We start from the raw sequence: 72,089 nt of genomic DNA on the forward strand, positions 1-72,089 counted from the left end.
GGTTCCTCAAAAAGAAAAAAAAAAAATAAAGGAGGTGAGGAGAAGGGGAATGGAAAAAAAAAGATGAAGAGTCACTAAGTAAGAGAAGATATGAGGGAGAAATAGGAAATATCCATGTATGTTTGATTTCCATGTAGTAAGTTTGCATAGTACTGGGCCATATCCATTTTTCCCATCATTGAATACTTACAGCCCAACACAATGCCTGATACACACAATATGTATTCATAAATGAGCCAGTGAATTTTTTTTCCAAATTTTGAAAACCTAGCAAAATGGAGAATCTGTATTATTCTATTGAAATTAATTTTCAGTCTATCCAATTATTAAATAAGCAATATGACTTCATTTGTAGAAATCTTAAAAGACACAAAAGCAGGGCATAAGGTGGTGAAAACCAATCCTAATGTTACCTTGCAAAGAATAATTATGACTAACATTTGTTATACACTCTTGGGAAACTTTAATATTTCAATTTTTTCTGCATTTCCCCCATCTTTAAAAGTCACATTATATGCAATTATGCATTCTTCCCATCTCTTCCAATAGTGTAACAATTTTTTTTCAATAGGGTAAATGTTTATAAAAAACAAGAAATCACTTTCATCGACTAACGACATTTCTAAATCACTCATTTTTAGCTGTAAATAATTTGGAGAAATTTGGGATTTTTTGAAGAAATAATCCTTCATCATAGTGCCTCCTATACTTTCACCCAGACCCACCCCCACTGCCAAGACCATGGGGTCCAGCTATGGAGGATTGAAAGAGAATTCTCTAATTTCTTGATACACCCATTCTTTTGATAAGAAAAGCCATGGTTGATTTGAACAACCCAGTTTTGTACAGTCAATGAGATATCTACAATATGCACCAAACTCTTCTACCTGATATGTAAGAGATCCTGGCTTAACTGTAGTCTCTTAACAAGAAGGGCTCTTCTTCCAGAAAAAGAAACAGTAGGGGAAGCCAGGTGTTCTTCCCTCTGTCTCTATCTTCCTCCCTCAAAGTAAGAGGTTACAGTCCCGGGAAGGGCTGCCTCTGCCCTGGCATCATCATGCCAGATCTTTAGGGAAAGAAACAGGAAACATAGTGAATAAAAAGTTACGTATTAGGACTCAGATTTTGAGTGCATAGTTTTGCAGTTACATTTATTTTATATTTTAAAAATGAAAATTTTAGGAATATTTGCTCAATGTTAAGGAACACTGCTTTTAATAATATCAAGTAAAAAGCAAGAAATACAATTCTATTTTCAGTAGCTAATTAAACACATAGCATATGGACATAGATTGCCTGAGCTTAAATCCTGGATCTACAATTTACTAGACTTGTGACTTTAGACAAATTATTTAATCTCTCTGTGTTTCAGTTTTTTCTTTCTTTCTTCTTCCTTCCTTCCTTCCTTCCTTCCTTTTTTAATTAATTAATTTATTTATTGAGATGATATTCATATAACATACATTAATCATTTTATTAAATTTAGTAGCATTTAGTGCATCCACAAGACTCTGCAACCATCACTTCTTTCTAATTTGAGAACATTTTCATTACCCTAGAGAAACACTTGATATCCATCAAGTTGTCATTCCCCTTTCACCCCTACCCTCAACTCGTAGCAATTATGTACCTGCTTTCTTTCTCATTTTGCTTATTCTGGACATTTCATATAAAGAGAATCTTATAATATGTGACCTTTTTTTGCCTGATTTGTTTTACTTAGCATCGTGTTTTAAAGTTCATACATGTTTGGATGCCTGGGTGGTTCAGTTGGTTAAACTCCTCTGACTCTTGATTTCAGCTCAGGTTGTGATCTCACAGTTTGTGAGATCAAGCTCCACATTGAGCTCTGTGTTGACAGTGTGGAGCCTACTTGATTCTCTCGCTCTCTCTCTTTCTCTCTTCCTCTCTCTCTCTCTCTCTCTGCCCTTACCCTACTCTCTCTCTCTCAAAATAAATAAACTTTTAAAAAAAGGGTCCATCCATCCATTCATCCATCCACCCATGTTGTAACATACAACAGTACTTCATTCCTTTTTATGGCTGAATTAAATTATATGGTAAGGATATATTCAAATTTATTTATTCATTAATCTCTTGGTGGACATTAAGGTTGATTTGTTTAATGGACATAGTAGCATTCCTCAACTTGCAGGGTTTTTATGAGGATTAATATTTGTACAACATTTAGAATATTACCTATTTTGTTATTTCTTAATTACATAAATATAATTCTATATTTAGAACTGTACATATGTTCTTCATATTCATACATTTATGGAAACTACTGGTCTTAAATGCACCACATAATTAATAGTTATTTTTCTAAATGTTGATATTGTGGCTTGTTTTTATTTTTTCTCAAGTCTTGTGTTTTTTCAAATTCTATATAAATGTATCCCTTTTAGAATCTGTCTAATGCAGAGAAATAGTTTAACAGCTGTACATGCACATGGAATTTAAGTATGTTCTTTTTAAACCACATTTATCAAGTGGCATCTGTGATGTGTAAGATTTGCTCTAGATATTCCCTGTAGTTTCTCCATTCCTGTGTGTTATTACCATTGTCAAGCTCATGATTTGGGAGACCTGTTGTCTGGGCTCAGGTCCCCTGGTTTCCTCTGTCTTGGTTGTAGTACACAGAGGAATATTGGGGGAATGCTAGTGGTGCTCTGTAGATCTAATCAGTAGGTGAAAAGCTGATCCTAGAGCCACAGTGCAGTGGCAGTCACGAGCCATTTTTCCAAAAGGGACCAATGCACGGACTCTACACAGGCTTGCACTGGCATCATTTCTGCTTGTGTTGAAAACTGCAAGCAAGGCCTGTTAGCCACCAGGCAGGAGAGTGAGAAAGGAGATCAGCAGTTGTCCTGGCCTTGCCTATATATGTGTGACCCGTGACAGCATGAGGCGTCCTTGTACTAAGTTCTAGATGCAGACATCAAATGCAAAAAGTCTAGTGTCTTCTTTAGACAATAACCTAGTCATTGCACCAAATCTTAGTCTTCCATAAAATGAAACTTAGATAACAGGTACACTTCTTTTTCATTTTCTGAGCCAGACATATAATTTGAGGAAAAAAGATGATACCTTTACATAACCCATTTTTAAAAATAAAGTTTACAGAATAAATTTTCTACCCCTTGAACATGGGTATAGAAAATAAATAGATGTGACTTAATTACAAAACCTGGCTTTCTGTGGTGCAAATGCTCTATTTTCCATTATAATGAACAGAATAGGCCAAAGTGATATTCTGTGATGCATGTGAAAATAATTCAATGGCATCATTTTTTCCTGTTTTTCTACAGCTTATTTTATAAAAAATAATTTCTATCAATATCACTTGGGACTACTTTATAAAAATTTCTGCATGCTGTCCTTTTCAATTTTTTCCTATCAATAAATATATTCCTATTGGACCTTAAAAACTATGGCTGTTTTATTCCTTACTGTGACTACTATGAATAAAGGGTATGGAAAAAAACACAAAGTTACTGAAACATTTTCATAAAACTTAAGAGTTATGTCTGTAATAATATCCCTAAAGGAAAACAGATTTCTTTAAAGAAAACAAGATCAAGTAAAGTGGAAGGCCACTTTCAGATGAGACAAAAATATTTTCTTACTCTATTTTAATTAAAGTAAATAGAAACAAATTGAGGTTAGAGAAATCATACCTCATTTGCTCTACAGCTTTAGGCAAGTCTACTATATGACATCAGGGAAAATTGACCAGAAGGTCATAAATCACACTCCTGAATTTCATGACATGATCTAATATTCCACCAGTACAATGCCGCATAAGATGGCAGGAAATTGCCCTGTCCCATGGTACCACTGTATACTATTATTAGGAACAATGTAACAATTCAACCGCATGTTACATTAAAGAGGCTCAACCAGTTCCCATATCAAAATGCCCCTGAAAAATAGTTTGCTATTATGTCATGGAACACTAGATGTATTGAAAAAAATGTCATTTCAGTATGAATCTTACAAATATTTGTCAAAATCCAAATATTTCTTTTTCTTTTTTCTTTTAGAGGAAGAGAGAGAGAGAGAGCATGTGAGCAAGAGAGAGGGGCAGAGGGAGACAGGGAGAGAGAGAGTCAGAGAGAGAGAGAGAATCTTAAGCAGTCTCCATGCCTCGAGCCCAAGATGGGGCTCGATCCCGTGACCCTGTATCATAACCTGAGCTGAAATCAAGAGTTGCATGCTCAACTGACTAAGCCATTCAGGGCCCCAAAATTCAAATATTTCTAAATCTAAGTTGGCAAAAATAAGTTTTAATTTTGTTTATATATTTGTAAAATGTAATTCACATGGTATATGTGTCAAAGATTTCTAAAAAATATTCTATTCTTTCACAGAAAGGGATGGATGCAGGTAAAGGTACTTACTAATATGTATTCACTACAGGTCAATTCAGTGAACCCATAGACCACACACATTCTTTCCACTGGCCCTGCTTACCATTCTTCCCACTGAGGCCAGAATAGATTTCAAAATATGATTTAACTCATGTTATTCCCTGGCCTGAATATACTCAAATTAAAAGTAAATGCAACTTCTTTGTATTTTGGTATGGGGAGAACCAATATATCTGACTCTTGCCTTTGATTCTCAATTTATCTTTAGGTGTTCTAATCGAAATATGATTAGATCTTGCACAGCTAAGGGTGAATCCATAAGCCACCAAGTCACTGTCCTATCATCTTCTCTGATTTTCTAACTAAACTTAATACCAACTGAAAAGTCATTATCTGATGTCCAAAACTTCCCACCAGAACAAGATTTTGTGAATGAGGATTTTGCCTATCTTAGCTAACTCTTGGCACATAGTATGTTCTCAGATCATATTTGTGCTTTGATATATAATGACCATTGAATATGTATCAAATTTCTCAGAAAATGCTTTTAGAACTCCTATGATATGGGTATTATTACGTTTCATTGAATCACTTAGTTCTCTAATTCTCCCTTCATGGTGCAGAATTTATCTCTTTTTCTTAGAATTTATCATCTTTTTCCATAATTTTATCTTCTATTTTACTTGTTTTCCCCTCTGCCTCTTCAATCCTCACTGTCACCACCTCTAGTTTATTTTGCACCTCATTTACAGCATTCTTAAATTTATCATGACTATTTTTAGTTCCTTGATCTCTGCAGCAATAGATTCTCTTCTGTCTTCTATGCTCTTTTCAAGCCCAGGGATTAATCTTATGACTATTATTCTAAATTCTTGTTCAGTTATATTGTTTATATCTCTTTTGATCAATTCTTTAGCNTCCTTCATGGTGCAGAATTTATCTCTTTTTCTTAGCTTCATCTTTTTCCATAATTTTATCTTCTATTTTACTTGTTTTCCCCTCTGCCTCTTCAATCCTCACTGTCACCACCTCTAGTTTATTTTGCACCTCATTTACAGCATTCTTAAATTTATCATGACTATTTTTAGTTCCTTGATCTCTGCAGCAATAGATTCTCTTCTGTCTTCTATGCTCTTTTCAAGCCCAGGGATTAATCTTATGACTATTATTCTAAATTCTTGTTCAGTTATATTGTTTATATCTCTTTTGATCAATTCTTTAGCTGTCATTTCTTCCTGGAATTTCTATTGAGGAGATTTCTTCTGTTTCATCATTTTGGCTAGTTTTCTGTCCTTTATGTGTTTAAAAACTTGCTATGTGTCCTGCACCTGTGAGCACTACTATATTAAGGAGGGATCATACCCTGTCCAGGGCCTGGCCCTTCCAAAGGTGTTTTTTGAAGCGTGTTACTTGCTGTCTGTTGTTGTGACTCTGGTTACTTTATCTTCCTACTTGTAGTGATGTTTTTGACCCTCTACCAGGTGTACTTGGATTTGTTCTTTGAAGTAGCCCTTATGAGCCCCTGAGCTCACTGCTCTCCCGTTGCCCCTTGAGGTGCTGGGAAGTCTCTCTGGGATCCTGGCTCCTCAGCTTCTTGATCAGAAGAGTCCACACTTCCAGCATCTTTTTCCCCCATGGCCTCCAAAACTAGCCAGAGCTACCAGCTAAGACTTAAAAACCAAACCGGGTCAGCCTCAGATAGGGTCTGATATAGGAATCCCAAAATGCTTTTAATAAAGACATACCCAAGTATAGAATTGATAAACCGTGGTAAAAAGAAGAGATATGATTAAGAAACTTTTCTGATTAATCTTGAGAAATAGTTTCATATTGTAAGTGCAAGTCAAAATTCTTAACTAGGAAAATTATATTTGGGGATGAAGCCTAGAAGAAACAAGGCCAAGGCTATGGTAGGAAAATGTGAAACAAAAAGGCTTTACCGCTAATTATACTTTAGGATCCTATGGACATATAGATGAGAAGTGGAAACGTTTCCATAAGCCAGTATTTTCTTGGATATTGAAATTATACAATACTCTTAAAAATTAGTACTAAGGACTAATACAATGATACTTCAGAAAGAATCCTAAGTTTTTAGTGACTTGATGCATGCATAGGCCGTATTATATGAATGAATAAAGGTCAGCCAACACTTGACTTCCCAAAATCTAGTTTAGTCATACTCCTATTTTAGTGTGCAAGTGTCATGTTTATATTTTTAAATGGTACTATTAATCTTAAAATTATTTTATTTTTAAACATATATGCATGCACGTACACATGTAATATAAATCATGACCTAAAACAAGTTAACTTGTCTGTATCTTGGCAGCAAAATGGAGACAATAATACTGACTTTTAAAAGTTGTAGCAACCAAGGAGGTAAAAGACCTATACTCCAAAAACTATAAAGCATTGATAAAGAAACTGAAGATGACACACAAAAAAATGGTAAGATGTTCCATGCTCATGGATTTGATGAACAAATATTGTTAAAATGTCCATACTACCAAAACCAATCTACAGATTTAATGTAATCCTTATCAAAATGCCAACAGATTTTTCATGGAAGTAGAATAAATAATACTAAAATTTATATGGAACCACAAAAGACTTCAAATGGCCAAAGCAATCTTGAGAAAGAACAAAGCTGGAAGTATCACAATCCCAGATTTCAAGATATACTACAAAGGTGTAGTAATCAAAACAATATGACACAGGCACAAAAATAGACACATATATCAATAGAACAGAATAAACAGCCTGGAAAAAAACCCCACAGTAATATGGTCACTTAATCTCTGACAGAGGAGGCAAGAATATACAATGGGGAAAGGATATAGTCTTTTTAATAAATGGGGCTGGGAAAACTGAACAACCACATGGAACAGAATGGAACTGGGTCATTTTCTTATACCATATACAAAAATAAAATGGATTAAAGACCAAAGTGTGAAATCTAAAATCATAAAGCTCATTGAAGAAAAGACAGGCAGTAATTTTTTTGACAGTGGCCATAGTAACATTTTTCTAGATATATCTCTTCAGGCAAGGGAAACAAAAGCAAAATTAAATGAGTAGAAGTACACTAAAATGAAAAGGTTTTATACAGTGAAGGAAACTATCAACAAAATAATACAGCAACTTACTGAACGAGGAAAGATATTTGCAAATGATATTTTCAATGAGGGGTTAATATACAAAATATATAAAGAACTTATACAATTCAATACCAGAAAAACTATCTGATTTAAAAATAAGCAGAGGGCCTGAATCGACATTTTTCCAAAGAAGACATACAGATGGCTAACAAACAAATGAAAAACTGCTCAACATCACTAATCAGGGAAATGCAAATCAAAACCACAATGAGATATCACCTTACACTTATCAGAATGACTAAAATCAAAAGGACAAGAAATAAGAAAAAAAGGATGAGGAGTAAAAGGAACTCTTGTGCACTGTGGGGATTCAAACTGGTGCAGCCAATGTTGAAAATAGTATGGAGGTTCCTCAAAAAATTAAAAATGAAATTATCATATGATCCAGGATTTCTACTCCTGAGTATTTACCCAAAGAAAACAAAAACACTAATTTGAAAAGATACCTGTGCTTACTGCAGCATTATTTACAATAACCAAGAAGTGAAAGTGACCTAAGTATCTATCAATAGATGAGTGGATAAAGATGTGGTATGTATATATACATATACACGTATACATGTATGTAGGTATACATATATATGTATACAAATATACATACATACAATGGAATATTACTCATAAAAAATGAGATCCTGCCATTTGCAAAAACATGGATGGCGTGAGTTAAGAGATTAATCACAAGGATAATGGGAAGCCAGATCATTTATGGCCTTGTAGGTCATTGTAAAATTCTTGGTTATTCATACAAAGAATTCATACAAAGAACTCTATGCAGAAGAGTGACATGAAATGACTATGTTTCAAAAGGATGACAGTATGATGATTGTTGCTGAACTGACTGGGGTGGAGGGAAGTGAAGAGGAGACAAAGGCAAAAGCAGAGAAATCAATGTTAGAAAGCTCCTGCAATAACCAGGGTAAAGATGACAGTGCCTTGAGTCAAGAGATTAGCAGAGAAGTTAGTGAGACTACCTGGATTCTGCATATATGTAAAAGATAGAGTCAAGAGAATTTAATGATAAATACAATATGGAATGCAAGAGAAAGAAAGGAGTCAGGGATGATTTGAAGGCCTTAGTTCTGATACCCTAGAAGAATGGAGTTGCTATTAACTAGAATGTATCAGCTAGCTAGTAGAGGTGGGTGTGGGTGGGGTTGGGGGGAGATAAGGTGTTTAATTTTAGATATATAGTCTTTGAAATTCATATTAGATAGTCAAGTGAAGGCGTTGAGTAGGCTGTTAGATATCTAAATCTACAATTCAGGAAATAAACTCAGGTTAGAGTTATAAGTTTGAGAGCTAAATACACTAAATATATACTTTATATACTATATATATACTCTGTACCATATATGTTTACACTATATAGCATATATATAATATATATGTGTGTATATATATATATATATATATACACAAACATACACAAAGAAATGAGAAAAAAAGAAAGAAGAAGACAAGGCCAGAGAGAAGAAAAGGAATCAGTAAATTGGTTTACATTACCACTGATGTAAGCAAAACTTAGAGAACAGTGAGAAATCATTAAGTCAACCTGATACAAAGAGATATTATAGCAAGAGATATTTGTCAACACAAACTAGAAAAGTGTTAGTCAATTCTAAGCCTACACTTTCACCATTATCAAGGATTCACAGGGAAAAGGCTAAAGAATCCATTTCATAATGCGGAAAAAGTTATGGAGAAGATGAAAATGTCACTATCATGATGTTAAACTCATGATTAAATAAAAAATTTCCCTCATGTCATTGCGAATGTAAGTAAGTGGGAACTGTGGCTAATTTCAGTCCATTGTGTGGTCAGGAGATATTACTTATGGTACATAAAAATTTTTAAAGTACAGGACTTCTTCCTCATCTTACACATCTAATCATGGTCATTCTACCTTGGAAAAAAGGAGTTCTATAAATTTTCTTTATCCAAAGAATCAAACCTAAATTTGCTCTCAATATGATTGTATGTAACTATAAATTCGTTTTGAAGGAGAATCAGAAACAGGGCTTCAATAAACTGGCCTCAGATTACTTTTTGAAAGTAATCATCACTGCTGAAACCCATATGCTTGCCACTTGTCACAATTTCTACTCAAGTCTCTGAAAAACATTATATTTACTTATTAAATGATCTGTTTATAATTAAAACATAGTTCTGATTAGATTAAGAGATGTGTGTTCTTCTTTCTTTCTAAACTAAAAAGGCTTAAATTATGAAGGCTTAAATTTAAGGGAAACTGTAATTCCCATGATTATATGGTACTGGTTTTACGGTACCGGTCCCAGCTGAGAAAAGGCTAGAGAATTATAACAATGGATAGCTCTGCCAGAAGAACAAATACAAAGATTTCATTTAGGAAAATAAGAAATATTCCTTTAAATATAAGTTATGCTCAAACCACAATATGTTTTTTTTCTTTAAACCTGATTTCTATTTAATCATTCAAATCTAATAAAAACAGAAAAGTAACAGATACAACCACATAAATACAGACTGAATGTTTTCCAGTGATTCACTCTGTAAGCATATTCACAAATACATTTTTTCTGTTATTCATTTCAATGATGATCAATTTATACTTGAATTGTGATGTTCTGGCCACACACACCTACACACTGACAGACATAAACTTAAAGTATAGATGATCTCTCTGTATGATTAACAGCCAAATATTCATGAATGTATCCTGAACACTGCCCTGGATAAAACTTTTTATACCATAGCAATGTTTAAGTCTCTTTTCAGCTTCAAATTGCTACAAGGTATTAATCACCATATAACAAAGGTCAAAAATCTAGAGATAACTGAGAATACAATGATCTTCTAAGAGAAAGAATATTCTGGGATGTTCTCATGCAGATATTGTCTGAAAACAAAATCGCAAGATATCTGTTAATTTGCTTTATTCCACCAATGTAAGTAGTAATACCAGAGATAAAAAATAAATTATAAGTTTCAAAAAAATTTATCAGCACCAAAAGGTAAAATCTCAATTTAGTACCAAATGGGTGAAATTTAAATTTTTTTCTAAATCAGCGTGATGCCTTTACCTTATAAAGACTGGTACCCAAGGGAAGAATGCCATTCATTTCTCATAAGTTATACAAGGAGTCAATGGCAGGTGTTAAGCATGAGATAGAAATGAAAAATCTTCAAAGCAATAACAGACACATGAAACACATCCCAAAGGGAAATAGGAGAGCCACAGGAAAGAAATAAAGTGAAGTGAATACAACCTCACAACTGGTGCAAATCCCTCAGGAATGTTCCTAATATGAACCGTTAAAGCCATGTGTTTAACATTTGATAAATCTAAATTCTTTTTTGTCAAACAGGGAAGCTCTAGGCATAGTAAGCATTAACCTGATCCCATAAAAGGCATTATATGGTCTGTCTTTACATTTCATTGCAAAATGATGTTACAAATGTGCATCCAAGTTCTGCTTCTATGTTTCATTCTTATGAGTTAAATAAATAGATGACCTTCTTGCTGCATATTAAGTTCAATGAATCCATTCTTTTAAAAGATGGTTATTAAAGTATGTCATGGTCATGTCTATATAATGGAAACATCAGAAACAATCTCCTCCATACTTTGCTCAATACACCCCATTTTACTCAATCAACATAGCATATCCTAATAGGTTCAATGAGAAAACAAACTCTCAAGTATCTTAACAGCAGCTAAGTTATCAAGCATCTGTTTCATCCTACTGAGAAACTGCCAAAAATAAAATAGGGAGATGTGTAATATAAATGTGATGTGACAGGGAGATATAGAACTTAGAAAATGGAGGTAGAGGATCTTGTGTCAGATCCTTCTTTCAGTGGCTTTGGGCAAGCCATATTCTTAAGTTAGATTTCAGCTCTTCATCTATAAAATGAATTTGTAGACTAATCTCTACAGCCCTCCTTTCTCTAACACTCTATATGTCTAAATTATTCTAAGCTGCTATTAAGCACAAAGATAATCAACTGATTATAAACTCTAATATGGTTGGTCTATGTATTCTCCATCCCTGCCCAAACATTAATTGTGTGCCAGGCACTGTGACAAATTCTTAACAAAATATTTATTTATTTAATTTTTGTAACCACTTTATGAGAAAGCTATTATAATTCTCCCCACCATTTTACAGATGAGAAAAGTTAGAGAAGTTAAGTAGTTTGCCACAAACCATTGAATCCAGTAGAGTAATCCATAATAACTCCATTCTGTGCTGCCTCCTAATCATATAGAGAACAAAACAAAAACAATTCTTCCAAGGAAGAGAAAGCTCATCCAAAATCTTTGAAAGCGTCCAGTTAGGAAACAAAATGATTAAGAGTCTTATTTGGAAGTCAAGAAAGCAAAACTGATTCCACAAAAATCAGGGCAAATTGATATAGATTAAGACTTTTATTTTGAATTGTTTCCCATAGTAACAGATTTTTTTTTTTTCCTGACCTGGAGATTGCCTAGATTGGTAACCCTATGGTCACATGAAAAGTGAGGAGGCAGGGCACCTGGGAGACTCAGTCAGTTGAGCATGGGGCTCTTGGTTTTTGCTCAGGTGGTGATTTCAGAGTTCATGGGATCAAATCCAGTGTCACGCTCCGTACTGACAGTGTACGGCCTGCTTGGGATCCTCTCTCTCCCTCTCACTCTGCCCCTCCTCTGCTCTCTCTCTCTCAAAATAAATAAGCATTTTTTAAAAACTGAAGAGGCAATTGAAGTGAGAGACTAGAGGCACCTTAATGGGCATCACATATTAGAATTTTGGACAGAAACAGGAGAAGGAAGTAATATTAATTCAACATTTAAGATGATTCAACAACCTAATCTGTGTCTCTAGATCCAAGCCCTCACTCATAGCATTTAGACATTCTTTTTTCCTTTTCTCACCACATTCCCTCTGTTAGTGTGTCAAACATCTGTTCAACTTAAAAATGTATAACATCCAGAACATAAAGTACCGTTGGCATAAAAATACTGCCTCAGTATTTTTCCAAGATGCTCCAAATTCTAGGATTGTCCTAGTTGAGGGTGCTTTATTCACCAGAAATATTTTCAGTTTGGAAGTCTTGCCCAGGAGTTTATTTTTATTTTTAAGGATGAGGTGGAAATAGCCAGAATTTTATTTCAAAGAACTTTCTATTTAAAAGATTGTCATTTAAATAGAATTGATTATGATACAGTTTCAAATTTCACAAACCACATTGAGGATGTCAGGGGCAAGAGCTCACTTGAGAAATTTAGTGGAAAAAATACATTTCTTTACTCAGGGAACAGCTATGTAAACCTTCCCTTCACGAAACAGCCTGAGATTATAATCGAAAATCCAAAGAATCATGACAGTGCTTTTTGGAGGCTTTTAAAGTTGGTATCCCTTTCCTTTAAAATACTTCAGTGAGCTCTCCAAAGTAGTAAGACAAGATGCTTTTACAGTGATTTATATGGTATTTTCCATCTTAACAGCTGGACTCTTTATGTTTGTAGTATTGCCATGTGGCACACTGTTCAAAGCAATGGAGTTTTAGAAGTCCTGAAAACAGGATGTTCACTTAAGGACTATATAGAACATGTTACAAATTTAAAATATGAAAAGGAAAGGAATTCAGTTGCAAAGAGCCTGAAACCTGAATCCACAAGCTTTTCCAACGCTTTTTAGTGCAGTCAAAGGGGGATGAGAAATGTTCGTTCTTCCAACTGTCAGCAAACATATGTATGAAGCTTAACTAGCTTCATAACCCCTGCAGGGCCTTTTCCCTTGGTTTTGCTTCATCTTCCAACAGGTTTTAAGAATCAGCAATGTAGTTAAGCAGCTTTCCTCCTTTGCAACAAATGTCTTATTTTCTTCAAAAAAGGAATTTTATTTAGAATAACACATGTACTCTCCAATATATTATAAAATCGAATTTACTTATATTTACCTATTTTTGTATTCTACATATACACAAAGATTGTAATATATTTTGAAAAGGTTAATGCAAATGCAAAATTATATATTATATATATATATATTTATATGTTTAATGTTCATTTGTTTTTGAGAGAGAGAGCGAGCATGAGCAGGGGAGGGGCAGAGAGAGAGAAAGAGAGAAGATCCAAAACAGATTCGGTGCGCTCAGTGGAGAGCCCGTAATGGGGCTCGAACTCACAAAGGGAGATCATTACTTAGCTGAAGTCCCAACTGAGCCGCCCAGGCACCCAGCAAAAGTATATTTTGATCACAAGAAAAATCCTTTTATCTCACTGAACAGGAATTTAATATATTACCTACTATAAACCACTAAATTAAAAATGATTGATTACAATAAACATTTTAATTAACAGTAAAGCATAAATAATTTCTTGTCTTTGATTGTTCCTTAACTAAAAGAAGTAACTTCTAGAATTAAAAGTAGAAAAAAATCTTAATCTTGTAAAAGTACTTTTCTTAATAGTAAAATTGTGTACAGGACAGATTATGCAAATGCAAAATTAAAAATTAAACTACTTTCTGCTCTTCTATCTAAAATTCCCAAAAGATCAAAAAAAATTAGTATTAATATTCAACTTTAATTACTTGCTTTAATCATGTTTAATCATTTGTATCATGAACTATAAGACAAGAAATCGAAATATTTTATGGATCATATGTTAGAAATAATTGAATATGTGACCTAAATAACTCATCCAGATTTTCTTACATTTATCTACATTCCTTTAAAGATTCAATCGCATATATATATATGGCATATACACACATATATATGGCATAATACGGCCAAAGAAGATATCTCAAACTATGTGTTTTTATAAATAGTAGACATATGGCTCACTTGATCTGAGAACACTTACTATGCCAACTTCAACTTCTTTCTAAATTAATTACTAAGCTGTAATACAAGAAAATGAATAAAAGAATAATAGAATTACATATTCAAAAACCCCAATTTATGATTTTTATCATGGAATTTACATATATTAAAAGGAATATCAAAATATAAAGAACAATGACTCATATATACACGTGGATAATGTGTCAAATCTAAAAGAATTTCAGCAATAGGAGCATCTGGGTGGTCAGTCAATTTAGTGTCTGACTTCTGCTCAAGTCATGATCTTGCAGTTTGTGGGTTTGAGCCCCACGTCAGGCTCTGACTTGTCAGCACAGAGCTGTCGGCTCTGGGCCTACTTTGGATTCTGTGTCTCCATCTCTGCCCCTCCCTGCTCACACTCTGTCTCTCTTTGTTTCTCAAAAATAAATAAATTAAAAAAAATTTTTTTAAAGAATTTCAACAACAAAATGTTTCATTCCTCTTGCCTATGTTGGCTTCTTGAACAGCATGCCAGTGGTAGAAGCTGAAGTTAGTATGCTGACATTCAGCCCTGTCTCCAGATTTTATCTTCCCTGCAAATATCCTATAGATCAAATAACCAAAATATAAAAACATCATATAGAACATTTATATATTAAAAGAAAGTGGTTATAGATTGTTGCGAGAGGAGGAAGATTCCTTACACAGTATTTAAAATCTCTGGGACAATCTCAAGTTTCAAGTTTACTACAATTCATGTATTCATTCATTCCTCATTCACCACAGACTTCTAAGCATCAGGGATAGCAAATATGAAGGCCCTTATGCAAATTGAGCAGGAAAGATGAATGTGGAAACGTTATATCTAAGCTAAAAGCTGGATGATGAGAAGGTAGAGTCCTGTAAATATTTTGCTGAAGCATTTTATTCATCGGGGATAGCAAAGATGAGGGCCCTTAGGCAAAGTGAACCCTTCTGAGTACTGTCAATTTCTCATACGCTACCATGGACCATAGGAGAGGCAGGTAGGCTCCCTCTACTCTAAGAGTATGTCAGTGTCTTCTATTTGTTCATTCTTGGCAGTAGACCAAAAGTGGGGGTGCCATTTCTTAGATCTGTTTACTATAGTTACTAAACATTACTCAAAACAGAAATTTCTAGTACAACTTTGAATGACATCTCAAATGTAAATATATTATTCAAACCCGTCATGAAAATTTATTTCAATACATAGTCCCAAAGTCTCAGAACACACAAGTATAGATTTTATGTAAATTGTTCCTTAAATATAATATAAAATGTTGGAGGTTTATGGTAGAGTCAAAGAAGCTTTTTAAAATTGCACCTAGATGTTAGTTATTACAATTTTTAAATGTATTTTTCAAATTAAAGAAGACATACAATAATTGTGCAGAAAATTTAGAAAATACGAAAGAAGTAAGAAAACAAGAAGCAAAGTGAGTTCCAGCAAATGTGGATGAATATTCTTTAATTAACAGTATTTTATAATTCCTCATGGTACATCTGTATATTACTAGATGGAGACCACAAATTTGCAGCCTATTACTGCCTGTATCATACAACCATTACAGAAGTATTTCCAACTAATTAAAAATTCTGCCAAACCTCAATCTTAATATATACAGAATATTCCATTGTATGATTACACCACAAATTTTATAAATTTCGTTCTTACTAAGTACACCGTTTACTTCTAATTTTTTATTGACACATATTAATGAGGAAGGAATCTTATATCAAATATTATCATCTATTTCTGCTTTAGAAAAACTTCATTTACTATCTTGCAATTTTACAGAATTCTATGAGTTATAAAGTTATAAAGTTTTCAGCAAATATAAATAAATTACATAAAAATTGCATAATAATAATTTTGTCTTCAGCCAAATCTTTTATTTATGTTTTAAAGAATATTGGGCCAAATTATGAAAAATATCAAAAAGAAATAATCACATGTATGCCACAGTTTTGTTCATTTCAATGACAATAACTACTCAATTTTGCAGTTACTTATTGTGTTGGTTTTGGACACAGAAGAGGTAGTCTTTACTATATTGATGAATTTAGTCCTAGTTTTCTAAATTTTAGGGGAAACAGGTCTTAAAAATAGTAGCTAATATTTATATCACACTCTCTGGCACTGTTAACATACTACCTAAATTAACTTATTTAATCCCAACAACAAACCTCTAAGCTACATACTATCTATCTTTATGTACATTTTACATATGAAGAAACTAAGTATACAGAGGTTATGTGCCTATTAAAATTCTATTACTCTATTTAAACTCTCTATTAAAGAGAAATCTATTAAAATACTTGTATGGTTTGTTTTGCCTATACTGTTTATAAAATTATCACACCTAAGAGAGCTAAAAATTAATTGCATTTTTGGAATAAAGCATATTTGGCCTAGATAAATAATTCTGCCAATTTTTCTTCATATTCCGTTTGGAATTTTTGTGTCTACATTAATATGCAAAATTACTTTAATTTTTTTTGTGATGTCTTCCTTTTTTTTTTTTTTTGGTTTGGATAACAAGGTTCTGCTATAGTCATAATATTAATTGGCTAGCTTTCCACCTTTTTTCTGTCTTTTGCTGTGGCTAATATTTCCTTAATGCTCTATGAACAGTTTTGATCTTCTCTTTGATTCAAGGGTTATTTAGAAAAGTGATTTTAACTTTCATAAAGGTTTTAAATAGAAATCAATTAGCAAAAGCTCAGATGGACAGAAAGTCATTTTCTTGGTCGTTTAAGCTTTTGCTAATAAAGGTCATTTGTATCACATTATTAGCAGAAGATATTGACTAAATAAATACTATTTTCTAGGCAAACTGAAGATTTTTAAGGTCACTGTTCAGCCATTATACACATGCCAAATAATCTATTCACTTACAGGATAGTAAGCTACATAATCTGTACATATATTAGTTCTTTTATTAATATAGATATGTGTATATAAAAACTTCTTTATGGTTACATAAGCTTTCTCTTACTCTGTTTTTTATACCATCACATACCAAAGGGTAAGAGAAAACTACTAATATAATTTGTAACAAGTGTATTTTTAAAAACTAGCCTGTTCTGTCTTCTACATTATTTTATATTTTATTTATTTATTTTTAAGTGTTTATTTATTTTGAGAGAGCACACCTGCGAGGAAGGGCAGAGAGAAAGGGAGAGCACAGAGCCTGACATGGGGCTCCATCTCATGAACCGTGAAATCATGACCTGAGCCGAAATCATGTCAGATGCTTAACTGACTGAGCCATCCAGGTGTCCCTACTTTATTTTATATTTGAGACAGGTGTGTAATATAGTTTTAGTTTTCTAGTTTAAATAGCCTATAGTAGCATATTGTTATATAATCCAACACTTGAGGTTTTAATTTTACATAATATCATTCAATTAGTTTATATATATTTTTAGATCACATATGTCTATTTTTATATTTGACATATTATTTTTTAATTTGTATTTTTCCAGGACGGTTTGTTTTTCCTTTCCCCTTCCATTCTATCATGTATGCATTACTTTTTTCTATTTTTCTACATTTTCTATTTCTCTAAATATTTCCTAAATCAACATGGTATCTCTTGATTTCTTCTAACATAAACAGGGATTACTTTTACTCCTTTGATGTTTCATAGTCTTTAATTAATAAAATGTAATTTTTTGAGGCTCAAGTGTTTTTTTTAATTTTTTTATTTTTTTAAATGTTTTTTATTTATTTCTGAGAGAGAGAAAGAGGCAGCGTGAGTAGGGGAGGGTCAGAAAGAGAGGGAGACACAGAATCTGAAGCAGGCTCCAGGCTCTGAGCTAGCTGTCAGCACAGAGCCAACACGGGTCTTGAACCTGAGATCATGTCCTGAGCCGAAGTCAGACACTTAACCAACTGAGCCACCCAGGTACCCCATGGCTCAAATTTTGTTAAAATTAATACTTCACATTGTCTTCCGTGAACAGATTAAAATTTGTATTTATTTTACAGACTTACTCTTAGCTAATTACACTTTTTATGTGTTTTTTATTCCATGTCCATATCGTTCTTTTTTTAGAAAAATTTTTAATGCTTCTTCATTTTTGAGAAGAGAGAGAGAAGGAGCAGAGGAGAGGCAGAGAGAGAGTGAGATACAGAATCCAAAGCTGGTTCCAGGCTCTGAGCTGTCAGCATAGAGCTCCATGCGGGGCTTGAACCCATGAACTGTGAGATCATGATTTGAGCTGAAGTTGGATGCTCAACCAACTGAGTCAGCCTGGCACTCATCTATCTCCATATCTCTCTAAAAAATAGTTTACTCTGAATGATTTCAAACATTTAGAAAAGATATAATAATAGCTTACATTTACTGAGCAGTAATAATGAACCAGGCACTACTCCAAGTACTTGAAAACAACTTAATAACTTTGTGATAACTTTTTGGGATAGAAAACATTTGTATTTCCTCATGTCAAGTGTGGAGCCTGTAAGATTCTCTCCCTCCCTTCCTCTGCCCCTCTCCTCTGCTAGCACTCTCCCTCTCTCTAAAATAAAATAAATAAAATAAAATAAAGTAAATAAGGATTTTAAATAAAATATTTATATTTCCATTTTATAGATGAAGAAATGAGGACATATAGGATAGTCATTTGCAAAAACTTACACAGCTGAAAATGCAGAGTTCACATTTAAACCTACCCTCTCAGTCAGCAGTACCCACACTCCTTACTCTGCCATTAAGCCTTCTAATACAAGGGATATAAAACCAACTTCATTTTACAGTTTATCCTATATGTAATTTTTTAATTAAGATTTCTTTTTTTATTTTATTTCTCACCTCCGTTTCCTTTCATTATTTCTGCCTATTTGATGTTTTTCCTTCCTTTATTTCTCTGAGAGTCCCAATTATACTTAATTTCAAAGTTCTGTAATTCTCTAATTTTTAAAACTTTTTCTCTGCTGTGAATTCACCCTCCAATTGTTAATCTGGATGTTCGCTCTCTTCTTTAGGTTAGTTTTCTTCATGGGTTTTGGAGTATTCGTTTTTTAGGTAAAATCATCTGAGAAGTATTTTTGCTTTTGCAGCTTCCCTTTTATCCTCACTCTCTTCCTCTCTCTCTCTCTCTCCCTCCCTCTCCCCTCAATCTACTCCCCTTTTCTCTCTACCTTCCCAACCCCTAATCTATCCATCACTTTTGCCATCAAGAACTAGGCCTTCTCTTCTATAAGGTAGAGACTCTCACTGAGTAGTGATGGTGACTTCATACTAAGATTATATTAGAAACAAAGTAGCTTGGGGAACCTCTCATTGCCCATACATATTTGTGTCCTAAAGCTTCAAAACTAAGATTCACAGCAAACCACACGGAGAATCTGAAAACTAGGGAAATGTGAGAATACTAATTATTTGACTTTTAAAAGGTAATTAGCACTCATTTCCCCCCAAAAGGATGTAATTGAGTGGATTTGCTATTATCTGATATGGAACATCTAATCTAAGGGGCAAGATTTTCTTAACACACCTCCTTAGAGAAGATTAAATATCTATAAATGGGCTAGGCCTTTGGTTCCTGGACAAACTCTTGGTCTGACTAATAACCAAAGTTGGAGTAGATTTACATGGCATGAGCCATAACACCTTTTAACCACAGATTTTCCAGGAGTTGCTTTTCTTAAGGGAAAGCTCTAAGTGTGGCAAACACTTAGAGTTTTGTAGATACCTCTTGGTATACATGTGTTTTAGTTTATATTTGTATTAGTCACAACCTTATTTTCCCCTTTAGCATTGCAGGTCTGCTCATCTGTTCTGTAGTTTCCCTAGATAAAAAAAAGTTTGGAAATTTCTGGCCAATAGCAATTACTAATCACAAGACTAATTATACTCATTGTATTTCTGCTTTAAATCTACATAAATTTATTCCCTAAAATTTCACAACCTAAGCCATTGTACAAGAAAAATGAAGGATTATATAATTAGCTGGTAAATGTACTAGGAACTAGGAAAATATAAGTATAAATATCAACTTTAATTTAAATCATCTAGATTGGCTAGGCTGAATGTTTGAACTTCCGTGTGTACCTGCCCAAATTTATGGCTGCAGCTATGTGATATGAGATACACATTTTCATAAAGGACCACAGACTCCTATAGAACGGGAAAATGATTCTTTTGAAAGAAAACTAAAGGTACTTGTCTTATAAAAATAAATGTTGGGCCAAATGTTCATCCTTTATTATTCTCCTGTAGGAGTTTTACAAGATGAGGATCTGGCATTTATTAGCAGGTCATTTGGGGGTCGATGGCTGTGGGAACCCAGACTCTTTGTCTGCATTTTATCTTCACCATATGATTTTGGTATGAGTATGTCAGTCTCATAAAGCGTAGTATGTCATGAATATTTAATAATTACATTTTTTAAATAACACAAATTAAATCACCTGTCTGTTATAATACTACACTCTCAATAAAGACCCATTTAATTCTTCATTAGGGGTTTTAAACCTATTTTTGGTTTGAGCACTCATTTATTTATGGGTTATACATGTGTATGTGTGTGTGTATACGTGTGTGTGTGTATGTGCATGTGTGTGTGTATCTGTATGACAGTATGCTATGAATGATTTCAACTACTGAATACAATTTTAGCCTTTGTCTCTTTAGTTGGATGTTTTAATGTAAGAGTAATTTTACATTCCATGTACATTTTTAAAATGGCTTTAAAAATAAATAATATAACGTAAGTACAAAATATATTTGCCAAACTGCTAGATAATCAGATAAATCTACTCTAAAATATTCCTGCTAAATTAAGAAGTTCAGCCAAGTCTACCACAATAAAGTGGAAACAGGTCTATTGTTAGAATGATTTACCAAAGGTATTTAGAAACATCTATTTGAACTTTGTACTCCATTCAGTGCAACATGAGAAGGTGTGATTTCTGACGTCTTATAGCTTTGACAAAAAATACACAACAATAGCATAAAGAAAATGTTACAGAATATAGAGATGAACGCAAAATGACATCTTGATAAAAACACCAGACTTGAGATCAGAAGAGGAGCTACTAAGTTCTGGTTTAACTGTGAAGTCTTGGACAAGTCACATCCTTTCTTGATCCCAATTTCTTTATCTTTTAAATAGTTCTTGGAATAATATGTATGACATACATCTGTAAACCTGCTACGTGGCCCCTTGTGCACAGTGCCCCAGCTACACTGATCTCCTTGCTATTCCTCAAAAACACTAAGCACCTCTACATGGGGCCTCTGGAGAAGCTCTTCCCATTTCCTGGAACATTTTTTCCCCAATCTTCAGATAGACAGCTGCCTCTCTTCCATCAAATTTGGCTAAATATTCCCATGTGCTCATGCCTCAGATCCATGGGAAGCTGGCAGGTAGCCAGTGTCTTCACCTTTCACATGACTGGCTCAGCCTCCTTTCAAGACCTGAAAGATGCAGAATTTCCTTTTTTTTAAAAAATGTTTTATTTATTTCTGAGAGAGCGAGAGAGAGAAAGAGAGAGAGAGCGCATGAGCAGGGGAAGGTCAGAGAGAGAAGGAGACACAGAATTTGAAGCAGGCTCCAGGCTCTGAGCTAGCTGTCAGCACAGACCCTGATGCAGGGCTCGAACCCACAAACCATGAGATTGTGACCTGAGCCGAAGTCAGATGCTCAACTGACTGAGCCACCCAGGCACCCCAAGATAAAGAATTTCCTTGAGCAGAGAATATTAACAAACTTCCACCACAGGTGGAAAATTGCAAAATTGCAAAATCTTCAATTACCTCTCAACATGATGGGCAAATTCGGAAATTTCTAAGAAATGAGTAATGGTCCATCAAGAGACATCCAAAAAAATAATAAAAACTTAAGAAAATGGAAGAATCAGATAAAAGATTTTGAAAACTACTGTCTTCCCAGAGTGTTGCTCTAGTCAGTCATAAGAAGAATTTATAGTGTCCAGGAAGACATAAGTTTCAAGGGAAGTTTCTTGGCATTGAGGAAATCATGTTGCTTTTACACAACTCAGGTCTTATTCTTTTGATTCTTTCCCTGCATGGCTTTTAAAATATGTTAAAGTTAGACTAGAGCCATTTAAATTCTTCCCTCAAATAAATAGGTTACTTTGTGAGTCTATATTAGATAATAATTTAATTTCCTTTGATAGTGCAAGAAAAACTTATTGAGTACTGATTCCAATAAATTTTTCCAATATTTGCTTTATATACATTATTTCTATTTTTTTCACAGTTTTTCTGGGTTTATTATTTCTGCTTTATGGATGAGAAAACTAAGGTTCAAGGAGATAAAAATAATTATCATATGGAATTGTATTTTCTGTCCTACAATTAGTCACTTATCTGGAACTTATTATATGTCATCAGATGCAAGCGTGTTTTCTCCCTCTTCACCAGATTTCCCCCATATTTACCATATCAATGGGGTACACCAAAAAGTGTAAAGGTAACTGGAAAGAGAAAAATAAAAGACAATCAGTCCATAAGATTGAATTTAATTCGAGTATTGTTTTAAAATTTTGTTTCTTCATTTTCCTTGGCTTTATTTTTCCATTTTTATTCCAATTTTTCTAAAGTTCATTTATTTATTTATTTACTTATTTAGAGAAAGAGGGAGAGCACAAGAATGCATGGGACGGGCAGGAGATGGGGAGACAGAGAATCCCAAGCAGGCTCCTCACTGCCAGTGCAGAGCCCAATGCAGGGCTCTACACACAAACCATGAGATCATGACCTGAGCTGAAATCAAGAGTCAGCAGCTTAATCAACTGAGCCACCCAAGGAGCCTCTTCAGTTTAAAACTTACTATATACATATACTTCAGTGCCTCAAAACCTAAAAGGATTTGAGGCATTATAAACTTTGAAATATGCAAGATATTAGACTATAAACTATGCAAGATACTAAATTATATTTTATAAAAAAGATACAAATAAAATAAATTTCTAATTCCTATGAGGGTAAAATACAACAGGATAAAAATACTTGTAAATTCTGGCAGGTATATCAGGGTGATGTGAGCAAGATTTTTGGAGCCATTATGGCTTTGATTCAAAATCAAGTGTCAAAACATATTTTCTTCTGTATAAAAATGAAACAGTGCTACCTTTATAAGGTTGCTACAATTATTGCATGAGGCCACATATACAAAGCACCTAGCAGTGTGCAACAACACATAGCGGGCACTAGATCATGACAATGTCTGATTTGTTCCTGTGCGGTAATAAAGGCACACCCAGAGCCTATGAACTATCATTAAGCACTAGAACCCATATGCTACTATGTCACTATGTCTTTCATGTCTCTCTGTTAAAGTAGGACAGTCTGACTCATGTGTTGGTTATTTTATGTCAGAATCCTTTGCCTCTTCTTTGGGAAGAGCACATTTATGTTTTTTGAGGCAATATCCCTCCACCACTCTCAGTGTATACTATTCAGATAGGATGTCCACTCCTACCTTCAGAAGTATGTCCACATGGGTCACATGACCCAAAATAGCCAATACCAGTTATATGACTGGTTACAAATGACCGTGCAACCATAACTGGATCAGTGATTGAAAACCCAGGACTTTTGCTAGAGTAGGAAGGAAACACTCTTTCCACTGTGTTGCCAGACTGGTGGGATGAAAACATGGAGCCATCATGGGCTGCCATAAAAGGAGAGCTTATCTTACAATGAAACTAAAGGAGTAAAGGTCATGGAGAGAAACTGATATTTGATAGCATGGTAAGTTGCAGGATCCAGTTGTGTGAGAAGACAAGCTACACTTCATTTTTTTTTTTTTAAATTATGTGTGTATGGCTATGTGGCAGACAACTTTTTAAATGGCTCTCAATAATCCAATTTTAGCAATCCAACTTTAGGAAGTTAGCAATTATTCAACTTTCAGTTATCCATTCCATTATGTTGTTCCTTGAGTGTGGGCTAATGACGTTCTTCTAATAAACAGAGTAAGGCTCAAGGAATGGGATGCCAATCCCGTGATTAGGATACAAAAGACCGTGACTTCTGTCTTACTGGCATAGCGCCTCTACTGCCATCTGGGCTTTGAGGAAGCAAGCTGCCATGTGGGTGAGGTCAAGAAATACGAAACTAGGACAGTGTGGCCAACAGCAAGCGCGGATCCGAAGCATTCAAGGAGCTGACTACTGCCATCAACTGCTGAGTGACCTTGAGATGCTGCCTCAGGGGGAGCGCCCCTTTCCACAGCCGTTGGTCTAGAGCTGGGTCTCCTATACCTGGCGGTGCTCGCGGAGACAGTCACTACCCAGTGAGACTGTCACTGGGGCTGGAGACACGGGGGAAGTTTTGGTGAGGATTGAGATTTGCCCGAAAGAGGGCACGAGCCAGGCCCGGTAGTGAGGGAGCCTCCCGGAGCCGGATTCCCCAGGTGTTTCTCATCCCAGCATGCTCTCTCCGCCTCCACAGACCACCGAGATCCCGAGACCCTGAGATCCCGCGAGATCCCAGCTTCCTCGGGAAGAGTGTGCCCCTCGGCGCCTCCCGCCTGATTCCGCCTTCGTGTTGGCTGTCCCTGACTTCGGCTCGTGGCAGCCCATCCTCTTCCTGACTGGCTCTCTCCGCCTGGGCTTGCTTCACGCACACGCCAATGCTCGACTACCTACCGTGAGCAAACACCTTGATTGCAGCCCTGCGAGACCTCATGAAGCTCACGACTCAGGCGAGCTGTGCCCGGAACCCAACCCACAGAAACTGAGATAATAAAGGAGGATCCTTTTACAAAGGTAAGTTTTGCGGCAGTGTATTAAGTAGCAATCGATAACTAAATCAATCCATTTTAGTCCCTTGCGATTGGACTTCTCTCCCTAGCATCCAAGAGATTCCTGACAGCTAACATAGGAAATATCTTCCGTGGAGAAGAAAGTAGCCACAAGATTGAGCAGCACTAAGAAAAGATGAATTTTCAGAAACACACCCAGTGGCCTTGAAATGGTGTAAACAAGCGACTTAGCATGAATTCTTTAACAGAGTACTTTTTACTGTGTTCTTCATTTGAACCACAAAGGAGATAATCTTTAAACACGAAAGTCTAAAAAGAGTTTAGGAATAGCTTAAAATGCACTTAACAGTTAAGTGCTTTAAAAACTTTCTAGAAAATGTGTAGGAACTAGCAAAGATGAAAAAATTTCCCAGAAGAGTGAAAAAACAAACAAAAAGAACCCCCACATTATTATCTTTTTGTAAGGAGTATTGAAAGAGTGAGTAGGAAAAAGACTGAACAAATTTTAGAGGTAGAAAATGGAAATTAAGGTGGGGTTTTTTTTTTCTTTTTCTTTTTCTTACAGAATCAGAAAATCACTGCATAATAGGCTGAAAATAGCTTGTTTGATGTTGGGGACATTTTGATGTAGAGAACGTTTATCAAAAGACTGAGTACAAATGACAAGGTAGAAATAGCACCTGAACTGAAACATATAGATGAATCAAAAGTTTAACTGTAAGCAAGCTGTAAGTTGTATTTCAAGTCCTTACCACCAAAAGAGACCTGAAAAATGCTTTAATCCAATCCAATTCGTATTATAGGAAAGGAAACTGAGGCCCAAAGCAGTTATATTATTTTTCAAAAGATCAATTAGTAAATACAGAACAAGGATTCCTTTTATATCGTTGAACTGCTTGTCCATTTGTCTTAGAAATCGTTTCAGTTATGTATTACAGATATTAGTAATTAACAGTGCCCTAGCATCATTGAAGGCGAGGCCCACAGAGCTCCCAGGCTTCTCCCATTGCATTATCAGGCTTGTCAGGACAAACTGCCCTAAAAATCAAACCCAAGGAGGAACCTTGGACAGATTCTTCACCTCACCCTAATGCCATGAGACAAGCCGCATTACCCAGCTCTGGGATTCAATTCAAAGCACTGATAACACAATAACTGTTGTTTATAACTGGACTATTATGATAGGTTAGTGCAATTTCTGACTTGCAAGGGCCTATGCTATAGTGGTTATTAGAAAAATATTGTGAGTATTACCCTTGACTTCATCATCCGGTGTGTCTCAGTGATCACGAGAAGCCCTAAAACTCAGACCTTCCTTTACGCGTCAGATTTTCCTCTTTATAATGCTCTTGATAGCTTCTGATCTGGCCTAATTGGTTTACTTCTCCATGGCTATGGAGGCCTTTCCCTGTAATGTCTGGAACTCAGTCTGCCATTAGTAAAATGACCTGTCTCCTAAATCTGCCCACCAAAGTTCCTTCCTTTTTGGGAGTTCCTGGACCCAGTTTCAGTGTGGGTGGGAACGGGCAGGGGGAGAAGGGTTTTCCACACACCACCAACCAATGCTCAGGATACCAGGTGAGTGTCCTCCCCGTCAACTCAATACTGACACTATCTACCTGGAGATAGCATCAGATTCCACAGGTTAAAGATTCAATCCTGGGGTGCCTGGGTGGCTCAGTCTTAAGCATTCCACTTCGGCTTTGGTCATGATCTCACAGTTCGTGAGTTCAAGACCCGCATTGGGTTCTGTGCTGACAGCTCAGAGCCTGCTTCAGGTTCTGGGTCTCCCTCTCTCTCTCTCTGCCCTTTCCCTGTTTATGCTGTCTCTTTCTCTTTCTCAAAAGTAAACAGTTTTATAAAAAGTTCACTCTTAGAAGAAGACTGCCCCTGCCACCTCCTTCAGAAGATGCCACTCACAAGCACAGTTAGTTGTTAACCTGTGCTTCAGAATGATCTGCTAAAGATTGGAGGTTCCCACAGCCTCCTTCTTGGACTTCAGATGCCAGTCACAATACAGATACAGATGCCTGTATTTCTTACCAACTGGTTATAAATCAGAGGTTTCCAAGGCCCCACCTAGAGTTTGATAAATTTGGTAGAGTGTCTCACAGAACTCAGAGAAACACTTTATTTACTAGCTTACTGGTTTATTATAAAAGAATAAAACTCAGGAATAGCCAGATTGAAAAGATGCATAGGGCAGTGGTATAGGTATGTGGGAAAGGGTGTGGAACTTCCATGCCCTCCCGAGGCTTGCAACTCTCCCCACGTTTTCATGTGTTCACTGACCTGGAAGCTCTCTGAACCCTGTCCTTTTGGGTTTCTAGGGAGACCTCGTACATAGGCATGAATGATTAAACCATTGGCTATTGGCAACTTATGCAAACTCCATCCCCTCTCCCCTCCCAGAGGTCAGAGGTCATTGACTAGAACTGAAAGTTCCAACCTTCTAATCACTTGATGGGCTACACTGGCAACCTTCTCTCAGGCTTAGATGCTTTGCAGAAGTCACCTTATTAACATAACAGAAGACACCTTTATTGCTCTCATTACTTAGGAAATTCTAAGGGTTTTGGGAGCTGTGAGCCAGGAACTGGATGAAGGCTACCTTGAACACCATGGATCCACTTAGATGGGGGTCCACTTACATGTAGATTTTTTTCAACAAATATAGTACCATAAATGTATTTTCTTTTTCTTATGACTTAATAACATTTTCTTTTCTCTAGCTTACTTTGTTGCAGGAATACACTATATAATACACATACAAAATTGTGTTAATCAACTTTATGTTATCAGTAAGTCAACGGTAGGCTATTAGTAGTTTTGTTTTTAGAGAATCAAAAGTTACACATGGATGTTTGACTGCCTGGGGAGTCAGTGCCCATAACCCCAATGTTTTTCAAGCCTCAGCTGTATACAAGAAATACATTTTGGTCATTTGATTCACCAAAAGTATATTTCTTACAAATCACAGTATCGCATGTTCCTTGTAACTAACTTCTACCTTAGCTGTCAGTGAGGACATCATTTTTGCTCCTTTCTATTCCCAAGAGATAGATCTTTATTTCTCCTTTCTCAAAAAAAAAGAAAAAAAAAATCAAATCAAATCATTTAGCTGTGTTGAAGCCTAAACTATCTGAACAGAGCCTCCTTCTCCCCCCAGCTATAGTCATGTTCCACCCTCCTAAGCATCCCCCTCATTCACTCCTTGCCCTTGCAGCCATGCTAACACAGCTTAAAACCCCAGGCTCCAACACTGTAATTGTAATTATTTTCCTGTATATACTCTCCACCCCTTCCTTCCCTCTCCCTCTAGCTTACACATCTGACAGTAAGCAATTGTGGGAGGGCTCATCTCACCATTTATTCTTCACTTGCCCGTGCAACTGAACATTACTGGCAAACACCATAGCCGTGCCAGGCCGACTGATCAAACTTTAAACTTTAGGATCACAGATTTCACAGAGACTCTCAAACACTGCCTTTCCCTAGTCACATCAGCCTCTCTTATCCTCCAACATGTTTATCAACAACCAAGAAGCTATATGGTATATATTTGTATTACCAAATTTACTAATACATGGCTGTATCCAAATCAGATGATTTCTTCCTGTTCCAATGGATGGACTGTTTATATTTTACCTAAATGCAGTTCCTGTACATGCCCATTGGATCCCATTCTCTTTCGTCTATTTAATTATCTCTTTTAATTATCCTCTGTCTCTCTTGAAGCATCATAATTTTCACCTCTCTGTCACAGATCATTCCCATTAATATGTAGGCAAGCTGAAGTAATTCCACCTTGAAAAAGGAGAGGGGGAGGGTTGACTGCAGAGCCTGGGCACCATTCATTTATCTGTTACTTTTATTTGCAAAACTCCTTTAAAAATCCTTAAAATTGTCCTCTGATACTCTGTCTCCTGTCTCAGCTTTCTCACTTCTCTTTCTCTCTTCCCTCTGAAATGTCTCTCAGACCCAAAACTCTTCTCAAGCTGCATTCATCAAGATCACTGGGCTGTTCCATGTTACCTAATCCAGTGGTCAGGTCTTTGTCCATGTTTTACTTTGTCAGCAGCATTTGACATTGTTGATTACCTCTCCTTGGAACTGTTCCTTTAATGGGCTTTCAAGACCATTTCTTGCTTTTTGTCCTACTTCAGGGCCACCTTGTTTACAGTTGCATTTGCCCAATCCCTTTTTTTCTTTTTCATGTCCAAATTGTAAGATACTCCACACTCTTCCTCTGTCTCTTTTCACACATATGTCACAGGAAGTCTCAACTAATCCCAACGCTTCAAATGATAGCTATAGCTGGACAACTCCCAGAAATCTATTCTCAACCTAGAACTCTCCTCTGAACCCTAAACACATAGGTTCAGCCGAATTCTGATTTTCATTTTACTTTTTTAATAGGCACTCTAAACTTAACATATTCAAAACCAACTCCTCATTTCCCTACCCCGTATCTGAGACATTCCTTCCCATCTTGGTAAATAACCTCCCAACAGTGTAGGCAGTTATGACATGTTTAAATTTTATAAACCCACATATATTAGGGGTACTACTTGGACCAGCTATAGTATGGTGCTGCTTTTATTTTTTTATTTGATTATTTAAAATTTTTTAAAACTTTTATTTGTTTTTGAGAGAAAGAGAGACAATGCGTGAGCAGATGAGGGCAGAGAGAGACACACACACAGAATCCAAAGCAGGCTTCAGACCCCTAACGCAGGACTTGAACTCACGAACCAAGAGATCATGACCTGAGCCAAAGTCAGCTGCTTAACCAAAGTTGGGTGGCCACTTAACCAACTGAGCCATCCAAGTGCCCCTGTATGGTGCTTCTTTTAAACACAGACACAGGGAGGGAGAATAAGAGAGCATGTGCATGAGCAAACAATATCCAGAAATAACAAAAAGTAATTCGGTTTTTACTGGACACTTCTGTTTCCATCTATGATAAGTAACATGGATCAGATTACCCTCCTGCAAAGGATTATAGTAGCTAGATAAGAATTTAAAACTAACAGTTTGAAGGTATTGGAGATGAATGTAGTCAGGATTTAAGGAGCCAAGATCCTAGAGAGGAGGAAAATGTTGGGGTGAGCCCAAATTCACTGCAGTCTTTTCTCTCCAGGCATTTGTTGAATCAAACAGGAAGCTTGTGGCCTACTCACTTGCTAGAGTGACACAAGTTGGGAGTTGGGGCTATCAAGGGAGCAATATTCAATAGGCCAGTGTTCCAGAAAAAAGTGAACTCTACAGAACTAAACCTGATTTTCTACATGCATTTCTTGCTCAGATCACTTGCCAGATCCTAAGCTGTGAATCTGCAGAAAGTGAGTCAACAAACCAAGCCACATGTGGCTAATAAGAAGCTAAAAAGCTAAACAGAGATCTTGGCATTTTCACAAAGCTAGGGAGACAAAAACTGAAGTTCAGTACAGTCACGAAGGAGGGGCTCTTGTAATCAGCACAGGCTCTCCAATGAGACCCTGCAGAGCTAGCTAAGTATTTATTTCCAATAAGAGGAAATCAGAAATAGACCAGTCCTGAAACCCAGCTCCTCCTGAAGCAGTGTGATATACCCATACTGTACATGCCTGCCAGAAAAAAGTCAAGTACTCTGGAGGAAGAGTTATTGAAGAGCCTCTGTGATTTGTCCTAGATAATGTCTATCAGTCAACTTAAAAAAATCAATAAGGCAGAAAAATAAGACATGAGATGACTGAAAACCAAGAGAAAAAGTAACAGAGAAAAGAATCTAGTTATTGGAGTTATTAGATAAAAACTTTAAAACAACTGATTATTATACTCTAACAGAATAGACAAATGGAAGATTATAAGATCATCAAATGGACATTTTAGAAATGAATGATACAGTAACTGAAATGAATTTGACAGGTTTAATAGCAGAAGAATATACATAGAAGTAGGGTTCCTAAACTGTAGGGGTGGGGGGTGAAGAGAAAACATCCACAATGAAGTACCACCAGGACAAAATATGGAAAATACAGACAAGTTAAAAGGGACATACTTTACATAGGGAAAAATTTCAAAATGCATGCATTTGGTGACCAGAAGAAGAGATGGATTAAATGAAATATTTGAAGATACTACTAACAATTATTAAATTGAAGAGTGAATATCAAGCAATAGATTGAAGAAATTTATCCTGCTAACCACAGCAGGATAAACTGCTTCTAAGCAAATAATAGTAAAACTGATAAAGCAGTAAAACTGTTTGAAAAACAAAGACAAAGGAAGACTTAAAAGCAGTTAGTGGAAGTCAATATCACTTTTAAAGTTAGCAACTATGGAAGACGGGAGATAGGAAAACTATATTTAAAGCCCACATTGGTGGGCTGTGTAGGAGAGGTGAAAAGACAACACTGAGGAGTTTACTCATTATGAATTGGAAATCATTTAGTATTTTTCAAGACAGTCCAGTAACACCTTGAGTTAAATCTCCCACTTAAAGAAATATCTCATCTGGGGACGCCTGGGTGGCTCAGTTGGCTAAGTGTCCAACTTCAGCTCAGGTCATGATCTTGCGGTTCATGAGTTTGAGCCTTGCATCAGGCTCTGTGCTTACAGCTCACAGCCTGGAACCTGCTTCTAATTCTGTGTCTCCCTCTCTCTGCCCCTCCCTGCTCATGCTCTCTCTCTGTCTCAAAAACAAATAAACAGGGGCACCTGGGTGGCTCAGTTGGTTGAGCATCTGACTTCGGCTCAGTTCATGATCTCACGGTTCGTGGGTTCAAGCCCTGCGTCGGGCTCTATGCCGACAGCCAGCTCAGAGCCTGGAGCCTGTTTTGGATTCTGTGTCTCCCCCTCTCTCTGACCCTCCCCTGCTCACGCTGTCTCTCTCTCTCTCAGAAATAAATTTAAAAATAAATAAATAAATAAACGTAACAAAAATTTTAAAATATATATCTCATCTGTTTTTGCTCCATTTTCTTTCTTTTCTTGCCTTCTCTTCGTTTATTCAAGTTTTATTCTCCCTTATTCTATTTTCCCCTTTTACTAGAATTCTCTTATTATTATTTTAGTGGTTACCACTGAGTTTACCCCAGACATCCTTGAAGTATTAAAATCTACTTTTTATTACTACTCCTACCTTTGGCCTTTTTTGATATTGTTCTTAGATATTTTAATTGTCTCTGTAATTTAAACTACATACAATAGTGTTATTATTTTAAATAGTCAAGGTTTCATTTAGATTTACTTACACATTTACCCTTTCTGATGGTCATTCTTTCCTATATTACCTGTGCTTCATTCTGCTTTTTTCCTGAAGAGTACCCTTTAGTATCTCTTTCACTTGGGCCTCCTACAGTGAATTTTCATAGGTTTAGTTTGTCAGAAAATGATGTAAATTCATCTTTCATTCCTTTTATAATTTTTTAATAAACTCATTTAATGGAGGAATAATCACTGACGTATAAAAAACTGTTCATATTTAATGTATTCAATTCAGTGAATTTGGGAGTAAATTATACCCGTAATACTGTCACCATCATTAAAGCCATAAACCCATTTATCACCTCCCAAATTTTTCTCCCACACCTTTTATTATAATAATAATTTTTTATGGTAAACATATTTAACATTAGATCTACCTTTGTATCAATTTTTGGTGTATTATACAGTATTGTCAGTTATAGGTACTATGCCATATTGTACATCTCCAGAACATATTTATTTTGTGTAAGTGAAACTTTGTACCATTTGCCCATCACCTCCTCTTTTCCTCTCCCACTGGCACCTGGCAACCACCAATTTACTCTCTGCTTCTATGACTTTGACTATTTTAGATTCTACATAAAAGTGAAATCATAGTGTATATGTCTTTCTGTGTCTGACTTATCTCAATTAGTATAATGTTCTCCAGATCAATCCATACTGGTGAAAATGACAGGATTTCTCTTTTTCTTCCTCCCTCCTTCCCTTCCTTCCTTCCTTCCTTCCTTCCATTCTTCCATTCTTCCTTCCTTATTTCCTTCTTCTTTCTTTCCTGAATAATAATCCACTGTATGTATATACCACATTTTCTTTATTCATTTATCAGTCACTGGGCATTTGTTTCCATATCTTGGCTATGGTGAATAATGCTACAATGAACATAGGTGTGCGGTACCTCTTCAAGATTCTGATTTCAGTTTCTTAGGATAAATAGTCAAAACTGGAGTTGCTGGATCATATGGAAGTCCCATATTTAACTTTTTGTGGAGGCTTCACACTGTTTTCTCTAATGGCTGTACATTCCCACTTATGGTGTATGAGAGCTCATCTTTATTTCTTAAAGTCAGGTTCTCTGGGTAAAAATGTCTAGGTTGGTCATTATTCTTTTAAAGTGTCCCTCCCTCTCCCTTTTGCCTCTCTCACACAGCCCACCACTGTGCTGGGACTCTTCCCTCTCTCCAACTCCCAGACCATCTCTCTAACAACTTCACCTCTTGAGGTCATCAATTATGAACAGAAGTTAAATAATGTATGAACAGATACAATAAAATACCATATTAGAAGTGCCAAAGAAAAAAGAAAAACGAAACATTCACAACTGCACCCCCTGTAGACCCCCTCCCTTTATGATAAAGATAAATATTGCATTCTTGCTTCCTTTAATTTAGGAAGAGAGTGCCCCCTTCGTGCACTCAGATTCTGGTCGTCAAAGGACAGCTCTCAATCTGAACCAGCACATAAGAATCCTTCATCCTTGGCAGGGATGTAGGGAATGGCTACAAACATTTATAATTTAATGTTTTATACCTGTCCTTTTTATGTAACCTCTTTCTCTTTTATATTCCCCAAAGTCCACTTCTCTATTCCCAATATCATTAATCAGTATAAGCATCAGGCTGTATCAAATTCATTGAGTTTTACAATTAAAAAAAAAAAGGAGATTCCCTTCATTCGTGTTTTTAAAAAAAAGTGAAAAAAGTAATTAGAAAGTTCTATGAAGTTATTTTTATGTTCTCTGATCTAATTACCTCCAGAAAGCATTAACCTTCAGATCAGACTCAGGTGGGACTCTGAGCTTAGCCAGCTGACTAACCGTGTGACCTTGGACAAATTGACTCCATCTTTTGAACCTCACTTTCTTCATCTGTAAAATGGAGGCAACAAAACAGTTAAGGCGAGAAAAGAAGCTCTGCAGCATACTGGCCTAGATTGTAATATGTGTTCAGTAAATGCCAGCTCTTCTTCCTCTGCTCAGGTTGGTCAGTGTTTATTTTCCTAACTGAACTAACTGGAAATGATTTTTTAAAATTCATTTCTGAGGTCCAGACTAGTAAAGCTCACACGATCCTCTGCTTCTCCTCCATCTGTCTGCCAACTGACATTCTTTGTTGCTAATCTAAGACTGAGCCATATGTTCTCCGTATGGGAGACTCTTTCCTGCCCAGGTGGGGAAGCAGACACAATGATCTAATAAGTCTTTGCTGTCTCACTAGGGCAAGACTTGGGAAAACTTCCAAACATTGAGAGGTTCTGATGAGACACCACAAGCTTGGGAGACTATGTTGTTCATCAAAAAACTTTTTTTTTTTTACTTTCTTTTTTCCTCCCAAGATCCCCAAACCATGTTTCAATCCTGTCATTACCTGTTTCCTTGTCTCTGTTTAGTCTAGCAGACAGATCGAGGTTCTAAAAAAGATTTCAACATAGGATGTCTGTGTGGTGTCAAGGACGGTTTAGATGAAACGTGTGTATTAAGAGCTGGAGGACTGAGTTAAGAGTTAGGCTCTGATCTACAAATCCCAAACCTGCAGCATCCCAGCCAAAGGAAATATGCCACTTTGAAAGGGATGTGAAAGGTAGTCATAGAGACAGTGCTACTGGGGGGTTAGAGTTTAATGTCACCATACTTGACCAGAACTAAAATGTATAAGCAGAAGTTAAAAAAAGAAAGAGAAAAAAACCAGCACAGTAGAGGGAAGTGCAGAAGGATATGCAGACAGAAAACAAAATTAGATTCAGGACTGCATAAAAGAGGAGAAACAACAAATTGAGAAATAAATATTCACCTTTTAATAATGCTCTTATTCACTGGGTCGTAAATAAACAGTGTAACCCCAGAATGTTAACACAGTGGCAGATTGGAAGATAAATCTCTGGGATATCTTTGCTGTTTTAACAGTTATATAAAGCAAAATGGGACTTTGACTTCCCATTTTCTTAATATCACTTTCATTTTTTTAAATATTGAAAACTTGTGTTTAATTCCATGAAGTTAATTTAACTGATATCTAAATTCAGCAAACTTGGGTACACTTTAACTGTTGGGAGACATTAATTTCAGAATCAATATAGGTGTGAGTAAATCAGCTCCTTATTCTATCCAATCGCCTTCTACTTCCCAAATTTTTAACGTAATTCACATTGTTGTAGCCCACACTTATGACCTAGGTAACTCCTTAAAATCTCCGAGCCTCGATTTCCACATCCACAACATAGCAATTAAAATCGCTGCCAGCTAATTGTCTCATAGGGAGTGTAATCGTAAAGGCATTTTTACAAAGTGTTTTACCTCTTCTGAGGAATTACATGGAGACATTCATTATCATGTGGAACAAGCAGGGATTTATATATTCATTTAATTGGCCCCCTGCAAAGGGTGTGACAGGCCTGACCTGAAACCATGTGACCTAGCTAGGGATATGCACCATAGTTTGGATCTGTGTGCTATATGCTACCTGACCTGATCAGTATACTGTCAGTAATTACATTGCTCAGAGAAACCATTTCTTCAGAAAGGACTGAAAATCAGGGTCAGTTTCTCAGGGGGAAGATGTGTTAGCTCAAAGAAAACTTTACATTTCTGCATGCACAAACCTGTCTAGGGAAGTTTCCCATCATTATCCCTAGCTCTTTCCTCCATACACTACCTTGCAGTTTGCTACCACTTCAAAGAAATATACAATTAACAAGAGTACATAATTAGTGTTTATACTATATCCAGCACATCTTGACGCTTCTCACAGGTGGAGACAGGCAGTACACATTCAAAACTTGCAGTGCATCTAGGAAGTGTGCCATAGATCCTAATATTTTTCATTTACACATCTCTGAAAGGAAAATTCATCAGAAAGGTGTCTTCAGCATGTTTAGCAACTTATGCCTCTGAATTTATCTGAGGCTCTGTTTTTTAAGCATTCATATAACTGCTCACCAATGTGGTAGTAAAAATTACCTCTACATTAGGTAGGGAGCTCAGTGTATTTACTATGTGCATGAACTTGCTTAGCTCTACCCACCAGGTCTCTACAAGGATAAAAAAAAAAAAGGAGAGAGATTTGATATTATATTAAAGTACTTCATTTCTTTCCCAAATTAGTTCTCCTTCTGGAAGATAATGCTGGATAGTTATCCATGTAATACTTTCATTATAACAGAATGGAGAAGAATTGCATTAGCCTCAAAAGAGATATGAACTGGAAAGGTCATTTTTGTGATAATGGAATTCATCAAGGAGACTGAACAGACACTGGGAAAGATTCACAAAAGATGTCATTTTACCCTACTGTCTGAATTTTTTTCTGATTATCAAAAGACTTTAGTTCTTTACAAAAAGTATATTTTTTAATTCACCTGGAACCATGCTTTTAGTTTATCATTGGAGTCACTAAAAAGACATTAAGCATGTGGGTCTATCTGAATTACATTGGGTCATCAAGAGGACCTGAATATTTAACATTTAGCAAAGAGGGTTCTCCATCATGTTTGATTTCTAACCATTTATATTCCAAAAATAGCTTTTCTTTTCCAGACATGAAAGTAGTACTTTGTGGGGATGTCTCAATCTCTAGGGCTCTAAATTTACGTCAGATCTTTCAGGTTCTACATTTAAGATAACTCTTAAACTTGGAGGCCTGTGTCTCACTTTCAGCATAGGGAATTTCAAATATTATCAAAAGCAACTTAAGTGTGTCTTGAAGAGCTTTCATGGGGCTCTTGCAAATTAAATATCAGAAATACGGGGTTTCATAGTTGTTGGCAAAGCTCAAGTAAATTTCACTAAAGACTAGACAATTTACAAATATTTGAGTTAGATTCTTCATTCTTCTCATCATGTTTCCAACCCATAAGCTCCCTCAGTTCCTCCCTTTGTTGAACCTTACTAGCTGTGTAACCTTGAGGAAAAATTTTAACTTCCTCTCTTCAGGGTGTCTCCACCTCTAAGATGACTAGGGTAATTTCTGCCCTATCTATCATAGAAATTTGAGGAAAATTACATGACATTATCTGTGTGAAACTTAATGGTGAAGTGTAAATTGTTGCTTATAATATGCTATTATACTTATTTTACTTTTATTTATTTTTCTCTTTTCTTCTTTTGAGATCAGAACCCCATCTACCCCATCCAAAAACCCTTTACATTTTAATAAAATGACCTACAAGACCTGTGTCCTTCCCCCTCTCGTGTCCTGAGGTCAAAGGAATATTCCTCTTTGGAGAAAAAACTTCTGTGGAGATGTGCTGCTGTGGACAGGATAGACCTGTTAAGCCCTGCAACTGCCAGCCTGCTGCAGAACCCCTGTAATGAGTCAGGATAGGTTCACTTAGGGAAGTGAGGGGAAAAGAAAGATGCAGCTGAACGCAGAGCCCTGTCAGCTGCCCACCTCTCAGACACCGTTACTTCCCAAGTACAGACACACTTTCAGTACAACATTCCAGAAATGCCCAGCATGTTTCACAGGAGAGCACTGCCCCGCCATCATTGTTTGCTTCCCTGTGCTTAGTATCATTTGGTGTGGGCTACTTTCTGCCCACCAACCAACAAAATAGACCAAGCGTCTTATTTTCCAGAGTTTCATTAGGAAGCCATTTATTTACAACCTCAAAATCAGTTGCCTGTAGTAACAGCAGAGTAAATAATGCTTTGGTCTCCATACAAGCCTCAGAAGTAAATGTTTACCTGTAAGACTAGACATAAGAAGAAAATTAGAGAAAATAGGCCAAGCAGTAACACAAACTTGGCTAAAACAAAAATAAATTAACTATATCATGGATCTTGAAGGAAATGAGGTTTAAAGAAGAGAGGCAGATATAGATATATATATGTCTATATGTCTATATATATGTCTATATGTATGTATATATGTCTATATATATGTCTATATATGTGTATATATATATATATATACATATATATATATTTAAGTTCTCAGAGAAATTTCAAGATAGTTTTCAGGGCTTCTGAGGATTTGTTAGTTCTAATTTTTTTTTAATGAAAGCTACATATTCCCTTGATGGTGGTGTACCCACTCACTTTTAGCTTTGATTAGAGATATTTGGGAGGGCTCACGATTGAGACACACAGGAAAGACAAGAGGGGGAAACAGAATAGAAGGACAGAGGCAAGAATTGGAAGACAAGGGAAAAGATGAGTTAAAATGAATATGTGGTTGTATAAGGTAAAAACGTGTCTAAGTAGAGTTGACTGTGATCTGAAATGGACAAAAAGAAAAATATACCAAAATAACTCCAAATACTACAAAATAACTGTGAACTAGCAAAGATTGATTCAAATGAATTCAAGCACAAGCTATAAGAAAACAATATCTGCTAAAGAAAATTTCTTTTGGAGGTCAGAAGCATGCTGAGGATGAGTGGCTTGGTATTTGAAGGGGAGAGAAGGGCTCACCCACATATCAACTGCAAATCTAACATGTTGGCAAATCAGGAGTTGGGGTGTACCTGTATTTTAAGGAGTAATGTCTATGTAAGAATCTTGAAAAGCCAATTGAATGCCCATAAATGTATGTATATGAAAGTGGATGTTGAAAAATTGGGATGCTCCCACACATTTTAAAAACCTTTTACACGAAGGAAAAGTACTCAGAAAGAGCTCAGTAGAAGAATGTGCAAATGTATTAACCTTTAGGCCCATAACAGCATCTGGCATTGTTGGTTGTCATGAAATGTCTTGATGTATTTCAGTGGTTAATAAAAGGATATTACCATGTGCTAACTGATGGTTTATTACCACTTTCTGACTAGCCTACAAGTCGCTGAAACAGCAAATCATTTTATGAGCACTCATACAAGAAAGCACTAAAGGAATACTTTTCAGTATTGAGATGTTTAAGAGTAGATATAGACCAACTTGCATACCTCCAAAGCCAGACATGGTTTCCCATCAAGATGGCTGCACAGCCCAAACAGCAGGAGGCCAGTACGCATCAGGAAAACAAGCTACTGGTGTGACGGCTGTCTGCCCACAGTAGTAGTAGCAAAAACATGAGTTTAATGGTATGGCAGTTCCCCTATTGTCTGTAAGTCATTTCATTTATATTTTTTTGACAAGGTTGATATTTAAAGAGTTGGCATAACATTAGTCAAATATTAGACAGAGTAGTAAAAGCAATCATTGAGAATCATTCTCCAAATATTACCAAATGTCAATAAAATCTGTAATCCAATGTAGCTTATAATTTATGTTCTCTAGGTTGCACTGTTGCTGTTTTGCAAGCACATTTTGTATTTTGTTATGAAGAGAGGAAGAGTCATGTGTAACAATTAAATTCACCTTAGTGTGTTTTACAGTTAACATTCTGGCTGATCGGATTTCAAAAGATACACAAAACCCATTACAGGGGGGGTTGGAAGCCTACTTTTTATTTTCATTTTTATTTTTTATTTATATTTTTATTTTAGATAGCAAGAGAAGAGTAGAGAGCGGGAGGGAGAATCTTAAGCAGGCTGCACACTGAGCTCAGAGCTAGATGTGGGGTTCAATCTCATTACCCTGAGATCATGACCTGAGCCTAAATCAAGAGTCCATTGCTTATTTGACTGAGCCACTGAGGCACCCCAAAGTATTTTAAATACCTGGCCCCACAAGCAAACAATTATTATTATTACAAGTAACAAATTTTTTGTGCTCTTAGGAAATCTTATGCTGTAGGGGGAAAAAAAACTTATGGCAAAGTAATAAGAATCATTATTACTGCTCCCATTAATATTAAACTTATAATCATAAAAAAGTCATAATTATTTGGTTTCTACTATTGGCCATACTCTGAAACTTTTCTTCTAATGTTCTTGTTTCTCAGAACCGTTCCATGCAGAAGGTGTTAGCACATTTTTATGTAAATGAGGGAACCAGAACTCAGAGAGAGTAAGTAACTAGCCTGTGTTACTTGTCCAGGTGGAGTTGCAAATCTACATCTGCCTGAATTCAACGCCTGAGCTTTTCTTTCATGCTGTAGACATATGTAGATAGGAGAATTGCCTTTGGGGGTTAATGTACTTTGTTCATAAAAACTAGAAGAATGGGAAACCAAATTATTGGTTTATTCTATTAAGATAGTCAATTTTAAGCAGAGGGCAGCGTCCGTATAAAATAAACACACAGGTTGGCATAACTCCTGCTTCTGCTCAACGAACTTGTGTCTCTGGTGCTACCACGTTGACTTCAGAATAAGGGGAACAGTCTTACCATTCTCAGAACATGCGGTCCAGTGGAGCTAGAAAGATCAGTTGTAAGTCCTCCCACTTTCCAACTGTCTAGAAACACGTTAACATCTCCGAATTTCAATATCCTCATCAAAGTACAAAGAAAATTAGCACAACCTTTCAGGGTTGTCATAATTAGGGACGTACAGGAAGAGTGCCTCAACAGTGGTTGGAACAAATTAGGAAAATAATAAACTGAGGCTTCTATTATTCTTCCTAAAGCTGTAAGTCTTGTCGAGGCTGAACCATGGACTGAGGAATGGCCTGAGCTTGGAATGCCACATGGTATGGAAAGTGCTCTTTGTTAGATCGTACAAAGTAAACGAAAAAAGGATTTATCCACATTTACTTCATAATTTCCTTCAAAGTCATCATTTTCAAATAGGGTTAACAGTTATATAACCCTATCAAAGCCATTGAATACTCTTGATTTTATTCTCAGAATGGGTTTAGCCTCAGGGCTTATCCTACAACCAATCCAGTCTGGAAAAGGAGAACCAAGTATATCATTAAGAATCAAGGTAATGAAAGAAAATCCATCTCCACATAGAAAGCCTGGGTCATATTTAAAAGACATTAGGGTCTTTTGGGGAAGCCCATGCCTGGGTGAGCACATGAATAAACAGATGCTTCCTGGAGTACATAAGACATTGTTATCGGTTGAAGTGAATGGAATTCTGATCTTATGTCTGCCTTCATTGCAGACTCTTGAGAAACCTCTGAGCACTGTAGCTTTCTTCAATTTTAAGAAAGAATTGGGAGATTGCTTCCCGAATTTGTTTAAACTTTCTTCAGACCATTCTCATTTTACAATTTCTGCTTTCTAAAAAAAAATGCAGAAATTTTGAATAAAGACAGTAAGTCCTGCCCTGTTTCCTGAGTAGTTTGTTCTAGAGAGAAAGTGGGGAATGTGTGCAGAAGCTCTTGGAAAAGTTAAAAGATGTATTAGTATGCAAAAGTTTATTTCTATTAAGAAGGAAAATGATCTTGAGTCATAGAAGGAAGGTTTCAAGATAAATTTTTTAAATAATGATGAAATATGCTTTGAGGAAAGGATGTGGGAATTTCTAAAAAGAAAATTATTGAAAGCTATCTCTTGGTGTGGTTTAAGTGCTAGCTGAAGACAAGTTGAACTATAGGACTTCCTGAAATTCCTCTGAGTCTAGAGTCTTTGAAATTTAACCTGGAGCTTTCAGACCACACAGTTCTTTTCTTCATTTATTGATTTACTCAAAAAACATTTGCTGAGCGTCTACCAAACGCTCAGTCCTGTGAGAAGCACTGGGGTACCCAGTGGTCAGCACAGTGCAGTAAGACAAGACCCCTGACCTGTAGGTGCTCCTGTAGAGATTGAGATTGCTTCAAAGACAGGCTGCAGGCGAGATGTGAAGGAGGTGCGGTGTCTTCCCCATGTTTGCACCGGTGTGTGCTGCAGCTCCTTCCTCATAGCCTTGCCTTCCTCCTCCCAGTCCCTGGCTCTGGTCTGGCCTGTCTTGCAAAGTGCTTTGCCGCAATCTCTTGCACTTTCCATGCTCCCTTCCCCGATGTAAGGTCTCAGATAGAAGGACATGGGGTCTTATTAAATACATTCTTAACAAATATGTGATTTCTAACCATTCCATCGGAGGAGATGGGATCACACTTTAAAAGATGATATTTATTACTACGAATTAAGGATTCTCTATAACAAATAGAAAATAAGGCAAGATGAAAAAAAAAAAATTTAGTCCAGATGTGTGAGATAGTTGATGAGAGGTATAATCCTTGGTACTCTTTAAATCACACCACTATAAAGTTTGATCTTACAGGGGCAGCCTTTTGTCTATTGCCCTTTTTCCTCAGGGTGCCAGAACTAAGTGCCAAATGTGGAAGCTCCATAGATCGTCTGCCTAAGTGTGACACGCAGTCCCCTACATCATGCTGAGTAGATGTCATCTTTTAACACTGTGGGTTTCTGTTTCAGTGGAAGCATTTGACTTCTTTTGGGGATCCTAAAAATGTATTCTTCCATGATTTAAGCTGAAGTTATCTCAGGGGAAACAAAGTATATGGAGCAATAAAAGAAGGTGTTGTTGAAATTCTGTTTGCCTTTGCCTCTTCAACTACCACCCATTTGAAACTAGACATAGACATAGCCTGGGTCTGTCACATTTGAATGACAAGTTAAAAACACAATCAGACATCTGGATGTTTCCACGTATCCAAGTGTTTGGCATTATGTAGACAAATATATGGATGATGGCCAGGTTTTTTTGTGTTTTTTTTTTTAATGTCGGAGATGGTTTATGAAGACTTCTTCTCATTACCCAAAGTATTCCACAAAGGGCAAAAATCTTCACCCTAGTTTTTCTGTGGAGACTATATAAAAAGTGATTTTGAGAAAAAATAAAGGGGGCCTGTCGTCCTGTATAGTATCAGATACTGGCCCAGAAAGAATGCTTTTGGCCAGTCTGAGAGGTAAAATTATCTGCTTCCAAATTTCAGCGTCTGGAATTCTTCCATTGTACCTGACCTTATGATACACTATTACCTGAAAGGCATTTCTTTCCTCCCTTGCCTTTCCCCATTAGTTAGGGAACGTGGATAGCCCTGGTCCTGCAAACATAGGCTTCTTAAAAGCAAAGGCTATTAAAGCTTTAGTTCATCCACATTAATTTTTTAAATTCCTACATTTGGATGAAATTAACCCTATTTGTAGCATAAACCTGACAAGTCCATACAGACTTTTAACACCCCATTAATCTTACTTTGTTAGACTGGGGCACACACCAGCCAAAAACTGGAAATTTGATTAGCTGGTCCCGTGCATTAGCTATCTCATTCGTATGGCATTTTAAAATATTTTCCAGATATATAAAGTCATATTAGTTTTTTCAGGGTCTGTATGGGGTTAGCAAAAAGTATACCAAACAACCTTCTTAGGAAACAGTTCTGCTTTAGCTACCAAAAACTGATTGCTCCTAGGGATTTTTTTTCACTGATAAATAATAATCTTGAAGAGTACTATGCGGGCTGAACTTTGGTTTGTGGTAACCTTTCAGCTCAGGGCATTTTTTTTCCTAATCCTCTAGATTTATCAGGATCTAGTAAAATTTTTTCCAGTGGCAATTTGATAATAATTTTCAATTTTATATAGTACTCTGGGGGTTTCAGAAAATCCTTCTGATGGACATGAATCCAATTGGAGTCATTTTGAAATGGATAGTCAGTTTATTGGATTAGCTGATAAGGTGATGAAAATCTCTTCTAATCAGTTGGATATCTTTAATGAATCAAAAAAGGTTTTTTCATCCATCTCTAACTCATTAAAGCCTTTGTAAATCTCGTGGAATGACTTAATGGTACATTTTATGTCCCTTTCTTCTTTTGTGATTTTTAAACAGCTTAGCAAATTGTTCATAGAGAAAACTGTGTATCACAGCATAAATGCTTCAATTCAGAAGCTAATGCAGCCCCCTTGCTCACAAGGAGCTGGCCAACCAAGCTGAAATCAGGAGGACACCAAAACTAATCTATTTTAGATTCTCAGAGACCAGAAAAATAAGTTGTAATGCACAAGGGCATTTGCTTCTGGAGGTTTCACCTGAGATTTCCATCTCTTCTCTCATCTCCACATTAAGCAAAAAGAATAGAAGCGTGGCCTGAGGCAAAGCAAGGCCTTTTCCTCTAAACTCCTGAATAGTGTCACAGTTGGTGAAAGCAGCTGATTTAACAGAGTGACTTACAACAGATATATTCACCTGAGGATTATTTCAGCTTCTCAGCAAAATTACTGGACAGTTAAAGGCATATACCTTTTTTTTTTTTCTGTCCTGTTCTTTAACTGATAACTCATTCACTCAACACTTTTACAGTAACAAGTGATAACCATTAATAAAGCGAACATCCATTTCCATTTTGTTGTATTCAAATAAAAAGGTATTACTACTCTTTTTCTCCTGTGGAAGCCTGCAATATATCCTTACCATCACTGAGAAACTGCTTTGGCCTACGAAGCTAATAGCTCAATAAGCAGATGCAGTATTCTGAACAGATAACTACATTCATTTCCAACAGGAAGACAAAGGCAAATTTAATTGCGTTTTTTAGGTGCCAGGTCACTACTGATAACATGTGGGCCCCCAACTACCCTGTAAATCTCTCTTCTCACCTGTTAGCTCCTCATCCAAGTCCTACTCAATGACAGAGTCACCAAATACCAGACTGAAGCTGATGACTATTTTTAATCACAAAAGGTGTACAGCTATTCTCTTGTAATACAAAAACACCCATCAACCATAAGACATTTTGAACATATGTCATTCTAAAATTCACGAAGTTTTAAGGTTAGCTCCTTTTAAGCATAAGATTCTTTTCTTAGAACTTAAATTTCAGAAAATAAATCTAATCATGCCAGAAAGCACAGCTTTTAAATTCGCAAATGCCTATAAAAGTTGGCTGTGTAGTTTTTTATGAGAAAATCACAAATTTATCGGACTCTTATATATACTGTTTTTCTCCATCTGTCCTTAGCTGAAACCGTTTGTTGTATTTTGTTAATAACCACTTTATTATACTATTAGCATTTTTAAACAAATTTTAGAATTGAATTTTAGCCTGTTTTCCTCAGCTCACACATTTCGTGTCTTACTTGAAAGATGCTAAGTGAACTTCAGCTGAGGAGTTTCACATATTCTCCTCATTTCAAGTACAGTCTCTGGGGAATAATTTCCTGTGGGAAGTAATTGTAGAAGGATCTCTGTTGTTCTATGGAAAAGTGGGAACAGCTGCCAATTTTTTTTTAAATAACCAATATAGAAAAATGTCAAACTAGGGCCATTTCTACCTTTCGCTTGACTAAATACAGCCATCTTCATTAAGCACTTACTAAAAGGGAATTTGTTAACCAAGCCGATGTCTCAAAAACAGGCCAGATAGCAACAAATTCAATAGTATTTTTCTTAGCACTGTGGAAGATACTGTTAAACACTATTTATCATGTCTGTGTTAAAATGATTAATGAGGTGTATATTTCCTTTTTCTTTGCTCTCTTACTCTCTCCCTCTCTTTTTTAGTCGGTGATAGCATACTAAAGTTATAATACCTTCTGGGTTTCTTGTATATGGCAAAATTATATGAAAAGAGATGTTTGTCCCACTATACTGAAAGGAAGAAAATAGAAAATATATATAATATTATATTTTAACATAAAAATATATAATGTCAATTATATATGCACACGTAATTGAATTTTTCTCATTTGGTGGTTATTCTAAAATAAAAAGTGAATATATAATGTAATATATATGTGTGTGTATGTATATATGTATATAGATAGCATTTTGTAAGATAACTTTTATTTATTTCTTCTTAATTGTGGAATGTTATGGGGGCAGTGTTTGTTTAGGCAAGATTTGCTCTGAACTTGGTAAATTGTCAGCACCTAAATTATATCCCTGGGAATTTCTAAACTGTACTTAAAATTTTGAATAGTCTAGTAGGAGAACATCTGTAAATAGTCTGATACATGAGCTCACTTGCAAACATAGCCGTTTTGGTATTTTAAATAATCACCCCAGAATTTTTTTTAATATCATTTTGAAATCAGACAGCACAGCAAGGAGGTAGGTGTCAAAATTAAACACAAATGGAGATGAGGTCATTACTTATACATTAATATTTTTTATTCTTTTGGGTCCTTTTTTGTTGGGATCATATTTATGTTGTCATTCCCTTCTGAAAGATGGAAAAACAGATGATTTAAAACATGGTGCTATGTTTTTGACAGCATTGTCAGAGCCAAGGTATGAATTTTGTTTCTACATAAATATACTACAGTGCTGAATATTTTCCCTGAAATAGGGGTATAGTAAGAATGTCAATGTAATGGAAAGATTCAAAGGTTTTATAGGTTTTTTATTCCTTAACAAAAAATGAAAATAAAGAAAAAAATCCTGAGAAATAGTCTGAAAGAGGACTAATTTAGCTTCTTATGTGTCTGTCCAGTTCACTATGTCTCTAACCGCAGTGGGTGAATTGGATCATTTTTTTTCTTTCTGAAACTGAACCACACAAAGAGAAGATTATTAGATACATAGAGGAGATACTGTATAAATCATCAAGTGTTCACTGGTATGTAACAATGTAGGGTAGAAACAATTGAAAGGATATAAAATATTTTTAAAAAAAAAAAACAGTTGGAGGAATAACATATACGAAGTGAACACTATACCAACCAAAGAGATGCAGTTGTGGAGCTAAGTGCTTGTAGTAGAATCACATTATATTAAAGAAGCAGCCAAATTTAGCCCCATCTTACTTAAGACAATGTCTAAGAAACTGGAGAATTAATTAGATCTTATAGCTTTTGTCAATTTCTGTTTGTGTTAGCAAATAAAAAAAATGTCACAGGTTCTCTGAAATTATTTCCCTTTAAAAAAAGCAATATTCCGTGGGGCGCCTGGGTGACTCAGTTGGTAAGCGGCTGACTTCGGCTCAGATTATGATCACACAGTTCATGAGTTCAAGCCCTGTGTCGGGCTCTGTGCTGACAGCTCGTTGCCTACAGCCTGCTTCAGATTCTGTGTGTCCCTCTCTCTGTGCCTCCCCCACTCATACTCTCTCTCTCTCAAAATTAAATAAATATTAAAAAATTTTGTTTTAAAAATCAATATTCCAAAGAAACTTAACTCGACTTTTGTAAGACCTGATCATCTCTCAGTGGTAAATGATGATGATGGTGGTGGTGGTGGTGGTATAGGTGAGGTTCCCTGGTTGTAGCAATTGGATTAAACACAAGCTGAAATAAAATAAAAGCTGTCAGGTTACAAGGGTCAAACAAATTAAATTTTCTCTGAGATTTGGATCAGCATCTGAGCCTAGTAACTAAGTGTTTTAATTGAATATTAGAAACTGTCACTTAAGCATGGGGATGATTATGTAATGGCTTTCTATTGAGATTGTTATTGTCTAGCATATGGATTATTTCATATCACACTTCACAAGTTTTGATACCTCTGACATCTTAATCTAAAGTAGATACTGTTTAAAATCCTGTGATCACTAAAGTGCTCTAAAATATGAGCTATTTAAATATGTATTTCCTGGCAATTAATGCCTACTGGTGACAGTGACCAAATGTTTCATTACAGGATTGTTAATGAAAAGAAACCATAACTGAAGAGGAACATAAGAGAATTAACCTAGACATTTTTTTCCCTTGTAACCTTTTGCATTGCCACAGAATAAACAGATTTAACACAGTAGTTCTTTAATCTTCTTTAAAAGCATGGTGATGGGAAATTTCCTATATAAAATATTGGATCCTGAATATGGTTATTAATCACATTCAGCATCGAATTCAGGAACTGCACTAGAGGTTGTCAGATTTACAGAGAAAAGGTCAAATTAGTTTACATAGTATAAGTAAATTATTTTCACATCTGACTAAATGATTTTTTAAACTCAGACATTATTTTTGAAGCCTAACAGAAAACAGAACATTGGATGACAAAGAGTAGAGGAAATATAAAGTCACGAAGTTAATGTTTTGTCTGTTTTAATTAACTACTCAGTACAAAAATTTTAAGCAGGTTACAAACACAACGTGCACATACAACAAACAGGATTACAACTACGTAGACAAATTTAACATTGTAGAGAATAAGAGTAGGAGAAAATACACCAATTTATTAACTGAATTTGAGCAGTAAAATTGTCATTGATTTTGTTTCTCTTATTCTGCTGTACTTTCATCTTAATAAATAGGAATTATTTTAAAGAAAATTTATGTTATTATAAGTATTTTTTAATGTTTATTTATTTTTGAGAGAGAGAAAGAGTGTGTGAGTGGCAGAGGGGCATGGCGAGAGGGAAGCACAGAATCCGAAGCGGGCTCTAGGCTCCAAGCTGTCATCACAGAGCCCGATGTAGGACTCGAACCCACGAGCTGTGAGATCATTACCTGTGCCGAAGTTAGACACTTAACTGACTGAGCCACCCACGTGCCCCTATTACTATTTTAATTAAGGCATTTCTTCTGAAGAAATAATTTCAGGGGCACCTGGGTGGTTCATTGGGTTAACCATCCAACTTTGGCTCCAGTAATGATCTCATGGTTCATGAGTTCGAGCCCCACATTGGGCTCTGTGCTGACAGCTAGCTCAGAGCCTACTTCAGATTCTGTGTCTCCCCCTCTCTCTGCCCCTCCCCTTCTTGCACTGTATCTTTCTCTCTTCCTCAAAAAACACAAAATAAACATTAAAAAATTTTAAGAAAGAAATAATTTCAATTTTTACTGGTGCTTTTCAAGAAATGTGAGAAACACCTTAGGCTGTGTGTTTTAGTGCTTGTTTCTGTAGAAAAAAGCCCAAATGTGTAACAAGTGCAGTTTAGTAGGGAAGACAATTCCGTATGTACATGTCCTTAATTTAGGAGTTCTAAGGTTCAGATCACAAATTAAATGGCTTCCAGAAACATATTTAATATACACAAAATTACTTCTGTGTTTCTTTGAGTCCAAGTACATTATCTTTTCAGCAGTAAATGCTGGCCTCTTTTCAGTAAACGGTGCGTTTGGCAAGAACTGAAGCATTTTCTAGGCTGTGCAAGTGATGATTAATGATTCGGTGCTCAGCAGCATCATGATAATTTTCACTGAATCTTTGGTATAAAAAATATATCATATCTATTTCCCTTCTTCAAATTCATATATGTAAAAGGAAGGGCAAAATCCAGCTAAAATCACATGGCATAGAGATAGAGAATGCATTTAAATACAAGTATTTCATCTTCCTGAGTCAGCTCTGCTTCCTCCAATTCATGGAAAGTAAAATAGTGTATTAATATATTATGATGCATGGGATTTCTTTAAATAGCTAAAAACTAGGGATAGCCCATCCTATGATATAAATAATGCTCGTATACATACCTATAGAAGGCAATCATTTTCTCTGAAACCAACACATTCTGAGAATAGACAGAAACCTATAAAAATAATACCAGTATTTATTGTTTGCTTATGAAGTACCAGGTACTGGGCTGAGTGCTTAGAAGTTACAGTTCATTGAGGTGTTTCTGCATTTCTGAGAGTAGGAGATGAAGAAACAGACCCCAGATAGTAACTAACTTACTGAGTTTTACACCTCCTGAGAGGTGGTATGAGATTTGAAATGCATCCTACCTGATATCAGGACCCAGGGAATTCTATACTGTGGTGCCACCTTCATATTTCTTGAAAGAGTATGTGTGGACTGGGTGATGGGCTCAAATCAGAGCCTTCAAATTACCTTGTCATCATAGCTGATGTTCATTTATTCTACACTTTAGCAAATCTGAAGAGAAAAATCCTCCCAGACTAGAAGAAAACTGAATGTTCATCAGGGAGGGAAGATTGAATAAAATTGGGACTACACTCTTTAGGTTAGGTTAAAAGGATTTCCTTGAGAGATTTTTAAGGAAAAAGCAAATTTCTTCCCTTAGCTTAAAATCCAGGGAAAGGAAGTTATTAAAACAATTGGCCAGAAACTTCTTTCTGTGTTGTGAAATAGCTTTTAAGAAATAACTTAAGCTGCTATTATTTAATTATTTCTGCCTCTTTAGAATTTAAAAAATTTGACCTTCAAAGAAAAAATAGTCCAACTCTAGAAGGGAAAAACAAGTTTTCAAAAGACAAATGTTTCTTACAGGAATATATGTCTATGTTTGTTTGGTTGGTTTAAATTGGTTATTTAGTAGATTAATTGGTTTAGTTCTTCCAGTATTTGATTGGTAAATACGTAGGAGTTTTTTTTTTTATTCTTGAAAGCCAGGAAGGAATTCACTCTAAGCATTTGATTTTCAGAATGAATACAGTTTTAATATTTTTCCTAGGTAATTTAAAGAATCTCAACAGTGTAAAAATGTCAAACCATACATAAAAGTGAAAGCAAGTAAAACGTATACTGTCATTATACCACTCTATAATAATCATTAATATTCTGATAACCAAACTTTCTTGTAGATGACTTCATGTGTAATAGACTAGATAGAAAGAGAGAGAGAGAAAGAGAGAGAGAGAGAAAAGGAAGGAAGGAAGGAAGAAAAGAAAGAAAGAGAGAGAGAGAAAGAAAGAAAGAATTTTATATAAATAGAGTCATAGTGGTCATAGTGTGCATGTAGTGGTTTTGTGTTGAATATTTTTACTTTTGTTAACCCCCTGCCTGCATCCACATTAATTGCCCCTCACTGTCAGTCCTAGAGAGTTCATATTAGGAACTTTTTATCTTTTCCATATGTGTCTCATTATGCAATCACTTGCAGTGGTATGTGGAAATTTTGCAACAGTTTATTTCACAAAAATTAAATTGGTTATTTCTTTGTGTCCTTGCTTTTTCTCCTTGAGGAAACCTCTTCACTCGCGTGAAGAGTTTAAACATAACATCCTTTTTAGTAGCTGAATAATATGCCATAGTGGAGAAGTACAATGTCTTATTTCCAAATGATGGTCCACGTAGTATGTGTCTATTTTTCCAAAGAGCATTTAAATGAATACCTGTGGAACTGTTTTACATATATAAGGGTCTTACCTTAGATAGATTTTCACAAGTAGAATATGAAACCAAAAGATAAGTGTATATGTTAATTATACTAGATATTAGCAGATAGCTTTTCTAAAACCCTGCAAGAAGTTTCCTTTAACATTGGTTTATTAAATAATAAAGCAGTATATACTTCCTTGCCATAAAAGGAAATAAGGAATATTAAAACGCATATCTCTCACTCATTCTTTTTTTCATTTAATGATATTTTCAGTGAATATCTAGAAGCCAGGTACAAAACCAGTGTATGAATTCACTTAGGGTCATCAGAAATAAAAATTAAAATTGCTCAATCCAAGAATCTTCTACATAGTTTCAGATACTTTCCAGTGACTGTCAAATATATCCTTTAGAAGAGCATTTGTGAGAATCATCTGTTCATGTCAAATGGTTGATTGGCTGGTTGGTTGATTTTCAGTCTACTCTCCCAACTCACAGCATCACTGTCACATGTCCCTATTATTGATAGAAGTGTACCAAATTCTTTGGTGTGTTGGGCAGAAACAAAGATTAAGAATGAATGTTGCAGGCATTAATCCTCCTAACCAAAACCAACTGCAAATTATTGTCTGATTTAAAGAGCTATAGAACATTTTTGTCCCAGAAATTAGATCTCTTACTTTTCCTCTCTGCATTTGTATATGATTATCTTAGAAATGTTTACAAAATTTATCTAATCAGATTTTCTGAAATAAACTAACTTTAAAACAACTTGTTAATGCAACCTATGCAAAATGTATCATTTAAAATATACATTATAGACTTTATAAGATACCTTAAATGGTAGTTAAAGATAGCAGCAACCTCAGAATTCAATAAAGAAAATTTATAGAATCAACATAGCTTACATATCACTCTATGTCTGATCATATCATATAAAGCTATTTTGGATTTTATTTTTAACTGACACAGAGGAGAAAATGCTTTATTAATTGAGGAAAGAAATCTTTGAATAGGAATAGCATTGACTTTTAAATTATTGGCCTTATCTTGCTCTTTCATGTATGCTCAGAATAGTGACAGCATTTTCAACAATGTTCCAAAAGCCATTTAGCTTACAAAGTGGAATTATTGTGATACGGTACACTTAATGCATTTCTTCTTCATAGCATCTTATTTCATAAAAATCAATTGGATTTTATGCCTTGCATAGACGGCCCTTCTTCCACAATGAAGTCAGAGTTATTATGGGTAAGCTGGCCAGATATCATCAAATGCACTCGAACCTTTCTATACTATTTATTGTTGTACAGAATGCAGTGTAAGGCACTCCACCACACTACAATAAGTAGCACTTTCTCTAGCACATCCATTGTAGGAACTCGTTATAGGAAGCTATTAATATTACAGAGATAGGCAAGGATGTCTTGAAGTTTTTCAGAGGGTAGATGTACTGAAGTAACAAAAAAAAGCTGTCATAACACAAGTTTACATGGAGTGTACCTAGCACAGTGCCTAGCCTAAGGTAGGCATTCAACAAATATATGTTGAATAAATGAATGAAGGCAGTTTTCTAACATGTGAGATGATGAAACAAAGGTAAGACACCAACAGACACAGGCAAAGGATACAAGTTCCATTGATACAGGTAAGGAAATAATACTGGATTTTCATGTAATTAGAGCTGGGGGACAGGAAGCATATTTCAAATTGGAGGGACAATGTCCTTTGGGAGCCCAGCTACCAGTGAGATTTCAGGTTAAAATTCCATTAGGTTCTTCTGAAAGCTTGTTTTCTTCCATTCTTAAGGGGCTTAATAACCTCCTAATGGCTTTCACCTCTTGTAGAGTCCCAGTTGGTATATCCACCATGGTACCTTCCTGATCATTTACTGAATAAAAGAGTCCCAGGAAATGTTCTTCAGCTTACCATCTCCATCTTTTTTCTTAATTTTTAATTTTAATTTATTTTAGAGAGAAAGAGAGAGTATGTATGCAGGGGAGAGGGGCAGAGGAAAGAAAGGCAGAATCTTAAGCAGGCTCAATTCCCAGGTCAGAACCCAATTTGGGGTCATATCCCACAACCCTGGGATCATGACCTGAGCATGAAATCAAAAGTCAGAGACTTAACCAACTGAGCCACCCAGGCACCCTACTTTCTCTCATTTTTAGTGTGTCTGGGCTTCAAGCCTTCTTGATGTCTATTCCTACAGTATAAATTCCAAAGCTGGAGTTTTAGCAAAGGTCCAGTACATGTTAATTTCCTTCAAATATACATAGAAATATTTTAAAGGTGTTTAATATATTTAATGTTATTTCTACCAACACAGTGAAAAATAAATAACAAGATATATGTGACATAGAACCTCTGTGATGAAATTAAGATGCTCAAAGTACATTTTTTCCTCTTCTTTGACCCTCATAATAATATAGATACCTGTCACAACTTTTTCTTTGTTTTTATTAATTTTCTTTAAAATTCTAGATACAGGGGCGCCTGGGTGGCTTAGTCAGTTAAGCGTCCGACTTTCGCTTAGGTCATGATCTCGTGGTTCGTGGGTTCGAGCCCCATGTCGGGCTCTGTGCTGACTGCCAGCTCAGAGCCTGGAGCCTGTTTCAGTCTGTGACTCTCTCTCTCTCTGACCCTCCCCTGCTCATGCTCTCTCTCTCTCTCTCTCCTAGAAATAAATAAAACATTTTAAAAAAATAAAATAAAATTCTAGATACATACATACATATGACTTCACATTAATACATAAATGGGATTATATATGTTGGGACTTTATTAGTCCCAAACTAAATTAGGGGATTTAGTAGTACAGTAATGCGTATTATAGTATTTTTGCTGCTTTTTTCCCCCACTTATTTCCTCCTAGCTTCTCTTACCTGTAAGGTATAGAATATTGACTACTTATGCACACTCTTATACTGTTCTCATAGCATATAACCATAAATGAATATACACGTGCATATACAGATATACCCACACATATATGGGGTTGGTCACGTTTGTTTTCCAAAATGGCATATGGTGTACATACTTCTCTCCATCTTGCTTTCTCCTCCAAAAACACCTCATGAAATCACTTCAAGTTAATCCGTGTGGTTCTCTGTCATTCTGTGGTATGACTCTGTCATAGTCCAGGGTCTTGATGTACCATAAGCTATTCTACCATGGCTTAGTATGTTTCTAGTGTTTTGTTGTGAAAATGAATTCAGAGGTAGGTTCATTTCCTTCTGGACACATTCATGTATATGGATATTTTTCTCTTAGTTGTACAGATGCAAAGGAGTGGGCTTGTTAAAGTTAGAGAGAGGGAAGGACATAGATAAATGATAACAGATGAAGGGAAATAGATAGACTTGGGTAATGTTTCCAGACTGCTGTCCAAAATGGCTAAAGAATTTACATTTCTGTCAATAATCCTTTACTCCAATCACTACGCCAAAAGTAGTAACTGGTCTTATTTTTCTTTGTCAAGTAATAAATATAAAGCCTTCTCCCATTATCAAATTTTGCTGAATATTACTGAGTTTACATTTCCTCTTGTGATTTTCAAATACAATTTTGTAGTAAACTTTCAAGATAGGCATAAATGCATTCATATTCAGCATTTATCTTCTGCATTCAATTTTTTTCCCATATTGTTAATCTATTGTGTGGATATCTTTGTGTAATTTTATGTAGTAGTCTACAGTAGCCATCTTTAATTTTATAATTCCTCGTTTTCTTATTCAGGTTAAAAGATTTTCTTTTCATTTTGCTTATTTCCCAGGTTAAAATAATTTCCCCAGATTTTTTGTATGGTTTTCATGTTTTACTCTTTACATATCTGGAATTTAGTTATTGTATGCTGTAAATTGGTAATCCTAATTTATGTTACTTTCTTACAAATAGTTGGCTAATTGAGTAAGAACCACTCTTTTAACTCTGAATTGAAATGCCATTATATTCTGTGTTAACTTTTCATATACATTAGGATCTTTTCGTGGATTTACTTTTCTGTTCTATTTCATACATACCTATACCAATATTGTAATGTTTGAAGTTGAAGTATTCTATGCTATGTCTTACTTTTATAGAGCAAGTCTCTTTTATTATTACTTCCTTTCATGATTTTCTTGATTATCTTAAGACAATTCTTCTTTTATGTACTTTAATGTCATTTTTCCAAATGAAAAAAAATTACTGAGTGTAATTTATTTTTCATATTAAGTTTTTTTAAATCTAATTGAATAACCTTCCCTTTGTAGACATATTCTCTATCTCCTATATATGTCTGTCCTTCAGTAAGATTTCATTATTTTTTTTGTATAGATCTTGTTTCTTTCCAATTAACTTAATTACTAAGAGTTTTATGATTTTTTTCATAGAACTGTTAGTAAGGTATTTTTGTTATTTACATTTCCAGGACCTTATTATTAATATAGAAAAATTCATAGTTTTGTGTTTTGTCTCTTATCCAAACAATTTATCACATACTTACTAATTCTAGTGGATTTTTCTAAGCAAGATTTCTTTGGATATCATAAGATTTATTTCCACCTTTTAAGTATTTCTACCAATCATTTAATTTTATTGTCTTAATGTTTTAGCTAGAGCTTCCAAGACTGACAATAATAATAATGGAGATATCACTGTCTCATTCTTGATTTTAATTGTAATAGTTTTGCCACTTAGAAATATACTGATTTTTGTTTTTAATAAAAAACATTTATTATCTTTAAGTAGGTTTCTTTTATTACAAAATTTAACCTAGTAGTCTTCAAAAGCTGGATGCCAAGTTTAAGCACACTATTTTTCTCTTCTATTTTTGTAATTATGTTATTTCTTTAATTTGTGTATGTAATGGATTATCCTGCTAGATTTTTGATATTTAAGCAGACTTGCATTCCTAGAATAAGCTCTGTCTCATCTTAGTGCATTATTTGTTTTACTTATTGTTGGATTCTCTTTGCCAGTATTTAATTTGGCGTATTTGTATCTCTGTTTTTAAGTAGGATTAGAGTATATATTCTATATAATCTTCACCAGGTTTGAGATTAAATTTATAGCAGCTCAAAAAATGGTTAATGAAGTTTTTTACTTTCCCCCTGCATGAAACAGTTAGATGGCATGAGAAAGTTAAACTGTTAAAGGTAGATGGAATCCATCTTTGAATCCGTCTTGTCTTGGTGAGATTTTTAAAGATAGCTCTATGATCACCTATTCGAACTGTTCAGTGGTAAATGGATTGAGTATTCCTTTTGAATTGGTTTTATTACTTTATATTTTTATAAAAAGTAATTTGTTAAAAGTTTTGAGTGTTTTAGCCAAATAATTGCAGTTTCTTCTACAATTCTTTTCATTTTTCCTGCCATTCAACTTCTTTCCCACACTAATTTTGATATATTTTCTCTTTTTTTCTTTCATCAGTTTCATAATTGTAACACTTTGATCTCTTTAATTTCTCATTTCCTAAAATCAGCTTTTTAAATGAATTTTATGGTTACCGCTAAGTTTTTCTACTTTAACAATTTCAGATTCATCTCCTTCTCTAATTCTTTTTTCACTTCATTTTTATTTTTCTTTTGCCAATTTCTTAAGGTAAGTATTTGTTATTTCACTGTAGTTGATATTCTTGTCATGTTTAATATGGAATGTGATGAAGAAGATATATTTCCCTCTCATTTCAGTGATTATGTGGTTCTATATTCCCTGCTTTCTTGAGTTGGTAATGTCAATTTTTATCTCTTCTTTGATAGAAGAATAATTGAGGCATATGTTTTTAAATTTTTAAGTAATTAAATTGTGTTCTTGCATTTACTGCTTATTTGGTTAAAGGATGTGATCTTTAATTGGATGTGCTTTAATTTGTTTTTACTTGTTGAGGTTTTCCTAACGGTCAAGTATCTCATCAAGCTTTTGAAATATTCTATGGACAAAAAGATTTTCATCAAGTTTTTAAATATTCTATAGAAAAAGATTTATATTTTCTTTTGAAGAATATAAGTTCTATTGAAATGAGTATATTGATCATAATAATCAAATTCTCTATATTTTTTTCATTTTTTTGTCTAGTATGCACATTCAGTTTTGAAAGGGATATTTGAATTTTTTTTAATTTTATTTATTTCTGAGAGAGAGAGAGAGAGAGGGAGACACAGAATCAGAAGACAGGGTCCAGGCTCTGAGCTGGACCAGCACAGAGCCCGACGTGGGGCTTGAACCCACGAACCGTGAGATCATGACCTGAGCCAAAGTCGGATACTTAAGCAACTGAACCACCCAGGCGCCCCTGAAAGGGATATTTGAATGAATTATATATATTCTTGGTTTATTTAAATTTTAGGCCATTGAATTCTTCTTTATCTAATAAGATATCACTTCTGTATTCCTTTGTATATAATTGCATGATTTTTAACCTATATATTTATTTCCTACTTTTCTTTTAGTATTTCAAGTGTTTTTATAATATTTTCTAATATTAGAGTCCCATTTTTAATATTAGCCCATTCACATCTGATGAGATAAAGAATGCATTTGATATTATTCTATATTATATATATAGATGCCTGTTAAACAGTAGAGGTTTGAACTACATAAGTCCAATTATATAGATTTTCTTTTATAACTACATCACAATACTGTAAATGTGTTTTGTCTTCCTTACGATTTCCTTATTAAGAGTTTCTTTTCTCTGGCTTACTTTTTAAAAAAATATAGTATGTATATATGTAATGTACAAAATGTGTGTTATTGACTAGGCTTCCAGACAACATTAGGCTGTTAGTAGTTAAGTTTTTGGGAAGTCCAAAGTTATACATGGATTTTCTTTTTTTTTTTTTTTAATGGTTTTTTAAAATTTATTTCTGAGAGAGAGAGACAGCATGAGCAGGGCAGGGTCAGAGAGAGAGGGAGATACAGAATCTGAAGCAGACTCCAGGCTCTGTCTGAGCTGGCTGTCAGTACAGAGCCTGACACGGGACTCGAACCCACAAACCGTGATCTCATGACCTGAGCCAAAGTCAGACGCTTAATTGACTGAGCCACCCAGGCATCCCTACACATGGATTTTTGACTGCATGAAGGAGGGGGTCTGCATCTCTAACCCTAGAGTCGTTCACAGGTCGCTGTCCAGGTTTATGTTATTCTTTTCTCTTGATAAAGTTAATCTTTGATTCTCTTTTTTCCTCAATTAATTAGGAAGCTTTGACTTATCAATATTTAGTTACTTTTCTCCTGTTACTTATGTTAAAATGTGTATTTCTCTACAATTATTAGAAAGAATATATGTACTACTTTTCCTGCCAAGACACTTTTTTTCATACAGACACTTCTCCCAAATGACAGTAAGATAAAACCTATAGAAAACTTTCATTCTTGTGTAAATACAAATATCTATCTTTAACTCTGAAAAGGAAGTGCTATTTTGACTAGGTATAAATTTTGGGGGTTACAGTTCTTTGCTGTCTGTTTCATAGACATTATACAGTTGTTTTTATAGTTTCTAGTGATGCCTATGAGAGGTATATTTTGTTTAGCTCTTTTTTCAGATAATATTTATTTGTAGCAATATCCAATTTTTTTTTCTTATTGTTGAATTTTTTTGAAAATTTATCAGGATATGTCTATGTTTTATCTCATTAAATTTGTCTCGAACTATCCTTTCAGTATGTTGTTTATTATTATATGTTCTCATTATTGCTTGATTCCTTCTGGAATTCCTAATAGTAAGTGTTAAACATTTAGTATATTCTCCAAATTTATTATTTGATTTTCTTATGATTTTAATATTTTTCTATTTCTGCTCTGCACTTTAAGGTATTACTTCCAATTGTCTTCCAGATGACTAATTCAGGTCTCATCAGTAAGCAAACTCACCTTCAGTTCATCTGTTAACTTTCATTTTGGTTTGAAAATAAGGACTTTTTGTCTTTCAGAAAATCTTTTTTGCAGTGTACATTTATCTTCATAAGTATTCTCAGTTTTCCTTATACAGGTCCTTTTCATTGGGTACCACTTACCTATATTCTCTATGATTTCCAAGCTGACTTTTCTAGCTCATTGTGGCTCAAGTCTGTATTCTAAGGCATAGCAGTCCTAAAAGAGATGGAGGTAAAGCATTCTCTTCCACCATGGGCAAGGAAGGAGCAGCAGACAGGTTGCCGTTCTCTAAGATATTGGAATGAAATCTCCTTGGTATCCATTCTCTTCATATATTCCTTCCCTCAGGAATAGGGTGATAATTTTTTTTGATCACCAGAATTTTTTATACCAAGTCTTGACTTGAGGCCTTCTGATTCTAGATTCGAGTTTATTGCTTTACCCAAGGGAGAAAAAAATTACTTACTGCTTCTACGTACTAAATCTGCTTTGACTCATATGCATTTGTCCACAATCCACTTGCTTCAAGAGATACAAGTTGATGGAAGCGAAGCAATAAAGAAAAAAAGATATATCCAGGTAGCCATATTCCCAGATTCGTCTTCAATGGCCAAAATAGTAAATATGATTATTCTATAATCATTTAATCATATTATATTAGAACTATCACTAAAAATTGGGGTAATAAATGTTTCCCCCTTGTCTCTACTCTTTAGCACAATTCTTCCAAAAGATGTGTATCTGCCTCTCTCTCACTTCCCCCACAATTCTTCATTACTCCTTTTCTAGTATACCCATGGCATCTGATGAACACGTCAATTGCTCTAGCACTTATCATGTTGTTATAATTAATTATGGACATATCTGTCATTGAAGAGCAAAATGTTGTTTATCCCTGAACCCAAAACAGTTACTGTAGCTTTGCAAGATATTATTAGTTACATTTGCTATCAAAAGACTCATTCTTTAAAATCTAGTTTTGAAAAATATTTTCTTTTCACTGTTTAAACTTCATCTTTCAAAAATTTTATCTGTAGCACTAGGAAATCACATTTGAGGAGGAAAACAGTATTTTCCCAAAGGAAAGAAACCTGTAAATGTTGTTGCAATCAATTAATAATAATAGTAATAGTAGTAATAATATGATGTTGTAGAGACTGTTACTTGAATTAATTTTATTTCACCTTAAAACAATGGTCTGGTTTAAACCACAATATCTGGCTTGAAATAGGTAAATGATACACTAAATCACCATCTTGAATGTATGATTGAAACTGTTTTTATGGGAACAATAATCATATATCCTCAACTTTATCACCATTAGCAGATGAATATATAAAACATACGATTAATGCCAAGGCCTGAACTACAGCTGTAGAAAAGGTTTTCTCTGTGATGGACTTGGGAGCCATGCAGTTTGGGGTTCACATCAGACTTTCACATTACCAGCAATGTGAGAAAGTTATTTAACTCTCTGAATTCATTTCCATATATAAAACAATATTAATATTGCTCGCCTTACAGTATTCTTTTAAGGATTAAATGTGAGAGTCAAAGTGTCTGACACATTATTAATATGTTGCTGTTGTTTTTATTTCAATTAGCAATGTTGCAGTATTAATTAACCAATCTACTGTATAGGATAAAAACCAATATGTTGCTCCAGTAACTGCATTGGGAATAATTCCAAATAGTGAAAAAAACCATGGTGAATTTTGAACCAGAGCACTTAAAATAAAACAATAGTAATGTGTTATGCTGAATTTGGATGACAAGAATAAATGGATACTGTTTATTATCAAATCAAAGTTTAATAGAAAATAAATTGTGATATATTTTTTGTAGGTAATTAGATAATTTAGACTTAGAGATATATCTTTAACTTTCACAAATTTTACATAGATTAAAAAATGTCTGTCACTTCTCTGATCATGTTTAAATGCAATCAGTGCCTGTATGGCTCAGTTCAGTTAAACGTCCAACTTCAGCTCAGGTCATGATCTCACGGTTAATGAGTTCAAGCCACACATCGGGTTTTGAGCTAACAACTCAGAGCCTGGAGCCTGCTTTGAATTCTGTCTCCCTCTCTCTCTGCCCCTCCCCCACTCACTCTCTCTGTCTCTCAAATTAATAAACATTAAAAACAAAATTTAAATGTGAAAACCTCAGACATTAGATATAACAACAAAAAATTCCAGATAGAATATTATCTAGTCTGGTGAAAATTTTCTTCCTAAAGGTATATACATTCTCTCTCTCTCGGTTTCTCTGTTGCTTCCTCTCAAAAATAAGCTTATCTACATTCTCCTAAAGCTGAATTACTTTTTTAAAAATTTTTTTTAATGCTTTTATTTATTTCTGAAAGAGAGACAGCGTGAGCAGGGGAGGGTCATAGAGAGAGGGAGACACAGAATCTGAAGCAGGCTCCAGGCTCTGAGCTAGCTGTCAGCACAGAGCCCAACACAGGGCTTGAACCCATGAACCGTGAGATCATGACCTGAGCTGAAGTTGGACGCTCAACCGACTGAGCCTCCCAGGCGCCCCCTGAATGACTTTTAAAAACACAAATTGAGAATATGAAGAAAATATTATGTAAGCAGTGAATATACATGGACTATAAAAAACACATCTTCGATACCCTCTCCTTAGCCTTTTGCTAGGATTATTTGATTTCAGTATTGCTGATAGAAGTGGTTTCCAAACTTTATTATAGGGTAGTTTGCAAGATATGTTTATTTTTATAAGCTGATTATAGATATTAATACTGTTATACATTTTTAAGTATTACAAATATGTATTTCTTAAAAGATAACACAAATATAAATAAGACTAACATTTTGAGGTGCCTGCATGGCTCAGTCAGTTAGGTGACCAACTTTGGTCAAGGTCATGATCTCAGTGTTCCTGAGTTTGAGCTCTGCATTGAGCTCTGCACTGACAGTGTAGAGCCTGCTTGGGATTTTCTCTCTCTGCCCCTCCCCACCCCTCAAAATAAGTAAATAAACTTAAAAAAAAAAACTACACAGTGAAATTCTAATTTATATTAATATAGTGAGAGTACAGGGAAATGTTAGTCTGTTTTTAAAAAAATAAATTAAAGACTAAACATTTCCCTTGTACTTCCTATCTCCTGTCTTTCTCGCCCAGAAGGCTAAAAAGGCAAAGGAAGGGAAAGGAACTAAATGACTCTCTGGCTTCCTTTCTGGCCCAAGAGTTCTGTCTTTAGGCCTTTAAGAGCAGTTTCCACTCTTGCTTTCATGTCATCTCCCAGTGATAGAACCCAGTAGCACCAAGTATCATGGCAGAATACAGTTTCATATTCTATCTAGATTTTATAAATCAAATGTGACATATAAGCCAGTACTGTCATATTCTAGCAAATATGGTAAGTTATTACCTGATAGCAAATTATAAACACACCAATATCATAAAAAATATTGTAACCATTCTTAAAATATTTCACATCATACCTAGTAAATAAGTTATTTGTAAACTGAAACCTATTGTTAATTCCTAAACATAAGTTTTGCAAATCCATTTAATACCATTTCTATACTACCTAAGGTAAAGTGAATAACATTTCTTTAAAAAATTAGAAGATACTGAATCACATTGCATAAATTACAGCATAGAACTATTAATGATATCTAAACCACTGTATTAGGCTTTAAAGTCAAGGCTGTGTGAAGGAGGGTTCTGTGATGGATCGATTGATCGATTGATTGATTTTGCTGGTTTGTGTCAATCTGACTGGCTGAGGGCTCAACCAGATAACAAAATGTTCAGTGATTTGCAAGTGTGAATGTCTGTCTTCACAAGCAAAAGGGTTTCAGCTTAAATTCCTCATTGTGTTTAAATGGAATTTAAGAAGTAAAGCAAAATGTTTGGGTTGAAACTAAATAATATTTGTGGATTTGTATTGCCACTTATTGTAAATTCAGTACATTATATTGTAAGACAGAGGTGAAATTTCTCTAACTTGGAATATTCCTATTCTCCAAAATGTCTTACAGCAGTCAATGAGCACTTGGATCAGTAGATCAAAATGGTACAAAATAATTCTTGGAATCACATCATACGTGATTCCAAATCAGACAGGAGAGAATTTCCAGAGTAAATCCTTTCAGTAATTTGACAGAAAAATTGCTGACCAATGAGAATCAAAATTGTTACTTACACATGTAATTTCTGAAAGGAGGAAAACCCAAAAGAAGAAAGAAGCTATGTACTATCATAGAAAATCTTCCCTCTCAATTAGGGGGCTTGAAGAAAGAGCTACAAACCGCAAGTGGATGCTCCAGGAAAATCATTTCTCTAACAGATTTGACACATCTTGCAATGGATTCACACTGCCTTGGCAAGCAAATGGATTAGCTTTGATGGTGTTGCCAATAAAGCCACAGTCTTTTGTTGCTGCGCAAACACATTTCTCTCTTTCTTTATATGGCCTCCAGCAAACTACACATGTTACTTTTGTTTGGGTAATTTACGGTCTTGGAAAAGGAAGTATGAAACTACTTTTCAGAGTAAACCATTGAAACTCCTTGGCTGGCAGCATCAGAATCACTAGCTTCAGAAATATCACCACAAAGCTTTCTCTGATCAAGTGGAAATACTCAGAGCAGGGGGGAAAAAAACCTTCTTAAAACCAACCAGCAAAATTCCCGCAAATCTTTGTTCATAAAGCTTGTTTTTTACAAGCCATCTGTTTTCCAAATAGACCATATTCTTGGCATTGAACATCCCTCTTCATGTTCCTTTCAACAGTGCTTCCCATTATTTATCTATAAGATTACTAAAGATCTCTAAAATGAGAACACTAACTCATTTCATACCATCTAAATTACTGTTGTCTCAAGGAAATTTTTTAAAATTTAAATTTAAAACATTTATACATTATTTTTTGGCATGTAATATTCAATTCAATCATTGCTTTAGTCAATACCACAGTTTGCTTGTTTGAAAGCTTGTTTGTTTCTTTTGATGTTGATATTTTCTTCATATTTTAGTTTTTTTTTACCTAATGAGAATCTCCTACTTACATGATCTAGAAATGAGTTAGTAAATTAGTAATTTATAGGGTGTAGAAAAATATTTTTCCATAGTTTTTATCAAGAGTAGTTGTGATGCTCATTTATCTATAAAATAAATTTAATTAAAATTCTAATTTATTTATTTTTACATGTTTATTTTTGAGAAAAGAAACAGAGCATGAGTAGGGGAGGGGTGGAGAGAGAAGGAGACATGGAATTCGAAGCAGACTCCAACCTCTGAGCTGTCAGCACAGAGCTGGATGTGGGGCTCAAACCCACAAACTGTGAGATAATGACTTGAGCCAAAGTTGGACACTTAACCAACTGACCCACCAAGGCACCCACAAAATTTTAATATGCTGTGATTTTTAAGTTTTCCTTAAAAAGATAATAATATCAGATCATCCCAAAGGACATTAAAAATAAATTCCAACTCCCTAGGTCAAGTGTTGATTGAAATTAAAAGCAAACTTAAAATTTTTTTCTTTTAATATTCAATGATTTGGGAAATGCAAATCAAAACTACAAAGAAATCGCTTCACACTCATTTAGATGGCTATTATTAAAAAAAAAAACAGCAGGTACACTCTCTCTGAAAAACATTATGGCAGTTCTTCAGAAAATTAAACATAGAATTACTGTATGATCCAGCAACTCCACTTCTATGTATACCTATGTGCAAAAGTAATAAAAGCAGGAACTCAGATGTTTGCACCAATGTTCGTAGCAGCATAATTCATAAGAGCCAAAAGGTAGAAACATCTCAGTGTCAGTTGATGGATGAATGGATTTTAAGATGTTGTATATACATACGATAGAATATTTTTCAGCCTTTAAAAGCAGTGAAATTCTGCCATATGCTACCATACAGATGGACCTTAAAGGTATTATTCCTAATGAAAATAAACTAGACAGCAAAGGACAAATATTGAATGATTCTACGTATGTGCGGTAGCTAGAGTAAACAAATTCATAGAAACATGAAGTAGAATAGTAGTTACCAGGGACTATGGGGTTTGGGGAATGCGGGTTTGTTTAATGGATACAGTGTTTCAGTTTGGGAAGATGAAAAAGTTCTGGAGATGGATGGTGGTAATGGTGGTACAACAATGTAAATATACTGAATGCCAGGGAACTCCACATATAAAATATAGATGAAATGGCAAGTTGTGTTGTGTATATTTTACTCTAATAAGTTTAAATAGAAGTATTTCTTAACAGATTAAATTAAGTAAAATTAAGTATTCATATTAGTTTTGAAATTTTTTTTGTCCACTTAATCCAGAAGTTAGTCACCTTCATGACCTTGGGTGTTAACAGAAATTCTAATACTCTACTCTAGGCTTAGGAGCATCTGTGGGTAGTTGGGACCCAATAAATCTAAATTTTAGTTAAGCTTATGCCAAGGAGACCATCTTTTAAAGTCCTTAATGAGACTTTAGACATTCTAAAGATAGATTCAGCAAACCTGGTGACAAAACTTTTAAGATCTAGTGGAGTTATCTCTATGAAGGAACGTAAATAATATGCCCCCTCTTCATGTCTAGAGAAAGACCCAGGAATATTATTATTGATGTCCTGAGAATTACTTGTACGGGTTCAGATGAGATGAAGTTTCTGTTAGCCAATGAAGTAAATATTCCCCAAACCTGTACTATTTTAGAAACTTCTCTTGAATCCATACATAGCCTACATTTTCCAAAATAAATTTTGTGACTTGTATGCACCATATACTCAGACACGAAAGCACTATGTCTAGTTTATTTACTTCCCTTAACTACATTGGATTCTTCTTGACTTTCCTTTTATGCTCATTGTTTGTTTTGTTTTTGTTTTGCTTTGATTTTTCTTGCTTTGATTGGGGAAGAAGTTAAGAAACCGTAATGTTTAAGTAACTTTAAAACGGATCTCATAATAATAAATTTTGCCACTTCAAGCCATGTTTAAAACATTTAAATGTTTAGAAGGTTTGGGTTATTCATAATGAATTGATAGTCAAACCACAAAATATATAGTATCTAAGTCATTTAAAATGGCCAAATGTCCTGTGGTGTTTTTTGTTGTGCTGTTGGTGGTTTTAAGTTGCTGTTGTTAATATAGGAAATAAAATTATTTTTACTACCATTAAATATCCTTCACACTCACTTTGTAAGAAAATGAAAGGAACATGTTACTTTTCTTCACTTCATCTCCTTAGAATGTAAACAAGTATAAAACTCAACATTTATATTGTGTACATTCTTTCAAGAGAAAAGTACTATAAAAAGTAGGTTACTAATAATGAGGGGAAAGAACATACCATGTGGACACTACTTCATTGCTTTTAGCCAGTGTAGACTTGCATTGAGGAACATATGTGTGTGTGCGTGCAAGTGTGCACTTGCATGCACATACACTCTTAGTTACCCCTACTTTGAGAATTGTAAATTTTTATTAAAACCATTTTTTACTTCTGAGAGTGTTAAAACGTTGTAGTGCATCTAGAAATATTTCCAGTATTTTGGTTTTTACATATGCATGGATGTTTACGTATGTTTATAGATTCAAATAAACCAAATTACATCTTACATTTATCTGAATAATGTATTTTCAGCATTCTCTTTTCAGTCTGTAATAACAAAATGAATTTAGGATTTCTTCAAACTGGGAACAAGAATGCTCTAATTTTCATGTTAACTCACTATTTTCAAAGGCTATCTATTCTACAATTCAGCCTGTAGGCACAACTTCATCAGAGCCATTCCAGGCAGATGTCTCTTTATTCCACTTGTAACCTAAGGATGATTCCGTTTCTCCACCCGGCAAAAGGCATTCTGGATGTCTCTTAGGACAGAACACCCTCTTCAGAGAACTATACTCAGAGCTTGTTTGGGAAGAACCCCTCTCAAAGATAAAACTGTTTCAAATGTTCTACCCTGTTAGTAACTTCAGGCCAGTCCCACTAGCCACTTCTTCAACTATCTTCTGCTTGGAGTATAGATTATTCTAGGCTTTTGTTCAGGGAAAAATCAATTGTTTTGAAGGTCATCTGTATATGGTCTTCAGTTCAGCGACTTTTCACTGTCAATATGGAATTTACTCATTGTATTATCTGCTGCTATCACCCCCATTAGATATCCAAGCATTTTATGGCTTTGTTATCATTTTACTAGGTTTTCTCTCATTTTAAGCAGGATTTGGGGAAAGGAGAGAAAGCATTATTTTATTTAAGAGCCTATATTATAGCAAGAGTGTAGGCAGGAATCACACAGGCATATTGAGGAAGGTTATTGACAAACCAGCGAGTATGGTGAGTAAGGAATGATTAAACATGTCAGGGCTAGCAAGAGTAGAAACTATCAGCTCGTAGGCATAAAGGGGCAAGAGAGAGAGAGGGGCTATACTTGAGAAAGTCATAAAGGAGCCATGACTTTTAGCAGAAGAATCCAGCTAGCCAGAAACATTCCAGCATAGGGTGGGGGTGGAGTGGGGTAAGCAGGAAAATAAATGCCTTGACTTCATTCTCCTTATTCTTTCTACTGTCCGGTGGGTGACTCCCCATAGGCAAATCTGGCTGGAAGCCAGAGGGCATGTGAGACAGTTTGTGTCATCTATAAAGGACAGCCTCCTGGAGCACAGAGAAGACATAAAAGCATGACTGAGTGTAGAGAGTGGTTCTTGAGGGACAAATGTAAATTACTTGGTCTTTGGAACTTCTCTCTTACCCTTGAAATCCATTTTTAGTGATATTTTTATTAATGAGTATGTTTGTGGTATGCATGTGTACGTGCACTGAGTGTGTATAAAGACAGAGAAAAACTGAGAAGAGGCACAGAACAAGTATGCATGATAATAAATACTTACATACTCTAGGTGTGTGCCAGGTACTGCTTGAAGCACTTTAAATATATCAACTCATTTATTCATGATAGCAATTCTATGAGGGAAGTACTGTTTTAAATTCCCGTTTTCCAGATGAGGAAACTAAAGCATAGCTTAAGGAACTTCCTCTGTCAAATAGCTAATAAATGGAAGAACTGAGCCTTGCCACATACTGAGGCCAATCAATAAACCTAGATAGTTGTGTGTACATGTTTGGCAAGTACATTCATGCTAAAACAAATGTGTATATTTCCTCTCCTTTTTCATTGGAAATGCAAATACTGATTCCAAACACCCATGCCTTACCTGCCCTGCCTCACTCATTTACATTACTTGTCTGTCCTCTGAAGGAATGTGAATCTGAGACTAGAGACTTCCTGATCTAAGGGAAAGGGTGGACTGAGTAAACTTTATATGTATGTTTCTCCTTAGCCAAATCTTCAGTTAGATATGACTTGACAAGGGGTATAGATTCTTCTCCCTCAGCAAGTACCTCAAGTGCAGCTATTCTTTGTTGCCAATTTAAAAGATAGGTCTCTTAAAAGACAGCTTGCTCTCTAGATTCCTAAAATCAAGTCTCTTACTTTTTCAGTCAATTCAAGGGCAATTCATGACAACTTGACAACTGAATCTTCTTAGGTGCTTTTGTCCACATCAAGAAGCTCCTTCCTCCAAAGGAACCAGCTGGATAACAGGCACATTTTCTGCATAGAAGGAACAGAGAATCTATGAATTGGTCCCAGAATGTAAAAAAGATTGAGGTTTCCTTCATATGTTTCTAAAAACAATAAAGAATTTCTCTTTCAGACGTATTCAGTTGACAGATCTGAATTTAGCAAAAGGAAGGGGATTAGAAAATGCTTTAACCAAACTGCCTTTTCTATCAATTCCTGAAGGATCTGAAAAGTATTATTTTCAGTTTTATGTAAGGGGCACAGGTAGCTTTATAGTTTCATGAAATACTTAAGCCATAGAAATAAAATACCCTCCAATTTTTCACTTTGGTCCCAATCCTTCCCTTAATTTTGTACGGTATGTTTTGTTTAGCCTTTAATATGGACTTGGGAGAACTCAGCGGTGGGTGGTGCTTGGTTTTATTTTGTATACAGTATTTTGGGCATTATTAAAAATGTCTTATTATTTTCACATGGAGTAGTAAAAATCCTTTAAAATTAAACCAAACACAGGGCAGAATTGAAGATAACAAATAATTCAATTTTTTTGTGGGAGATTCCCACTGGAATGTAGTCCTGTCTGGCTTGTGATTTGTCTCAGCCATGGTGCTAAGCAACCACCATGGAACTGAGTTGGTTATACGCTAAGGAAATTGACATACTTGCTGAGGAAGGTAAGATGATGGTATCAGAATATATGTCTTTATGATTAATACTATAAAACTATCTAATACCATTGCTTTTTCTGTTGTGACTATTGAGATTTTGTAGATGTCTTTTTTTTAACTAATTAATTTTTTAAACATTTATTTTTTTTGAGAGACAGAGACAAAGTGTGAGTGGCAGAGAGGCAGAGAGAGAGGGAGATACAAATCTCAAACAGGCTCCAGTCTCTGAGCTGTCAGCACAGAGCCCGATGAGGGGCTCGAACCCATGAACCATGAGAGCATGATCTGAGCTGAAGTTGGATGCTTAACTGAGTGAGCCATACAGGGGCCCCTAGATATATTCTTCAACTTATCAAATGGAAACTTTTGCCAACATACAATCAAAATTTTAAATATTCACCTGTTCTAGCTAAAACTATGCATTCTTTCTCATTATAACCTATCATTACAAATATGTACTGAAAGCAATTGACAGCACAACCATAAGAAAACTATCTCCCATAGGGCTTCCTTGGATGCACATAGGAAATCAATTTCTGTATTGACAGGATGGGAAAACACAGAAGTCCCAACTGGGAAACTTTCCTGCTGTGCCTTTACCTCATACTACTCTAGAGCTGTGTAAATATTAAAAGGATAAATTCATTTTATAAACAAACTAAACATCAACCCAATGAGACATATTCACCTCAAAGTAATAAAGAAATCAATTTGGATCCCTTTGGGGAGAAATTAAAAACAGAGTTAAGTAATAAAAAACAAGCTAGTACGTTTGGGAGAAACCTTTTTATGAGATGAAGGTTGGAAGTTGCAATGATAGTGTTTGGGGGAGGAGGAGAGAAATAAATGTAGCAAGACTTAAATAGTTCTTTTCTTTTTTTAATGTTGAGGGATATGGTATTTAACCTATGATTCCTTTGTTTGTGCACCCGCCTGTATAACATTGTGCCTTGAGGGTAATTGCAAAGACACAGATATTGATTTGCTCCCTTTAAAAGAAAGGATGATGTTCTTTCTTACATTTAGCCAAAAAAAGAAGGGAAATTATTGTAAATGTATTCTATTCTGCTCTAACATTTTTTAATTAAGCTACTTTTCCTTTTATGGTTACAGTACTTAGATTAATCAAGAGTGTAGCAGCTGCAGCAAAGAATCTATGGGATCTTTATTCTAGCACAGAAAAATAAGCCTCCCAAAATAGGAGACTACGTAACATATTCTTTTTCGAAAAAGCCTTCGATAATTACTCCCAATAGTTAAACATTTCTTTCAACCTTTTACTCTATTAATCTGGATGTCATATTTCTACCTTTAATAATAATTTCGGTTACTCATTTGCAAGTGTATCTCCTCAGATTCAGATAATTCTTCATCCCTATTTGACTTATTACCGTCTGCTTCTTCCGCTAAAGATAGACCATATTTAATGACAATATTATGCAAAATACCACCCGGCAGGAATTTTTTGTCTGCTTTACGAGGGCAAAGAAAAAATGTTTCCCCAGATTTGCCTAGACATCAAAACCTCAATTTTAGGATATTCTCTGGAGTTACCTCAATAACCATTCAGATTAAAAAAATGGATGCTTTTTGTTACTTTTTCATTGGCAGAGATATTCAAAGGGGAACCAAAAAGAGGCAGATAACTTAAAAACAAACAATCTGAAGTCTATAATTGTGTTTTAAGGAAAAAAAAATTAAAGTTACAAACAGCATTTTATAGAATTATTCAAAAACCAAATTCTCTCAATTTATAAAAAGCCATGCATTTCTGAAGCAGATTGTCTTAAGATGAATGAATCATGACATGATCCCGGGTACTTAGCTATGACATCTGTTAGGTGGTAAATTGCATCGCACGCCACATGCATAATGAAGGAGAGAACAGTTTTTAGTTCCTAGAGTGTTCCTCATGTGAAGATGTACAAATAGAGGCAGCAAAACCCAGGCCAGATGGAAGAGCCGTGATGCCGGAGACTGCCTGTGACTTGCTAGTAGTGCTCAGTGTCTCTTAAAAATGTATAACCTGATGAGGTCTCCGGGGAAATGTATTTATAAGCTGCTCAATATTCCATGTTAGGCAAACCAGTGCAGTTACCTTCAAAAATCAGTGCCAAAAGTCAGACCACCCCTGTGAGAAATAACTCCTGTGTTAATGCATTAGTCTTTTATTCTTCAAATGAGACATGTAGAAAACATTTTAGAGAATGGTATAAAAATGACAAATATGCACCTGAATATAAGAATAAATTAATTAACACAGAAAGTTACTTTGAAGATTTAAGACTGGTTATGTATTTTATAAATGAGCAAATACTGTGTTTCATACTTAGGTTAGATAATCATTGAGTGATTTGATGTTGGGTCAGGAAATAACTCAACAGGTTCCATTATTTACCAAGCTAAATATAATCTTTACAGTTGCAGGAATGTGTAACATGCCTTACATGTATATGTGTACAAATATGCGCATTTATGTCCTGTATACATACAAATATATGCATGTACACATTTACATTTAGTTTGTCAATTAATTGTTATACTTCCAGTTCAGGCCTTGGATAGTCTGTTACAAAAATGCTAAGACTTTGATCTTCAGGGAGCTAGGTATAAAAGAGGTATATTCGAAATTCCTCTTCTTTAGAATGCACGTTTACTCCTATTTTGAGTTGCCCTCAAAGAGAACTGTCAGTCATACAGTCAGTAATTCATGTTCCCAAGTTTTAATTCTGCTAACTTGGTGGCCATAAGATAGAACAACATAAAGACTTCGCTATATCCCTGTAATTTGAAAAATGTAAAAGGCTGGGAAATCACTTAGTGGATATTTTGAGTATCAGTTTTCTTTTCAACTATTCTTCAGTGGGCAACTTATTTAATGCCTAAATGTTCTTTCTCTGTTCCCTTAACTGGGGCACAAT

The sequence above is a fragment of the Crocuta crocuta genome, unplaced genomic scaffold (assembly GCF_008692635.1).
Source record: "Crocuta crocuta isolate KB4526 unplaced genomic scaffold, BGI_CrCroc_1.0 scaffold131, whole genome shotgun sequence".
NCBI classification, from domain to species: Eukaryota; Metazoa; Chordata; class Mammalia; order Carnivora; family Hyaenidae; genus Crocuta; species Crocuta crocuta.